This window comes from Rhinolophus hipposideros (genome assembly GCF_964194185.1).
Source record: "Rhinolophus hipposideros genome assembly, chromosome: 18".
NCBI lineage: Eukaryota > Metazoa > Chordata > Mammalia > Chiroptera > Rhinolophidae > Rhinolophus > Rhinolophus hipposideros.
This window is the reverse complement of record NC_138064.1, coordinates 15,104,958-15,175,943: the sequence shown is the minus strand read 5'-3', so window position 1 is coordinate 15,175,943 and position 70,986 is coordinate 15,104,958. Positions and strand designations below refer to the sequence as shown.

The following is a 70,986-nucleotide window of genomic DNA, read 5'->3' as shown; positions in this document are numbered from 1 at the left end:
AATCCTCTAATAGCTTCCCATCCCCCTCATGGTAAAATACAAATTCTTCACCATGGTCTGTGATATCCGGTATGACTTGGTACCTGATACAGCTCTCCCTTCCTACAGCACTGATCTCCCTAGTATTCCTTGAATATGGTTGGTCTCCTGCCTCAGGGCCTTTGAACTTGCTGTTCTCACTATCTGAAATATCTTATCTTTCACAATCTTATCTTATCACTATCTTTCCCCCAGTACCCCCACTGTGCAGTGCTCTCCCTCACCTCCTTCAGGTCAGACTTTCCCCATCCACCTCCAGTGTAACCCAGGTGTGTGCACCCATACACACACCATCAATTCTCCTTCCTCCCTTCTCCCCTTCTCCCCTTCTCCCCTTCTCCCCTTCTCTCTCTCTCTCTCTCTCTCTCTCTCTCTCTCTCTCTCTCTCTCTCTCTCTTTCTTTCTCTCTCTCTCCTTCTTTCCTTCCTTCTTTTTCTTTCTTTCTTTTCTTTCTTTCATTTTTCTCCTTCCCTCCCTTCCTTAGCCTTTATCATCTCTCAACAAATTACTTGTTTACTGTCTGTCTCCCCCAAATGGATTGCAAACTCCATTAGACCTGAGGCTTTGCTTTAGTCACAGAAAAGTGTTCTCAGATAAATTTCTGACACATAATAGGTGTTCATTAGATCCTTATTGAATAAATGAATGAATGTAGTGCATACCAAAAACCTTTTAGGTAAACGTGCCCATGTATCTTTGGAGGCTAAAATATGTGTTTCCATGGAGGTCAAAACACTCCTGGATTAGCTAGATCTCATTAAAGTGGGCCAAGATGTCTGTGGAGCAGCCACATGCCTTGCAATGAGAGAAGGGCTGCACTCCTAGTCCATTCCAATCTATGAAAGGGACAGCTGGAGGAGATGGAGAGGAGACAGCAGAGCCCCGTTGAGGCTGGGATGACTGTTCTTTTCCAGAGAAGAGCTAGGTTAGAGGATAGGGGTAGTGACATCTGTTCTGAATAAATCTGGAAGAAATGACACAGCTGGATGGAGTGCTTTGGGGTCACAATAATGATGTGAAGTAAGACGCTACAGATGATCCAAGGTTCTCAAATGAATCAGTTTTCAGGGGAGAGCTGGACAATACACAGATGGATTAGAAATTCTGACTGGCAAACATCCCACCGAGTAATACTCTATAGGAGAACTGGGCCCTGAAAGCTGCTAAATGTCTTTTAAACAATTTCACTCCTACCCAAGATGACCTCTTGGATTACTCTTCAGGTTGCTGTTCAAAGGAATCTGCGTTTTCTCCAAAGGAATTCAGGTACCTAAGACCCTCCTTTGGAACTCAGGTTAGGCAACTGACCATATGTCAGAAGGTGGGCTTTGTGTGTCACACCTCCACCCTCAAACTGCAACAGAACTGTTTCCTTATATAACGGAAGAAAGCAGTGTGCTTATTTGCTTAAGAAAGAGCATAGTTGAAATCATGGAAGTGTAGGAGAGGAATCGTGTCTCATTCTATCCGTTACTCAGTTCCTAAAAGGCTGAGTGACAAAATAACTTGTTAGTGATCTGAATATTTAAATCTACTAGGTGATCCTGCTGATTAAAAGATTCCTGTGGGAAATACTTTGGAAAAGTAAACAATCCCTAGTCTAACAATTTCAAAAACAAAACACATTTCTATGCTTCCAGTATTCACACGGCAAAGTATCTCTTTCCATCAGCCAGTTTCTGGCCTATAAGCCACCTTGCTGAATTTCAGTGTCAGTCATGCCAAATGATCATCTCTTGGCTGTGGAAAGATTTTCTGGCAGGCTCTCAATGACAAGGACAGATGGCATCCTACTGGGGGTACTCCCGGCTCTTTGTTGTAGCAAATATTGACAGTTTTGTGGGAAACAGACCCAGATTCTGTCTGTTTCTTCCTAACTCATTTTGGCAATCCTGAAGGTTTAGAGAGATAGTTCCATAGAATTGGGAAAAAGCACTTGCCACTGAATTAAAAAAGACACATCAAGGAGAATAATGTTCATGGTTAATTGATGCTTATAAAAGTCACAAAGCACTAAATAATGCACTGTGATCACAAAGCACTTTCAAACAGAAATGAGATAGGATAGAAAGGGAGAGAGGAGACAGCTGAAGAAAAGGGCTCTCCAAAGAAATTTAAATGACCGCATGAAACTTTTTTAAAGATCCTTTCTAATCTAGATGTTAGTACCAGCAGGGTTACATGAATGTTAGTCAGAAAAATCAGGGTCTATTTACTGAAATTCAAAATTAGAATATACTGGTTAAAAAAAAAACAACACTGAATGTCACTATATACAGTCCTTTCTGGAAAGCAATTGGCTGAATATATCTTACCCTCCCCCAAAGTTTATATTCTTTGACTCAGATTTGGGGGATTTTATACTATGTAAATAATCAGTATGTACCTAAAAATACGTATGCGTTTACCCCACAGTTGCTTACAGTAGTGAAAATTGGAAAACAACCTAAACATTTATCAGTAGCAAACTGTTTCACTAAATCAAGTTACATCCATATTATGGGATATTTTGCAGCCTATAAAGATGACGACGTGGAACTCTATTTGTTTATATGGAAGATGTCATCAATATAAGTGGTTTTTAAAAAGCAGCTACAAAACCAATCTGTTACCAAACCAAATTATTTTTATAAAAATTATTATATAATCTATGTGTCACATAGATTACTGTAAAATCATTTTTATACACATAGTATCTACATGTGTATTACATTTTAAAAAGCAGTAATCTTTGAATGGTGGACTTATAGGTGACTGTAAGTTCTTGTTTGCTTCCTGTATTATCTGTTGGTGTTGTTTTGCAATGAGCACATGTTATTTCTATCTTTAGGACGAAAACCAAAAGTTATTTCCAGTTTGTAAAAGGAATTCACAATAACTTTTAATCCACTTCTCTTACAAAAGCCTGAGGCAGTGTTTTGTAGGGGAAAGAGAAGGGACAAAATAAGGGTGGAAGCAGCTGGAGCCTTGAAGGGAAGACCCAGGGATGAGGTCAGGGTTCAGGTGGCCTCCAAGCCAAGCCACCCGCCCATCTGCCGCCCTTATCTGAACAGGCTTCATGAGAATCAACATTAACTCCCCTCCCACCCCCGGCACTAAGGTTGCCACAAATTCAGAGTACGCCAGTCTTTACTCAGGGAAGAAAGAATTCTTCCACAATAACAAGAACAAAACCAAAATGGAAAGAAAAATCTGTATGAGTTTCCTTGGAACGCCAGAACAAATCACCACTGCAAAAACATGGTGGTGGCTTGAACAACAGAAATGTATCTCTCACACGTGGTTTCTGAGGCGAGAACTCTGAAATCAAGGTGCTGGCAGGCCAAGCTCCCTCTGGAGGCTCTAGGGGGCACATCTTCCTGCCTTTTCCAGCTTCTGGTGGTTTCTTGTGTTCCTTGGCTCATAGTAGCGTCACTCCCATCTCTGCCTGTCTTCACATGGCTTCCCTCCTCATGTCTGTGAGTTCTTTTCTGCCTCTTACAAGGACACTCCCATTGGACGTAGGGTTTACCATAATCCAGTATGATCTCATCTCAAGCCTTACCTGAGTTACCCCTGTAAAGACCCTATTTCCCGTTAAAGTCACATTCTGAGGTTTGGGGTGGGTGTGAATTTTGGGAAGACACTATTTAAGCCACTACAATACCACAGACATTTGTTCAGCAAGCAATAACTCTGACTAGTGTTTACCTTTTTAAAAGGTAAACAGGGGTTGGCAGGGGCTCGGAAGCAGATCTGTATGGCCCTGAATGCCCTGCCTTCTGTCTTATACAAGCAGTTCGGCAATCGGACAGCTGGGGCTGAGTTATGGTCAGATAGCGATTCTGGAGTGCAGGAAAATAAAACTGGGAATTAGAGAAAACCAGCAAGGACAAAGAAACAGGCAGGAATTGGTTAATGACGTGCATTTGTAAAGAGAACATTAGAGCTGCTACGAAAAATACAAATATCCTTGAGGAAGATGATTAAACAAATGAGAGAATTCAGGTGCTAAACTAATCGTCAGTTTAGGTAATAAAAAAAAAACCATCAAATTTATTAAATAACGATCAGGGTCGTTGGCCTCGAAATGAGTTTTTTTATAGTAGAGGAACAATAAATCAGTTCTCTGCAAACTGTAGTCGTATTAATTCCCAATTATGGGTGCTTGACTCTTCTACTTTGTGGACGATCAGTGACTTTCTCCACAACCTACTCAGGTGCTATTTCCCTGTCATCAAATGCTGGGAAGATGAAGAGTGAAGATCAATGCGAGTGTGTGAGTGTCAGACTTTCAAAATATCATCAAGCAGGTTCATGGGCTAACAAAAAAAGGTGCATCACAAGTTGGGGAGAGATGCCTTTTAGATTCTTTTTCCAGCTGGAGATTTCATCGAGGGTAGAAAGTATTTTTTACTTTCTTTTCCAAAGCAAAGTGGTAGTGCTTTTAGGACTGACAGTCTCATAGTTAAGTGAGAAGACTGAAGCCTGGTAGTAATTGTACGTAATCTTCATTCGTGGCCAAGACTTGGAGACGATGAAAGCAAGATGGGAACATAGAAACCTGGCCAGTTCCAATTCTCACTGTGCAGATGAGAAGCCTAAGGTCCAGAGATGCAAGTACCCTTTCCAAATGACTTGCTTGGCCAAGCTAGGATTAGACCCAGGAATCTGGGCAGCGTCTTAAACTCCTCCACTTGTCAAGTTTGAACAAGTTGCTCTGGGTTTGCATGAGTGTGTTAATTCGCTACGAGTGGCTAACAATACATTTTTCATCGAAAGAGCTAGATATCCAGTAGGTGCTGAATAAGTGGATTCTGAATGAATGGAATGCAGAATAAGACCAAGGGACAGTGGATCACCAGATGTGCCAGAGACAGATATAACCGCTCTCATATTGGTCTTGGGAACACGGCTGGGCGCCACCTTCCAGCCTCCCTTGCAGTGAGGTGTGGCCGTGTGGCCGAGTTCTTGCCAATGGATTGTGGATGGAAGTCATGGGGGCCACTTCCAGGCTCAGCCCATAATCCTCCCATGCTTCGTTCTCACTCTTTTTCCCCCTCACTAGCTGAATGGAGAAGAAGCTGAGGACCTAGAGGGCGACAACGGACTATAAGGAAAGAGCCTATGTCCCCAAATGACCCCAAAGAGCAGACCCCCCTTATTCCAAATCTTCTTTTGAAAGTTTGAAATGAGAAAAATGTACGTTTTGCGGGGGTAAGTCCCTGAGATTTGGGGGTTGTTTATTATAGCGGTTAGCCACGCTGACTAGGTTGGCTTGGGTGGCTAGAGAGAACCAGGCTCAGAACAGGTTAGGGGTCCCTCGCTTTGGATCTGATGGACAGGACAAAGGTTGGCAATGGTAGCTCCCCTTTGCTCCCAAGTGTGTATATGTCACAAACGTGTTGTAGACTTCTCATTCCCTCCTGATGAGCCTCACTCCAATGTTCTCTACACCTCTCCACCTTGCTTCCTAAATCCCTGTTTGTCCTTCACAATCCCCTTGCACACACGTGTGTGCGTGCACACACACACACACACACACACACAGATACCCCAACTGTACACTCTGGAACCTTACCCTAAGCTGAATGTAAGAATTCCAATGCACACTACAGAGAGTAGGTGGGAGGTGGCAGAGCTACTTAGCTTGTGGGTTCCCTGGCAGAGGCCTGGCCTTAAACACACATATTTCTCACGTGAGGAATCTTAGGCTCCCAAAGCAGTGGCGTGTGTTTCATCTTGTGCACATCCTGCTTCCCTACTAAGACGGCAAGCGCTTATTGGGGAAGTCCTCCTATCCCAATGACTGCCACCAAGCGGGTGCTTCCTAAGTGTGGTTGATAGAAATGCGGCTGGCTAAAGGGGATCAAATATATGGTGATGGAAGGAGAACTGACTCTGGGTGGTGAACACAATGTGATTTATAGATGATGCAATACAGAATTGTACACCTGAAATCTAGGTAACTTTACTAACCATTGTCACCCCAATAAACTGTAATTAAACAAAAAGAAAAGAAAAGAAACAAGGCTGGCATAGATCGATAGGAATCAAAACCACGCAAGAGTCACCAAAGAGTCAAACACCAGACGATGCCCACAATACAGGGTTGGTTATTTTTGTGTAAAAGATCAAGAAGAAGGAGCAGCAGACGAAGGGGCAAAACCAACACTTCATTTCCCCCTGAAGCTCTGCAGAGAAGATAATATTTTAGCGGATTTTCACACTTTCAAAAGTCATGGGAAGAATGCATTGATTGAAAAAGGGCATTTTCCTCCCACAGGAAGAGGAGGATGAGTAATGAATACACAAGCAAAGCAGCACCGAGGAGGGGGGACGACAGTGGAAAGTGGAGAGACCGTGCATTTGAATTCTGACTGCCATTTACCAAAGGCGTCCGTGTCCTTGGGCACAGGGTGTCATGTCCCTGAGCCTCCGTGTCCTTATCTAGACAATATAAAATAGAAGTAATACCTACTTCTCAGAGCTGCTGTGAGGCGTACACAAGATTATGCATGAAAAGGGCCCAGTACAGACCAGGGTGCACCAGAGGTCTAAGTACAAATGCCATGTGTAAGGGAGATATTATCTCCTTAATATCCAAAACACAACTTTATAGTCAAACTTTCAGAAGATTACAGACGAACAGGAGAAGAAGGAGAAACTCTTCCTCTTCATCGAGTATCAGCTGATCCACCCGCCCCCAAGATAGCAAGATAGCAAATTAGGCCCTTCCTAAATCTATTTTGCAAAAGCCTTTGGCACAATGTCTCAACAATCGCAGCCATTTAATTCTAGTGACTATGCCTGTTTTGAAAGTACCTATGCTTAATTCTTCCTCCTAGATAATATGCCATATCTTAATTTATATCTTGGGCTTTGAATAGACTATTTTGCTTAATCCTGGAATTTCTACCACACATTTAAATTTCCTGTGGCTAATATTAGCAGAAACTTTCTAAAAGAGGGTTGCCAAGGTTCACACCTGTTTTCTTTCTGAGTTTGGATACGTACAAGAAACTGCCATGGAAGAAAGCCCTTGCTGCTCACCTCCCATCAGCCAACAGTGGCTGTGTTTTAGTGGTAACTATCTTTCATGCCAAATTACAGTTTTACTCTTAAAAAGGTAAGTGCGTCTAGGGACCAGAATGTACGACTGTAATGGTACTTCAGAGTTACAAAGTATGAGTTGACTATATCATTAACCAGATAGCACAACTGCGGTAGCATTTGTAGTTTTTCCTTTTGTTTGTCGGATGTCCACTTCTGACACAGAGTATGCTAGTTATCTAGTCTGCATAACAAATAACCCCAAAATTTAGTGGCTTGAAACAACGTTTATTACCTTGGCATCATTTCTGGGTGAGGAAGCCATGTATGATGTAGATACATGCCTTGGTTTCTCCAGGGATTTGGCTAGGGCGGCAGTCACCTCAAACCTCAACTGGGGAAGGATCTGCTTCTAAGCTCACTCAAATGGCTGTTGGCAGGCCTCAGATCCTCACTGGCTACTGGCTGAAGACACTCGTACCTTGCCATATGAGCTTATATAGGGATGCTCACAGCATGGCATCCTCTCCGAGAGATGCAAAGAGAAGTGCTATGCACTGACTATGTTTCCCCCCAAATTTGTGTATTAAAATTAACCCCTCCCCCATTGGGGGTCAGCCTGGTGGCTCAGACGGTTGGAGTGCCATGCTCCTAACGCGGAGGTCGCCCGTTTGATTCCCACATGGGGCAGTGAGCTGCGCCCTCTACAGCCAAGATTGTAAACAACAGCTCTCCTGCCGTGAGCAGCTGATGAGCAGCCGGTGAGCAGTCGGTGAGCAGCCCGAGGAGTGTTTGAGCTGCCCTGTGCTGCCAGGAGCAGCCTGTGGCCAGCGGTCCCAAGATGATCCTATTAGGAGGTAGGGCCTTTGGGAAGTGAGAAGGTGATGGATGGAAACACCATGGATGCAATTAGGACTCTTATGAAAGCCGCTGAGAAAGTTCCTTTGCTTTTTCTACCATATGAGGATAAAACAAGAAGTCAGCAGTCTGCAATCCAGAAGAGGCACCTCATTAGAACCTGATGGTGCTGGCTCCCTGATCTTGGACTTCCAGCCTCCAGAACTGTGAGCAATAAATTTCTGTTGTTTATAAGCCACCCAGCACTACGGTATTTTTGTTATAGCAGCCCGAACAGACTAAGACAATAAGCAAAACAGAAGCCACTCCTTTCATAACTTAATCTTGGAAATGACATCCCATCACTTTTATCCATATTCTATTTGTCAGAAGCAAGTCACTAGATTTAGCCCACACTCCAGGAAAGGGGAGAACTGGAAGTCATCTCAGACCCTGCCTACCTCACAGGAATTCCATTTAAGGGAATCCATCTCAAACTAATCCTGGTGAAGGACCAGTTGCTTCTTCTTCTTCTTTTTTTTTTTTTTTTTTCATTTCCAATCTGTTGTGGGTCACTGCTTTGGTAAAATAAAAATTAATTTCTAGAAAAATAAAATAACAAAGACACAAACACACACACACACCCCCCAAAAAACCACTGATAACGTGTTGGATGTGGCAACAATGTCAAGTTGTTATAAAAATTTCTAAACACTCTCAATTCCATTACTTACCTCATCTGGACCAGAAGCAAATGGTTTGTGGATTGACATCTTTTAAGTGGCGCTGATTTAAGGATTTTAATAAACATAGATGACTTTTCAAGGCTTTTTATGACAATGGTTTTCACTATTCACTTGGGTATTCCTGGATGGAGGGATTCTAGAAACCAAAAACAAAACAAAACAAAAACCCTAAGTAGATGTCATTCCTTCTAATCTCACTCCAATCTTTTCTGTATTCCTAAAAATGGGACCTTTTGTTACGATTAAGGTCAAGGGTATATGGGATTAATTATGAGTCTCCTGTTTAATATTTTATCTTAAAGTCCTTTGTGTGTCCCCCTTTTCACCAGTCTGGTCTGTAAGCCAGAATTAAGCCACACTTTTGAATGGAGCAGTTTGACAGATACTATGATTGTTGATTCATATTTTAAAAGGTAAGGCGTCAGCCTCCTTCCCAACTAATGTTAGAAGGAAGTTTGAATGCCCTTTCTAGGCTATTCAGATCCCTCAAAACACACCTCAAGTGTAAACTCCTCAATTCAACTGAAAAAAATGTTTTTTGAGCACCCACTCTATGCAAAGATTCTGGAAGATACCGTTTAGAAGAAGGCACCATCTCTGTTTTCACCTGGTTTACAGCACTTCCTTTATAGTCATTTACATCTCCTCAACATTTTGACAGCTGAGAACATTCTTTCCCTTGTTTCTAGGGAAATCTCTTTAATGAAACCGTAAACTTATCCAGCAAACGTATCCATTTCATATCCTTCACAGCCTCCAAAACAGCATCAGGCAATTTAGTAGGGCCTCAGTAAAAACCTGAATTCAGCTGACACTTACCGAGCCCAGAACCTGAATCCCCTATCCAGGAACTCAGTGGTGCAAACAGGGTTTCTGTCTCAAATCTCGCTGACCTGGCGAGCATCTCTCTTCATCCCTCTTTGAGCCTTTTCGCCACTCCCTAACCCATCTACCAAGGCTTAAAGAAGAAGCAGACTCTGCTGCCCTGTCCAGGTTCTCACTGGACAAATTAAAATCTCATGTGAAGTTATCACTAGCCCCAAGGGAGAAGAGAAACTCAGGCGGAAGAAGGGGCCTTTAAAAACAAGTCTTGCTCAACTTCCTACACAACTGCCAACCCTCCGTTGGGGACCCAAGGAAGGGAATGAGGGTTAGGAAAACCTACATTTGCAAGCCCAGGGCTAGGTACCATGCAGGCACAAAGGTGAGCCAAACAGGTTTTTTGTTTGTTTGTTTGTTTGTTTTTTGGCTTTCAAGAATGTACAGTGGGCAAATCGCTCCAATCCTCAACTAGAACACAAAGTGGAAAGTGCCAAGGGTTGCACTGTTGGCATATGGAAAAAGCACTGTGAAAGAATAGATGGGGCAAGTGATTATTTTTAAATGGTGAAAACTCACAGGTTGTATCTTTGGGTTAAGCCTTGGAAGATGGGTAATACAAATCATGGGTGACACTCAGAGCACATCCTACCTACCAAGTGCTGTGGTTGGGGGGTTGACAGGCATTTCATTTGGGGCTCACAACAGGTCTGCTGGGGAGGTGCTATTATTAGTTCCATTTTACAAGTGAGGAAACTGAGGCACAGTGTGAGCAATTTGTCCAAGGTCCAGGTGGAGGGGGTATGTGAACTCATGCAGGGTAACTCTAGAGCTTGTGCGCTTTGCCCCTTCATAAGGAGCAACGGAGACCATCAAGGAAGGGCTAGCATTGCGTGGGGCACAAACAGGGACAGGTGATGAGTCTGTGAGGCTGGAGCACCTGGTGGGGAGGGCGAACAGGGGTTTGGAAACGTGCTCTTGGATCCTAATGGCAGCTGTGGAATCTGTATGTCAAACTCTGGGCTTTACATATAATAGTTCATCTGACCTCACCACATCCCTGTTGGACAGGCACTGTTATCCTCCTTTTACAGATAAGAGAACTGAGGCACAGAGAAGTAACTTACTCGGGGTCATACGACTGGCAGACAGCGGGGTTGGAATCGGATTCCGGGGATCAGATTCCTGAACCCAGTGCGGCAGCCCAGTGTTCTCACGTAGGTGGAAGCCCTTCGCAAGCTGCCAGTACCTCAACTTTCTCCCCCAGTCTACACAAGCGGCCGCTTCCCACCCATCCATATCCCTAGCCCCCGGCCCCTTACTCCCACCCGCGCGTTCAGCTACGACAGCCCAGCCCACCCGCGCGAGGTCGAGGGCCACTTCGCGCCCACAACTCCTGCTCCCAGAAAGCTTTGCGTTCCCCGGAATAAAGAGCCTTTGAGCTGGGGAGCCCCGCCCCTCCCGCGGGGGCCCCTCCTACGGGCGGGGCCCCGGGCGGCAGTGGGCGTGTCCCCGGGGCTGCGCCCGCGGCCGGGGGCGGGGCCTGGCGGCCGGGGGCGGGGCCTGGCCGCCGCGCGGAGCTGCCGGACGGCCCGGCAGGCAGGGTCTGCGCGCAGGTGGCTCCTCCTCCGCCTCTCCGGAGCTTCGAGCACCGGGCAGGCTGGCTTGGGAGCGCCTTTGTGCGGGGCTCCGGAAACCCGGGACGGCTGCTGCGCTCCTGGATCCATTGTTTCGCTTTTCTGCCTCTTCCGGGCAGGTGCCGGCGGCGCGAGGGGCCCTCACGTGCCACCGCGGCTGCTGGAGCGCTGGAACCCGCGGGCGCCGGCAGGGGCGTCCCCGGGCGCGCGGCGTGAGATGAAGTACCTGAAGCCGTGGTGGTCCGACGGCGGCGGCCTCCTGCACCTCACTATCCTGCTGAGCTTGGCGGGGCTCCACCTGGACGTGGAACTGGACCTCTACCTGCTGCTCCCGACGCCAACCCTGCTCCAGGATGAGCTGCTGGTCGCGGGCGGCCGGACGAATCCCGCACACGCGCTCAGCCCCTTCCCGGACTCGGGAGGGTGGGGGCGCGCGGACCGCCTTCACCCCAAAGGCCGGGAGCCGGACCCCGACGCGGAGCCCGAGGGCCAGCTGCTCCGGGAAGTGCGCGCGCTGGGGGTCCCATTCATCCCCCGTACCCGCGTGGATGCGTGGCTGGTGCACAGCGTGGCGGCCGGGGACGCCGACGGGGCCCACGGGCTGCTCGGCGCCGCCGCTGCCTCGTCGGCAGGAGGAGTCGGCGCCAGTGCGGACGGCGGCGGCCAGGCTGCGCCGGAGAGTGGCGGGGACCCCCGAGCGGCTCCGAGTAGCCCTTTGGCAGCTGGGGAGGAGGAGAAGACACCGGCGGAACCGACGGCTCAGGTGCCGAACGCCGGCGGGGGCGCGAGCGAGGTAACGAGAGCGGGGACGCGAGCGCGGTGCTGGGCGAGCTGGCCCGGAGCCCTCTAGGGTGTGAGGGACCTGCTGGGGGGGGGCACGCCCTCTGTCCTTCCACCTTCGGTCCCTGGGTTGCTGTAGGTTCGCAGACGACTCTGCGCCTCTCCTTTCTGTGAATCGGAACGGAGGCTGTTCGTGCTGGAGCTGTGGCTTTTAGGTTTTTGAGAAAGCATCCGTTTGGTCGGAGGGGACACCTTTCTTGTGTTTGGTGGCTGTCCAGGGTGGTTCGGGGGTGGGGAGGGGAGAAGGGATGCTGGTCATTTTCTTGCCCACGGCCTTGGTTCACTACCCCGTGTACGCTGAGATGACTTTCTGGAACCCGTGCCGGACCTGCAGGATCCGAAGGAGCCCTTGGCCTCGGTGAGGTCGCACGTTTCTCTTTAAGAACCGCGCTTCGGGCCTAACGCGATGGCTCCCACCCGGATTTTAACCCAATTGCAGTTTTTGCTGTCTCCCTGGGTTAAGGGGCCGTGGTCAGTGTTCAGTGTGAGGCCAGCTGGCTGACTGTCCTGCTGTGACCTAACCGTCCCCGGCGCTACAATGTGTAACCCAATGTGTAACTGCTTGGCATAAAAGACGTATTCCGACAATCACCTAGTGACTAACAGGTTTCCTTTGACTCATAGGTTCAAACCCTTCGGTTTAACTTCCTTTTGAAACAGTTCACCAAGATCTGTTGATTGCAGTGTCTGTTGCCCCTAATGGCCCCTTCCCGTCCAAGGACGCTTGATCCCAATTTCCACAAAACCGCCTTCCCCAAAGTTCCTTCAGAGGGACTTTTAAAATTCTTTCTTGGCCCAAACCTGAGTGTTATCCATTGTCGATCAGCTAGTGTTCCTTGGACGTTGTTTTTGTGGAGTGCGATCTTATGCAAAATGGAAATTGGGGCTAGACAGGTTTGTTTGCTGCTCTTCAGAATTGCCCTTTGTGTAGGCAGTTGTGAGACGTTTGTGTAGGCAGTTTGTGTAGGCAGTTGTCAGACGAGCTTCTCCACCCTCTCCTGGAGGGGTCATTGTGCCAAAGTGCTGGGTGATTCACTGTCATGCAGATTTGATCCCTTCCTCTTCCTGGGGCCAGAACTAATGGGGTGGGGGTTTGCGAGAGTCTTGGTGGGCTCGTGTCCGCTCTCAACCAACTGGGAAGGTTCTTCCCACACATTCAATCTGCTCGCTCACCGGAATCCTCTGCCTCCTTAACGGAGGTGCGTGCTGCCCTGTACCTTTCCTGATTCTGTAACATACGGAATGAAACCCAATGCTGGATGCTGTACCAGATGGCACCCCTCCCCCCACACAGCTGAATGCCAACTGGTTTGCAAAGTATACAGGGACCGGGAGGGAGGCGAGGCTCATACTCTGCAAGGACTTCGCTCCTCTCAGCATCACCTGGTTGGTACCTATTTAGACGAGCGAGACAGGCTTGGGGGGAACTCCGGGGCCTAGGACCAGCCAGACCGGTGGCTCTGAGCCCAGCTTTCTTAGGGGAGAGGGTGAAGTTCATATGAGGCCATTCTGGCGTTGCCTTTCCCGGCTAGCATGTGTGGACCTGCTGTACTGTGGTAGCTGGTTTATGTGCATTCTGGAGATGGTCAGCTGTAGAGCACCTTAAACAGTTTGCACGGCCAGTTCACCTTTATTGGTAATGGAGTCAACCAACTAATATTGATACTCAACCTTGTGAGTGAAGTACCCAGGCCGGGCAACCTTATATCCAATTTGTACTTGAGGAAAATAGAAGCCCAGTGAGGTTAGGGGATTCGGCTAAAGGCACACAGTAGTGCCAGAAGTGGGGCTAGAACCTGAGGTTCCTGACTCCCAGACTGGCACATTAAGTAAGCACCTGCAGTATACTCAGGTTCTCTGGACAGACATGCAGCTGGAATGGGGTAATGCCCATCACTACTCATTCCTGGCCCACTGTCTTCAATGCTGGATTGACTTTAAAAAGCAGATTGTACCATCGGTAATGCTGAGGTTACGATATGAAACCATGACTCTGGGAGAAAATGGCTGGGAAAACACCGGTTTTTGCAGTCCACAAATCTGGGTTTGGAGGCATCACTTTATTAATGTGCCCTCTTATAGGTTACTTTAATCACCCCAAGCTTCAGTGTTTCATCAGTCAAGTGGGAGAATAATGCTTACCTCTGAAGTGTTGTGCCAATTAAGTGGGAAAAGCATATGAAGTACCAGCCCAGAGCTTGGAATGCAATTTGTGTTCTCTTCTTTCGCCTCCATCCTCAATCCACCCTCCTTAACTTGTTCCCACTCACTTTATTTCATTTTGTCTTGTTTGCCTATTTGTCTGGGTTGGTTGTTAGTTAAGGGTGTGGGTGTGTGTTGTTGCCTGGTTTTGAATCCCAGCTCTACCATTTACAGTTCTGTGACCTTGGGCCAGTTTCTTAACCGATCTGTGCTGCCTTCTCACCTGCACAATGAGAATAATAAAGGTGCCTATCACGTAGGGTTGTTGTGAGAAACAATTCATTCCACATAGCAGACTTAGAACTATGCCTGTTGTGTCTTAAGTGCTTAATAAATGTTAGTTATTGTTACTGTTACTTCAAAAGGGGGAGTGCTTTGCCTCACGGGAACATCATAGGTTTGTTCTGTTTTTAAATAGATCATTCTGGTGGCTTACATTTGAGTTGCAGGAGACTCCGGTTTTATAGTACAATTTTTCCATAATTTTTGTGCAAAAACATTTTGGCAGAGGGGATTTTTCCGAGTATCAAAAGAAGTGCTGCTTTGGTTTCACTTCTGAGTGGGGCCAATCACTATCTGAAAACAGAATCCGGAATTCCCCAGGGCAGACATGCTTCCCGTCATGACCACAGCCATTCACTCACAACCGAGGAAGCACGTGTTCCTCAAAATAATGCTCGGGTGAAACAAAGAAGTGAACAGTTTTTGCAGAATTGAATGTGTGAGCATAGTTGAAGATGGGGTGAAGGCGTACAGCCAGCATCAGTATTTCAGGGAGCTGTTGCCACTTTGAAACTGAGAGAGCTTGTGGTCGTCTTGATATGGTTTCATGACCAGGGACAGGCACCCTCTGCTGGCTGAGGGGTCCAACAGGACCTCTTGATTTATTGCTCGTTGGACTGGGTTTCTTCAGGTCACAGGAAGAATCTGATACAGTCAATACTTGTTTCTAATAGGAAAGGGAAGAGAAAAGTCCTGGATTATTAAAGTAAAATGTGTTTTTCCTTCAAAATCAAAGAATGTTCCTGATGCCTGGGCAATTGGAGATAGATGAAATTTCGAACACTTGCCTGTTTTTAACTCACAGCTCAGATACAGAAGTAGTCTGATAATTACATACATTGCAGCACCACAAAGTTTCCCAGTAGGCTCTTCCTTTTGCTTACTAAAGGACAACGTGAACACGCCCCTGTGGTCTTGATGGGACAGGATGGCATAGGTGACTGTATTAGTGTCCTAGGACTTCCAGAACAAAGTACTACAAACTGGGCGGTTTAAACAGGAGACATGCATTGTCTCACACTTCTGGGGACGAAAAGTTGGAGATCAAGGTGTCGGCAGGGCTGGGAGAGAGAATCTGTTGCAGGCCCTCATGTCTGGTAGTTTGCTGGAAGTCTTTGGCGACTCTTGGTTTTACTGCATTACCCCGTCTCTGCCTCCATCTTCACATGGCATTCTCCTTGGGCGCATGTCTGTATCCAAATTTCCCTTTTTAAAAGGATACCAGTCAGACTGGATTAGAAGCCCACCTATTCATCTTAACTGATTACATCTCTAATGCTCCAATTTCCAAATAAGGTCACATTCTGAGGTACCGAGGGTTAGGACTTCAACATGAATTTTGAGAGATACAATTCAATTTGTTACACAGTCACCACCTCCCTTTTCCTGGCAACTCTTGGGGTGTTCAGCTTGCTTAGCAAATAGGAAGCTGTTTGAAACTAAGCTGTTTCTGGAAGAAGCTGCTTTGTGTGTGATCGTTTGCAGCAGGACTTGGTATATACTCGTGAGCAAATCTGGGGTGTTTTGCTGGCTCGAAGTGCAGGAACCATGAGGAACCTGTTTCAAACTTTTTGCAGTCCCCTCAATTGGTAGGTTACGGAGACATCATGTTCACAGTTACCTCGCATCGATCTCTTCATTCCCCCTACTTCTCAGCTCGACTCAGAAATCAGAGTGCAGAGCCCAGGCCCCCACTCGGAGGCAGGCTTGCCTGGTGGTCAGGCGCTCTGGTGCTGGAGTCAGGCCAGCTGGGGGCTGGGCTCCACTGCTGACTGACTGTATGATCTGGGCACACTTCTTACCCTCTCTGTGCCTTGGTTCCCTTCTCCTTAAAATGCGATGGTAAGAGTATCATGCAAGTTCAGCAGGGTTGGTACATGGGAAGCCCTCGATAATGTCCACTACGGCTATTAATTCAGCTGGGGCTCTGTAATGCCCCTTCCCCCATTTATTTCTGTTTGTTCTACTGCCAGTGCTCGTTTCCAGAGCATGCGTTGGTCTTCTCCACTGTCATTTGGGGAGTCTCTACTAGATCCTTATTACCTACTAATTTAATGTTTTGTCATTCAAGGCTCCTTATTTGGCTAAATGTGACCCAACTCCCTAACTGCCTTAGCTGAGCTCATTTCCCATGATCCTCCGCTTGTAGCCTACATTCCAGCCACATTTTTCTCCCTTCTTTTCCCCAGATAGCCCCATCCTTTTCCTGCCTCGTACTTTACCTTTGGCCAGAATGCCTCCTTTCTTTCCTCCCAAGTCTTTTACTGTTAAATTCTCATTCATCTCAACTGTCACCTCATCTGCAAGCATTTCCTGTTCTTTTCCTTCAAGCCCTGTTACAGAAATATCTGTAATATTTCTCTTGCGGGGCTTTGCATGCTCTGCTTTGAACCACACTGTCTTGAGTGTGGAAGATGGCTCTTTACTTTAACCTGCAAGCAGCACCCTTGACAGGGTGAGTCGTCGGCCAGTTCCACCAGCATCTGTTGAGCTGTCATCCATGTCTTCATGTTGGCTTGATACCATGAGCCTGAATGGGTCTTGGGTCCTTCAGGGCCAGAGTCCAACTAGAAAGTAGGTCAGATCTGAAATCCTGATGGGCCATCTGACCATTTAATGCCAATTTGAGTGGATGGGGGCAGTGGAAAGCAGACTTTCAGGTTGGCATTATAATTAATCAGGTGGTGAAACAGGATTATCTAAAGTTAAATACGTAGCAAGTTAGCAACCTTGCCCGGAATAGAACAAGTCACTGTTCTTTGCAACCAGGTAAAGCATGCCTTCCACCCACTACAAGTGTACAGGTGTACAAACAAGCTGCTCCCATTCACATCGTGGCAGGCTTTCGATATGAATAGTGTATTCTCAAAATCTAGTTGTTAAGGATCTCCGTTAATATTCCGATACATTTCTGGGCAGCTGAAGCTGGCAAGGCTCGGGTACACACCTGGTGGTTTTGGGTTAAGTTGCAGGCAGTGGTTGGTGGAGTCTGGACAGTGGCATAGATGCCGGACCTGTGGTCATAGTGGCACGACCTTTTGAGACAGGATACGACTCAGTATCAGTCAGGTTTCTCCAGAGAACAGAACACACACACTCACTCAACTTCTAAGAGATTTATTTCAAGGAACTGGCTGCCAGTCGTGGAGGCTGGCAAACTCTAGCGTAGCTGGAAACAGTAGGAGCTGCTGCTGCAGGCTTGAGGCAGAATTTCTTCCTCGGGCAAACCTCAGTTTTGCTTTTAAGACTCTTCAGCTGATTGGATGATGTCTTAAAGTACCAGGTTGGTTGTAGCTGTTCGCCAGGTCTATCAAATACCTTTACAGTCAAACCTGGGTTCGCGTATAATTGAATAACTGAGTACGATAGGCTAGCCACATTGAGCCCTAAAAGTAGTCGTCCCACCGGCCCAGATCGTCTCTTCCCAGGCAGTCTTTGCGAGAGGAGAACATAAACCTCTTTCTGGGAGCGTTCTGGTGAGGATTAAGTAACAAACACTGCATGTGAATAGCTGTTTGGCAGATGATTTATTCTTATTGCACCAGAGCTGGGGGTCGAATCTCCAGGAAACTCCTGTCCCACTGGGTCATGCTGGGACCTGCTTTGGTGAGAAAGGAACTTTTCTCTCCCGCAAGGGAGAAATCATGCAGAAGTGGTTGAACAGCCTGGGGGGGTTCCACGCTGAGAAGCTCAGACCAAGAAAGGAACAAGATCGAGAAAGGAACAAACAAGATGGTCAACTCAAATATTGGAAGAACTGTTATGTGAAGGAGGCAGAAATATTTCAGTGTTTATCCTTGAAATACAAGGCCTCCTGTGAACATAACCATCATGCCATTACATTAGTACACCTAAAAAATCAATAATTATTTGACATCATCAAATATCCAATCGGTATTCCAATTCCCAAATTATCTCACCAGCAGTTTTCCATTTTTGGTTTTTGGTGGGACCCTCGAGCCAAACAAGATTCAGACCTTGCATTGAGCCAGCTGTTTTGCATGATAAAGGGATATTCAGACAGGAGCTTCATTTTTGCGGGTGGAGTCAGCTCTTCCCACCACTGCTGTTCTCATCTATGTGACACAGTGTGAAGCAAGTGGGAGCCGTGTGGGTAGTGGTGGTACAGTCGGGCTTCCGGCGGGAAGTAGCATTCACCGCATATGGCTCATATGAAGGGACTTGATGAATGACTTCTTACAGGAGCGGACAGGGCTGGGGGCACCCAGAGACCAGGGTGAAGAGTGTTCACAGGGCCAGAGAGGGTGAGCAGGAGCTGTTGTCACATGCAGATCAAGAGGGAGAAATGCCTTGGCCTCTCCTATGCCCACCCTCCTGTCTCCTGCTCCTGCCTCCCACTGATGGACCCAGCCGGAAGCCAGCCAGCACAGGAACCCGAGTTTGCAGGGGACAGGTTCTAGAGGACACATGTGCCTTTGCAGAGACAATTACCAGGATAGTGTCTAAGAGCTGGCTGGTTCTGATGTTAAAAATGCCTGCAGCCAAGTCCTGGTTCTGTCACTTACTTGCTGTGTGACTTTAAGGCAAGTTTCTTAATCTCTCTGTACCTCAGTTTCCTCCTGTAAGAGGGATGCTGAGCAACTGAAATGAGATCATGTATGTGGTGCCTGGCCCATAGCGAGTGCTCAACAAATGGGAGCTCTAATTATAAGAAACTGCTGTTACAAACCATGCAGGCCAAACAGGACACAGTCTCTCTTTATCTGGCTCCTTGTTTCTCTCTAGACCTGATGACTCCAGCTGGCCTCCAGCCTAGAGATGGACTTCAGAATCCACTGGCCTTCCCCCCTCTCCCTCTGATGTTGTCCTTCTCATAGGCACCCCACTGTTCTTTGTCTCTGAAGATTCATCCAGCCCTAAAGGTCAACGCAGGTCTGTCCTTCTTCCCACCGATGAATGAAGGAAAGGCCCCGCTAAGCCTGCTGGGACTGTTCACAAAGGGGTTTTTCAGGGTCACACTCTCCATCACATTTTCCGGGTCCCAATACAGGATGATGAGCAGGCTTAGAAGTCACGTTTCCAGTTATCAGAACTTCAGAGACTGGGCAAGAAGAGACAAGCCCAGGTTTGCTCATGTCTTCCCCTTCCCATTACATTGACTCAGAAAACCTTCAGTGGTGGCAAGGGTGAATTGACAGCTGAAGAACAGATATCATAAGTTTCCAGGCCAGTAGGAAAGATCCAAATAGTTGTAATTCTAGAGAGAATTGGATCAGTGTCTTAAGAGAAAACCTGGACGCCATGGGATTTTAGAGCCAGGAGAACCCATGTTAGCTAAGGGGCCCACACTGAGAGGGTTCTGGATCCCGGCATCGTCTGAGAGGTGTTGCTTCCCTGAGGTCTGTGGTGGGGGGGGCCTTTCTCGCAGGGGCCAGTTCAGTGTAAGTCACTGGATTTGGGGTTGTGATTAGACCCCCCAGCTCCCAGGTTTACGATGGCTTCCTATGTGGAGCGTGGAAACTTTCTTTTTTTTATTGCGGCCCAGCCCCACAAGAGTAAAATACCACCTACACACAAATAAAAAGTCACTTAATGATGGGTTTAGCTTACCCATTCTTTGACTTACGAGCATGGACCATAAATCTCCAGTATGTACAGTAGTACTTGTAAAGCACATGTGCTCTGCACCTCAATTCCATGTCAGAGTTGAGAAAAACAGGAAAAGAGCAGAGATAGTAATTACCGGCCTCCAGGGGCTGGCACTGCTTTCTCTTCACATCCTGATTGAGTTGCCAGCGGTTAGTCATTAATGGCAGCTCCTCAGAATCAAGCAGCAGTAGAAAGCAGTAGTAATTGATGTCTATATAGCGTCTTAAAAATGTATAAAATGCTTTTTCTCAACTAATTTCTTAAAATGTAAATACGAAAATGTCTTTTCACAGACGAGGAAATGGAGGGGGGGTCAGAGTGGCCCACGGTCACACAGCTGATAGGAGGATGGGCCTTGTTCCTCAGCAGTTTGGGGACCTGAGCCCTCTTGGCCCCAAAGCTTTTGTGGGACCTCATGGACTGTGCAAGCTACATTACAAGTGCGAGAGGCCTTTTTCCCTTTGTAAATGGAAATATTGTAATAATATTGAATCCTCCACCCCTCCCTGCTTTGCGACTGGTCTCTCCTCTCTCCCCGCCACGATAGAATTGTTAACTGTCACGAATTGGGTTCTCTGGGAAGGGGCCTCTGAGACTTGAGTTGGGTGTGCAGAATGTTAATGAGGGAGGACCCTGACAGCTACCGCTGTGGAAGGGAGGACACGAAACCAGTATGACTGGGCAGAAGCAGGAGCCACGCTGCGATGCCGGCTACGGGAGCTCTAGGGCTTACCTGGCGGGAGCTCTAGGGCTTACCTGGCGTAGGTGCATCACAGTGGTCCCACACTGGGCCCAGGTGGTCAGGCCTTCGTCCCCTCCCTGCTCAGTTGTGGGAGGCGGGTGCCCTGAGAAGGCTGTGACCTTGGCCGAAGTCTCTCTTAGCAGCTGAGGCGGTCTGTAAATGCACAGCTGGATGCCGTCTGCCCACTGGTCCCCAGCAGCTGCCACAGCCCTTCCTGGAGGGGGATTTGGGTTACACAGCTCCATGGGCAGTTGCACTAACCTGGGGACAATTCTTCTCATTCATCCCTTCTTTTTTTCCCATTTTGTACCACTTTATTCCAGCCTGAGCAGCAGCTCAATATAAAACTAAACACTGGTGAACTGTTTTCCTTACTAATTCTGAATTACTGTAAATGTACAAGTTATACTAGCAGTTCAACGCTAAATTAAATCATCTTTGACACATTGTAGGTTTCATATAATGAAAATGCCTAAAACAGTTATTGCAATATACTGAACTGATAGAAATAAAGTGAATTTTGGAAAACAGGGCTACAAGATTGTTACTAACGTACCACTGTACTTGTGTTAACAAATTATTGGTACCTTTTTTATTATGGTTCCAGCCATGTAGGAACAACGGAAGCCCCTTCCCTTCAAAGAGGGCAAAAAGGAAATAATCGGCTTTTTAAAACAACAACTACATTTTGTATACTTTTAAGCAACTCTTAAATATTACAGAAAAGTAATAAACATGGAGACTACAATGCAGTACCCTATTTACAGCTGAAGATCGAATTTAAAATAATCAAGTTTGAATGTACATAATTGTTAGTGCATCGACTGTATTACGTCCAAAAGGAACAAAAGCTCCCTCCTGCCCCCAAACAACAAAACCTACGTAATGGCCACAGCAGTGTCATTCATCACTTCTTATAACACACATTTCTGTTAGCTTTACTCGTGTAAGTGATAGTTGAATGACTAAGTGAAGGACCAGCTACGACGGTATTTATTGAATAGCGAAGGCTGTACAAGTTTAAGTATCTCTTTTCCCCAGGTCTGCAGAATTCAGTCAACACTTTGCAGTCTGCCCTCAAGATTCTTGATTGTTATGCAGTCCTTTTCCCCTGTGGCCTTATAGATAGAGTGACCATTTGGGACAGTCTTGGGAGTATACCTATTGTCCACCTTAATTGTTAATAGCACCCTCTTGCCCTCTCAAAAAATGGACTGTTTGTATAAAAATGGATAAAAATGGATAAATGATACAGTTATTGTTCATAGACCGCTGGAGTGTCAAAAATGGAACGTGCCATCTCAGGAAACCAGATGTTCAACACTGAAATGACTTGCCCCAGGTCTCACCTCCTTCTCCTGCCTCTCTCTGTGGCCAAAGAGGAAGAGGAAATATTAGAGGCAGCAAAGCTCAGACTCCTGCTCTGACTCCTCCTTTCCTCCCGGGCTCCTCTGGCTCCTCATGCCCCCCGTCTTTAAGATACTTAGGCATACTCTTCCCTTCAGCTCTGTCCCCCACTTCGGTCTAGAGCCCCGCCTCGCTGTCTTCATAGTAACCACTTGTTTCACATGTACGTTGATACTGCCAAGATTATAGCCGCTAACGAGCTGCATTTGTAGCCTTCTAATTATCGAAATATTGAGAAACAAATCCAGAGTGGGTGGGGTGTGAGGAAATAGATGGGCTTAGATACCACCGATGACAGTGTAAATGAGAACTGCCTTTTTTGAGGGCTGTTTGGCAAACCCCAACAAAGAAATTGAAAACACCGTCAGTATAGTTTCCTTACAAACAAACAAACAAACAAACAAAAACTGGTGCCGGCAGAATTCAAGAATTCTTTCAAACTTTCCAACAAGGAATTCTGTTACATAAAACTTCCCAAGTCTTTTTCAAAACTGGCATGCCAAAAAAAAACAAAAAACTGGCATGCCAGTGATACCAAGATCTTAAAAACAAAACAAAACAAAAGCACACATACATCAAAGACATTCAGGAATCACTCTTAGGCATATTCATGTGAAACAGTAAAATATTAGCAAGGCATACAAAACAATACAGATGCGAAAAGCACTTTTTTCATGTTTATGTTCTCCATTGCTGCATAAAAAAATGTCCCAAAACATAATGGCTTAATACAACCAACATTTATTATCCCACAGTATCTGTGGGCCAGAAATTCTGTAGCAGCTTAGCTGGGTGGTTCTCGCTCCGAGTCTCATGAGGTTGCAATCAAGATGTTGGTTGGGTTACATTTATCTGAAGGCTTGACTGGGGCTGGAGGATCCACTTCCACGATGGATCACACGTGGCTGTTGGCCAGGAGGCCTCCGTTCTTTGCCAAGTGGGCCTCTCCATGGAGAGCTTGGATGTCCTTACAATGTGAGCACTGGCTGTCACAGAGAGCGTGCAAGGAGGGAGCCACCGTGCTATACACCGTCACTCCCGCCTTATTCTGTTTGTGAGAAGCAATTCACAAAGTCCAGCCCCCACTCAAGGGGGCCATAATAATTTGTGGACATAGTTTCAATATCCATTTCTCCTGTTCAAAAATACCCTTAAAAGTAAGAATAGATAGATCTTCCTACTACCAAATCCTCAAACATATTCTTGCATCCACTTCCTACTGCTTATCTTGTAATAAAGGCTGTATTTATTTTTCCTTTCAAAATCCATCCTGCCACTTGTGCTTCGGAGTCCATCCTCTGTTGCCTTCTGGCAGACCTTGCTGTGCCATTATTCTTTCTCCTAAGTCGTGCCCTTACAAACATGCTCTAGTGTCTCTCATCTTCCAAACAAAACAAAACACTGCTCTGACCCATTTCTCCATTCCATAGCCAGAATTCTTGAGTGAATCATCTGTACACTGTTTCCAATTTGTCACCTCCCATTTACTCATCCGCATAGTGTCATTTGGCTTCCACACTAAATTGATTTTTCAAAGGCCACTAACAGCTTTCTTATTGTCAAATCCAGTGGATACTTTTCTGTCCTTGTGCAACCTCCAAACAGCGTGCAAAAACGTAATCAACCACTCCATTCTTCTTGAAACCCTTGGATTCCTAGATGTTGCTGTCCCCTGCTTTCCCCCCAACCCCACTCCACTTCCCTTCTTCAGTCTCTGTGCTGGCTTCCCTGCCTGACCTCTGAATGGACGTTGCGGAACCAGTGTTCAGCCCCTTCTCTGCTTTGTACTCTCTCATTAGCCAGAATCTCATTAGTTCCTGTGTTTTGTTTGTTTTTCTATGTTGATGTGTTCCCAATTTGTACCTCCAGTTCAAATCTTTGCTCAAAATTCCAGATTCTTATCTCACCAGCGTAATAAATGTTTCAACTTGACTTTTCACATCTCAAATTTAACATCCAAAATGGAAGAACTGTTTCCCTTTTACACTGTTCTTTTCATAACCATCTACCAAATTATTCAAGCCAGAAATCTAGGAGTCATTGTTAATTCTTCCCTTTCTTTTATCTCCCATTTCTAGTGCATCCACAAGCCCTTTTCTTTTCCCACAATATATCAGGGATCCTTCCAGTTCTCTATCGGTTACCAGCACCTTTTCCCAGACAGCCATCTACTCTCACTTAGATGATTGCAATGGACTTGTAACTGGTCTCTCCACTTCCGCTCTTGCATTGCTGCAGAGACTGACTGGATGGGAGGGGGTGGGTAAAAATGACCTGACGCTATTACTGCCCAATGAAAAAGGACTAACACCCCAGCAGAAAAAGGTGCAAAGTCCTCAGACAATTCACAGAAAAGGAAAAAAATGCTTTTGAAGTTGTGAAAGATGTTCAGCCTCACTCTAATAAGAGAAATATAAATTAAAACTACAATTAGAAACCAGTTTTCATCTACAAATTGTTGACTGAAAAATAGTATCATCTAGGTGTTTCGTCACCAAAAAGGATTTATTTGGGACAAAGAAAGGATTGCAACCCAGTGCGTGCAGACACGTGCACACTCCGGCCTGCTTGCCAAGGTGGAGGGAAAAGGAAGTTAAGGGAAGGGTAAGTTAGAACTGTAGCGCTTCATTATAAACAGTTATTCCTGTGGGATTCTCACGTGTGGAGTTCTAGCCATTAGTAGAGCTTGAGAACTTCCGTGAGCCCTAACTTCTCCCATAGACCCTCCTGGCTGCTTATGGTTGCTTAACGTTCCAGTTAATTTTTACCGAAATTGACCCTTTTATCCATTGCTGTAGGAATTTAAATCATAAACATCTTTGAAGGGCTACTGGGTAGAATCCATTAAACAAAAAATGCACACATCTGTTGACCCAGCATAAATCCTAGGAATTTGTCCTTCCACATGTGTGCAAAGATGTATATATGAGAACATTTTAAATGTTATGTTTTAAGAAAAGATTGGAAATAATTAAACATACATCAGTAAGAAGCTAATTACATTCTGGAAACAGGCAGATGAGTAGTTTGGACATTATGCTTTTTTTACACAGCTCTTTCTATTTCTTTAGATCTCAGCAGAAATGTCACCTCCCCTGAGAGGCCTTCCCTAAACACTGTTTTTAAAATAGGTCCCCTCTTTCTCCATTCACTTGCTGTAAAACTTGCAGTTACAGTGGTACCTCGGTTTTCGAACGTAATCCACAAGTTCTGAAACATTCGAAAACAGCCAACAGCTAGGCCTCAGGATCTTGTACTCAGCGGAAGATGTGTGACACGTTCCACTTCTGAGTCGTGTTCGAAAACCCGAAGCATTTATTTCCGGGTTTAAGGCGTCTGTAAACGGAAATGTTCGTCAATGGAGACGTTCGGAAACTGAGGTACTACTGTATTTTGTTAGTTCACTGTATTTTTGGTTCCTTTTAGTTTTAGAATGTGAGCTCTGAAGGGGCAGTCTAAAGGTATTTTTTTCACTATTGTGTCCCCAGAATCTAGTGTGGTATTTGGCACTCAACGGGTAGGTGCATTTTTTATTTGATGGATTATACCCAGTAGTCCTTCAGAGATGTTTGTGGTGATTTAAATGCCTACCAACTCAAAGCATTCCCATTAAATTTCATGAGCAAGATAAGACTGTTAGGTGGGATGATGTGATTTAAATATATATTTGGTCTTCATCCTCCTTTCATGCCCGGAGCTCTTCGAGCCCTTGGAATCTCCTCCAAGTTAAGAGCAATGAGAGCGTCTTTTGTTATAGTATTTGGTCTGTGGTCCTCAGTTTCTTTTACCTAAAGGTAAAAGGAGTGTCTTGTTATTCCTAACCAGCCCCTTTCAGCCACACCTGATTTACGTTATTGAGATGACTTTTGGAAAGCCCCTGAGGATGGGTGCGGGTTGCCATGGGAACCAACTATGATTAGGAGGTTGGAACTTCCAGCCCCCCACCTCTGGGGAAGTGAGAGCAACTGGAGATGGAGTTCAATCACCAAGGCCAATGGTTTAATCTACCGTGCTCTTGTAATGACAGGCGTGGCAAACTGTGGAAAAGGCCAGGGGTGGAGAGCTTCCCGGTTAGGGAATGTGTCTGTGGAGGTGCTGGAAGAGTGACGCCCTGGAGAGGGCAGAGCTGTCTGTCCTTTCCCACATACCTTGCACCTGGCTGTTCCTGCGTTGTGAGGAACAAATTTCTTCACTTCTAGGTTCTTTGGTCTGGTAATTAAATTCCTATAAGACAGATTAACAGGAGAAAAAGTTTAGTAACATGTACCTCCTGTATACATGGGAGAGTCTCAGGAAAACTGAGGATACAACTCCCTCGGAAATGGCCGAAGTCATCAACTTAAATACCATCCTCAATTGAAGACAGATGACGGGAGGTTACCAGGAAAAGCACAGTGAATGAAGGTGAGGTGGTTGTTAATATTTAAGTCATTGCCCCCTCTTCCTGGAATGCCCGTACAGATGGAGATTTCCCTTATACATGTAAACGCCTCTGAACAAAAAAGGGTCACTTCTACTTTGTTTTCCGAGCGCCTCTCAAGTCCGTTGTTTCTTAAAAGTAACCTGCCGAAAATCATCCTTACACCAAAAAGACATTTTGAGGCGGCCAATTCTGCTCTCCTGGTGTCGCAGAATCGCGTTGTCGTGCAGGGTCTCAGCTCCCGCTCCCCGCCCAAAAACGCAGGACACGGTAAGGCTAAACAGGAACACCCACGGAGCCATAGATAGGGGAGTCAAACCAATATATTCTCGCTGGTGGCTGGGCTGGAGACACAGGAAGCAGGATCTACATAATCTGCCTAACAGCAGTCCGCGCTTGCCAGCCACCATCTTCTTGCTAGCCCCCATTCCTTCTCTGCTAGCGTAGCCACAGCCGTTATATTAGTGGCCAATGGCCTACGGGTTACAGCTGACGGCCAACTAGCCACAGCTGCTGGCATCTGATCACAGTTGATGGCCATTTACTACCCGAGCCAGCACCTTTCTATGTGAGGCCGAGAGCCTGGAAACTGTTTTTTTGGGGTTTTGTCCCCACACTCCACCCCTACAGGGTCTCGCCTCACAATCTACGCGACAAGCGTCTTCTGCGAGGGGCCCTGTGCAAGGAGCCTGGAGGTGAATGCAATATCCTGGACACAGCCAGGCTCTCTGGGCACAGCCAGGGTTTCTCAGGGCACCACCAGTACTTCTGGGCACAGCCAGACTTCCTGGGCTTCTTAAGGTACCACCTGTCTCCCCGGGCACAGCCAGGTTTTCTCAGGGGACCACCACAGTACTTCTGGTCACAGCCAGACTTCCTGGGCTTCTTAGGGTACCACCTGTTTCCCCGGGCACAGCCAGCTTTTCTCAGGGCACCACCACAGTACTTCTGGTCACAGCCAGACTTCCTGGGCTTCTTAGGGTACCACCTGTCTCCCCGGGCACAGCCAGAGTTTCTCAGGGCACTGCCACTCTCTCTGGACACAGCCAGACTTCCTGGACACAGCCAGGGCCTCTCAGGGCACTGCCACTCTCTCTGGACACAGCCAGACTTCCTGGACACAGCCAGGGCTCACAGGGCACTGCCACTCTCTCTGGACACAGCCAGACTTCCTGGACACAGCCAGGGCTCTCAGGGCACTGCCACTCTCTCTGGACACAGCCAGACTTCCTGGACTCAGCCAGGGCCTCTCAGGGCACTGCCACTCTCTCTGGACACAGCCAGACTTCCTGGACACAGCCAGGGCTCACAGGGCACTGCCACTCTCTCTGGACACAGCCAGACTTCCTGGACACAGCCAGGGCTCTCAGGGCACTGCCACTCTCTCTGGACACAGCCAGACTTCCTGGACTCAGCCAGGGCCTCTCAGGGCACTGCCACTCTCTCTGGACACAGCCAGACTTCCTGGACACAGCCAGGGCTCTCAGGGCACTGCCACTCTCTCTGGACACAGCCAGACTTCCTGGACTCAGCCAGGGCCTCTCAGGGCACTGCCACTCTCTCTGGACACAGCCAGACTTCCTGGACACAGCCAGGGCTCTCAGGGCACTGCCACTCTCTCTGGACACAGCCAGACTTCCTGGACTCAGCCAGGGCCTCTCAGGGCACTGCCACTCTCTCTGGACACAGCCAGACTTCCTGGACACAGCCAGGGCTCACAGGGCACTGCCACTCTCTCTGGACACAGCCAGACTTCCTGGACACAGCCAGGGCTCACAGGGCACTGCCACTCTCTCTGGACACAGCCAGACTTCCTGGACACAGCCAGGGCTCTCAGGGCACTGCCACTCTCTCTGGACACAGCCAGACTTCCTGGACACAGCCAGGGCTCACAGGGCACTGCCACTCTCTCTGGACACAGCCAGACTTCCTGGACACAGCCAGGGCTCTCAGGGCACTGCCACTCTCTCTGGACACAGCCAGACTTCCTGGACTCAGCCAGGGCCTCTCAGGGCACTGCCACTCTCTCTGGACACAGCCAGACTTCCTGGACACAGCCAGGGCTCTCAGGGCACTGCCACTCTCTCTGGACACAGCCAGACTTCCTGGACTCAGCCAGGGCCTCTCAGGGCACTGCCACTCTCTCTGGACACAGCCAGACTTCCTGGACACAGCCAGGGCTCTCAGGGCACTGCCACTCTCTCTGGACACAGCCAGACTTCCTGGACTCAGCCAGGGCCTCTCAGGGCACTGCCACTCTCTCTGGACACAGCCAGACTTCCTGGACACAGCCAGGGCTCACAGGGCACTGCCACTCTCTCTGGACACAGCCAGACTTCCTGGACTCAGCCAGGGCTCTCAGGGCACTGCCACTCTCTCTCTGTGCCTCTCGGGGTACCGTGCTGGAACAACAGCGGCTCACATCAAGGTGCTTACATATTATCAATGGCGGCCAGTCAAGACAAAAGCAAACATCAACCAGTCCCACTACATGGTGGTATGTTCCCAAACAGTCAAGCGTCCATTAAGTTAGGGATGGAAGGCAATTCCCCATAGTCCATAGTCATTCGCCAGGGCTGTCCTGGGGGTGAGGGATGACCTTGACTTCACCCTCATCTCCCACGGAGGACTCAGCAAGCGGTTCCTCCTGGGACAAGTCCCGCATCCGGGCTGCCTCAGCAAGCAGTTCCCAGCCCACAGGGCGGCAACAACCTTCGCTTTCTCCGCTTTCTCCACTTTCTCCGGCCTCTGCTGGTTGGGGAACCATCCACATCTTTCCACCCCTCCACGGGAATCGAGCTCTCCGGCAGCTGCTCCTCCTGGTCTTCCTCAGACTGAGCTTTCATACGCACAAACTGCTCCACTGCCCTTCGGAAAGCTTTGGCCAGCACCGTATACTGCCGACTACGCCATGTGTCACGCAGGGGACCCTGCTCGCTGTGCCATTTGTCGTGCAGGGTCTCAGCTCCCGCTCCCCGCCCAAAAACGCAGGACACAGTAAGGCTAAACAGGAACACCCACGGAGCCATAGATAGGGGAGTCAAACCAATATATTCTCGCTGGTGGCTGGGCTGGAGACACAGGAAGCAGGATCTACATAATCTGCCTAACAGCAGTCCGCGCTTGCCAGCCACCATCTTCTTGCTAGCCCCCATTCCTTCTCTGCTAGCGTAGCCACAGCCGTTATATTAGTGGCCAATGGCCTACGGGTTACAGCTGACGGCCAACTAGCCACAGCTGCTGGCATCTGATCACAGTTGATGGCCATTTACTACCCGAGCCAGCACCTTTCTATGTGAGGCCGAGAGCCTGGAAACTGTTTTTTTGGGGTTTTGTCCCCACACGCGTGGTGTGTAGAAAACCGATACAGCTGGTGTCAAAAGTGAGGTCGTGCAGTACAGTATTGAGAGTCGAGGCAGTGCTTTCCTTTACATCAAGTATCAGCACCATTCTTGTTGAACATTATGCCAGCTGCATAATCAAAACAATTACACAAGAAAATGAAATGTAAATGTTGGAAAGAAAGGTGAAAATAATTATTAAAGCAATTGATAAGACTATGCACTTTGGCAGGGGGTGTAGATTAACTGAAATTTTCATGGAAGAATAGTTCTGAGGCAACCCTTTGCAATTGCCTTGGCTAAAGTGATTTTGCTATGGAGGGATTTTTAGGATAACTTTTTAATTAAAGGAAAAAAACTTGCAAGAATGGTATCTAGGTCCTTTACTCAGATTTACCGATTGTCAACATTTTGCCCCATTTGACTTACTATTTTTCTAATTATATCTTTCTCTGTATATACATACAGCATATAATTCTTTCTGTTTTGAAACATTTAAGAGTGAATCGAAGCCATTGGGTCCCTGACTACCCAGATACTTACATGTATATTTCCTAAGAACAATTTTCTCTATAACCAATGATCAAAATTAGGAAATTTAGCATGAATCTAAGACTATTATCTAATCTGTTGATATTCCAATTTTATCTGTTGCTCCAGTAGTGTCATATATAACTATTAATAAACCTTTTTCTCCTACGTCAGTCAGCATCTAACTCAGGGTCACCCATTGCATTTAGCTGTCAAGTATCTTAGTCACCTTTAACCTGGAAATTTTTCTTCTGTCTTGATATATCTCGACCTTTAAATTTTGGGAGATTATCAGAGTCAGTTACTTTGTAAAATGTCCCCAATTTTTACATGTCTGATGTTTCATCATGATTACATTAAGATGGTGAATTTTTGGCAGGAATACACCATAAGTGGTAAGGTGTTCTCCGTATCATATCAGGAGGCACATGATGTTTGTTGGTTTATCTCCATATTGTGGTGATAGATTTGACCATGTGGTTTATTTAGATGGTGTTTGTCAGGTTTCTCCTTTATCTGTGGAGTGATGCTTTGAGACTAAATATCTTGTTTCTCATCAAATTTGTACTCCCTAGTTTTAGAATCCATTGATGATTTTCTAACTCCATCATCCTTCCATATTTATTAGTTGCATTCCACTGTAAGGAAGGGATTTCCCTTTTTCCTAATTTACTTGTTTGTTTATATTCCAATGGATTAATTGATTCTTTTTAACTCATTTAATGAGTTATATATGATCCATTATTATATGATAAGCCTTTTAACCTAATTTTTTATTCTTGCAATGTGAGTTGTGGTCATACAGAATTTCTCTACCTTCAGTTCTTCTCTCCCCAAGTTTTTAGGCAGGCCATCCTACACACTTATGTTAACAAATTCTCACACACTCTAAAATCAAGTTTTCTCCACAAAAACGTCTTCCCAGACTTACGTTGACTTGATCAGTTTCCTTAGGGCTTCATCTAGTCCTGTATTAGTTCCCTCTGTTATTGTTCCCTAATGTTTCCAATTCATGTGTGTGACCACAATTGTATGAACTCACATGTTGCAGATTGACTAAGGGTACTTGCTTCATGGTTCCCAAATACATTGTGTGATGTAGAGATTAGACATTCCTATGCCCACCAATAGCAAAATTGTAAACAAAGCCAACTGCCTCAGGAATGCAGAATTTTGCATTTTACTATGTTCAGGCTTAACAAAAGAAACCTTGCCTTGGCAAAAGATAGAGGATAAAAGAGTGATGACCGATTCCTCCCTTCCCCAAATGTAAATTCGAGTCAGCATTGTAATTGCAGGAAAGAGCAAGACTAGCATCTCACCCATCAGAAGTTGGATCCCTACCAGGCTCTTACTACGTTCTGTCTAGGAGTTTGTTCATCAAATAACTATTAAGGGTCTAGTGTGTGTCATAGAGCAAGGAGGCCGGTGGTGTCCCTGCCCTCAAGGCTGGCATTCTAGTGGGACAGATAGACACCAAACAAATATGGTAACATATCAGCTGGTGCTAAATTAATGCTGTGCGAAAAGTGAAGCAAGATAAGAGTTACATATTGATGGGAGCAGTGCTTTTTTATAGAGTATGCTTAGAAGGAAAAGTGAGCTGGTAATATTTGAATAGGGACCTAAAGGGGAAGCCACGGGGTGGAGCGGGAAGCAAGCAGAGCTAGAGCCCTACAGGCCATCGCCATGTGCAGAGATAGGAAATAAAGATGAAATATCAACAAAGTAGTTGGTGAGGTAGGAGAATAAAGAGAGAAGGTACTTGGACGTGGTGAAGAGCCTGTTTCCAGGAGGGAGTAACTAAGTGAAGGTTGCCGATGGGCCAGGTAAGCTGAGGATGGAGAACTGAGTGGGAGCTCAGTGGGAGGCTCTGATGAACTGATTCAGTGGAGTGGTGGGGGCGCCGTCCTCCTTGGAATGGATTCCAGAGAGAATGCACGGAGTCCGGTCTTGCTTCTAGGATTTTGCTCTAAAAGGGAGCAGAAAAACGGGATGGGATCTAAAGAGTAATGTAAGACCAAGGGGTAGGGGGCTTTAATGATGGGAGGTGGTGTTGTATGTCAATAGACTGATTGGACTTATCCAATAGACAGGAAACAATTGTGGGGGCAGAAAAGAGGGCAGAGGAGCGGGAGGATGTTCCTGATCCCAGGAGCTCCTTGCAAACAGGTGCGCAAACGCACGCGCCAAGGGACAGGTTGAGGTAGAGGTGGGAACAGGGCAGACGTCCAGTGTCCAGAGCGGGCTGAGTGTGTCATGGAGGTAGGGACAGTGAACAGAGAAGCAAGTAAAAAGCAAGTAGGCCACCAGCACACTCGCTCTCCTTTCTGCTCTTGCTTTGATTTCTCTCCTTGCTCCTGGCATCTGGATTTCCATTTCTTTGACTTTCACCCATTCATTTTTTAAGATAATTATTTCTGTGGTTGGGGCGGGCAGTGGTGGTGTCCTTTGTGGTAGTTCAGTGTGCTACGTTGTTGGAAAAGAGAAATTAAAAATAGATCCTTTGAATGATTTTGGGAAGCCTTGGTGGTGTGTTAGAGGAGAAGAACTATACAGAGCTTTTAATATCATAATTGGAAGTATCAGTATATACAATGTATGCTCAATGGTGACTATTTGACTATTTAGATAGAAGAACTCTCTAGCCTTTTTGTATTTACGTCTCCCCTGTTAAAGTAAATTAAAAGGTGGAATGACTCATCTGGGTAAATAAGCATAGTTGATAATATCTGTGGAGATGTTAGTTTAACCTTTGTTACCTTTATTTTCTCAAAAGAAAAATACATTTCCCTTTTTCCTGATTGTAAAAGAAATACCTGTTTGTTGCAAAATATTCAAATACTACAGCAATGTATAAAGCGAACTCTTTCTAACCACCGTGCCCCAATCCATCCCACTTTGCAGACAGACCCACAATACCTTCTAGTAAAACTTTGCAGATTTTTCTATGTATATTTGATCAGTGTTTGCTTCTAACATGGCTGTTTGATCTATTTTCAACAGAAAACTGAATAAAAACTGCCTGCTGGCAACAATGCTTTCCAAGTCTAATAAAATTTGCAAATATGTTAAAGTCAGGGGCTTGCTAGTCACACATAATTTACATTACGCAGATTAGAAGAGTCTGTCTCACCGTGAGATCTTAAGGACAGACTTCAAATATGAGCTTTGTTTCAGAATTACATGTTTCTTTGATACTGAAATAATGAAATGCCAGTCTTAGCTTTTGACTTGTGGTTTATCATGATCACTGAGCAGTAAGTATAATGCAATTATAAAGATTGTTTGACCTATTTAATGAAATATGGATTTCTACTTAGCTCATTTTGGGGTACTTTTATAGGAGAATGAGGTACTAAGAGCTATTGGTCACAGTTCCCAGCATGAGGAAAATGAGCAAAGAGTGTCAGCCTCGAAGGAAAAATCACTACAGAAGAACGAAGATGAAAATAAAATAGCAGATAAACCTGAGTGGGAGGCAGAAAAGACCACTGAATCTAGAAATGAGGTAAGCACGTGAGAATATCCCAGCCTTACCATTTGGGTTTTAAAGTAGATTTTATAAGGCTTTGATAATTTGTGTTGAGAATGAACTTTGTATGTAGGTGTGTTACTGTGAGCAAATCTGATGTCTGAAAATACGTATTTTTTAATTATGGGAGTGGTTATTTGATTTACAAAGGAATCAGCCCATAGAATTATCTCTGGCTAAACTCAAGATACTGTGTGACTGTGTGTGTGTGTGTGTTGTAACCTACCCCCCCTCCAGGAACTTGCTAGCAGCAGGTTTTATTAGTTGTTTGCCATGGCAAGGGATAAAAAGATGGCTGGCATCCAGAATCCAGGAATCCTCACCAGCCACCGGCTGAGGCAAGGCAGCCAGGCTGGCCAGGTGGGGGACAGCAAACCAGAGGGGCACCCTTGTAGGACTTGTCCTGATGGGCCTCTGAACCCTGACTCACGCCAGGTGGAGTTTTGGGGTTGTGCCCTGAGCACCCTTGGAGGATGGAGAGGGTACGTGACTCAGCCCTTCTCAGCCAGCCGCCTTGACCGTGGAAGATCCCATCGAACACTACATGGTAACGGAGTAAAATCAGAAAACAGCTGTGCTCTTTTTGCTCACCTACCATTACCGCCCCTCCAGCCTCTTCTGTCCTGTCCTAGGCGACTTAGTTCTTCCCTACACCTCGGGTGAAATCCAGGGCAGTCACCATGACTTCTAGATGATTAGATCAACATCTCTGGTCATTTCAGTGCACCTGATCAATATAACCCAGTGAGTCTCAGAAACTCTGAACTGAAATTCAGCTTCTCCGCTGCCCGTCTCATCAGCTGCAGCCCCACAGCCTCGCCTGTGTGTGGCCTGCTTGTGTTTCCCCAGTTCCCCTCTCTTGCTCACTAGGCTGTCTTCTCTGGGGTGTGGTGGGGTAGTACGGGCTCAGGAAAGGTGTTGCTTGACTGGCATCATCCTGACACTGGCTTTTCTTCACCATAGGCTAGATTTAACAGTTTCTGTTGTTTGGGCACTTTCATTCCATAGGTTCCTTTGAGACCCCTCTCCCCACATCTGCCCTTCTGTTGCCAAGGACAAGTGCATCGTGTCCACCTCCAGAGGACCTTTCAGAGTCCTTCCTGCATTTTCGGTGGCATTCACCTCCTCTCCAGGTGGCCCTCTCAACCACCTGCTGCTCTCTGGCAGCTGGTCCAGTCACCTCCCTTGCCTGTTTCTCAGGCATGCTCTGAGCACTCGCGTACTGTGTTCCCCACTCCGCAGGGAACACAGGACGGTTCTCAGTGGTCTCCTGGAGTCCCTTTTTGCTTTTCTGCAGGTGAGAGGGCAGAGGAGCTCACCCCAGGGAACCTTCCCATTTTCCCTCCCTAACCTCTTAGGCTGCATACAGCCCTTTTTAGAATCTTCAATTGAGGGAGGGTCCCACTGCAGCCTTCCTTGCACTTCTCTATCTCCTCCCAGGTCAGATACCCTTGGTGGTGTGGTTTTACACACACCCCCCACACAGCATTATTGATTGTCACATCAATGCCAGTGAACTTTAAAAAAATACTGAACAGTTCCTTATAAGGAGACATTTCAGCCCCCTTTCCTAAGTGCCTCGCGGTCTTTTCTGAGGGATCTTTCTGTCACAGGCTGTCACTTCATTGTATATACATGCTGTTGGGTCATTTTTCTCCTGGGTAGGCCATTGCCTTTACTTACTACTTTGCTGGGCTTACCAGAAAAGCCAGAATTGTGCTTTCTACTTCTTTGAATTATCTGAAGTAACTCACTGCTAGGTAGGTCCATAGTCGGCATTCACTAAGTCCTAATGAACAGACACACGAAGTGGGGAGCTTCCTTAGAGAATTTAAAATACAATTTGAAGTGCAGCAAATACCAATTTGGATAAAACTGTCCGGTAACACATTAACCACGCAAAGCAAGGCATCTGTGCCTTACTCCTGAGTAAGTAGCAGGCTCGCCTCCTCAGTTTGTACCTCCGTGCTCCTGGCCTGTACGTCTTGGGGCGTTAGCTTTTACACCACACCTTTTGTACTGTGACTCACACATTTCTCGTAGGAGCTCCTGACAATACCTGCGTCTCCTCTTTTACTGAGAGGTTACTTACTAGGTGCTCTTAGTTTGTTGAAATAAAACGGTAATGAGTTGTCTGATCACTGGCATTTATTTCCATTCTTTCAGGTGACAACCCTGGGTGGTAACTAGGACTGACTGACGTAATTTGCTACTTCACAGTGACTTCTTTCTAGCCCCATTGCAGGTCCAGACTTAGCTGGCTATTAAATGAGAAGTAGGTTAACTGGTCTGAAGAGATTAAGACAAGTTGTTTATATTAATGTTTCATCTTTTAAAAAGTATGTCATATAAAGTTAAATGTGTGTCCTCCATATTCTCTGAATACTCCTGGTGATCTCAGTCAAAACGCTATGGATTCTTCACCCAAACTAGAACTGTGTGTTGGTATTTCATGTTAAGATTTTGGAAGAATTGTAAGAGTCCGACTTAAGGAAAAAACATTGACCATTTCCTCACCATCTAAATTGAACTTACTGTAAGAATGTATTGGTTCATTTTTGTACAAGATCTGTACCCAGCTGAACAGAAAAAAAAATTAAGCAATTAGATTTAGAAATAGATTAACCAAGATCTATGAAACCAAATGTCTCAAAGATTGTTCTGTGTAATTTCTTAACTGTGAGAGACATTAGAACTCAGTTGCATAGTGATTTCAAATAGAACGCTGTTCAGTTAAGGCCCTCAAACAGAAGGCACGTGGCCGTGTCAATGAGGTTCTGACGTAAACGAGGGTAAACAGCGGAAAGGGCAGTAAGGCAAACACCAGGGAACACTGGGGCTCTCAGGGACTAGCAATACCATCAGGACAAGAAGGTGCGGCACCTGGGGAGAAGTAAGGCTCAATGAGAGCTGGAACTGAGAGCTGGAAGGCACTTGCTCTGCCCCTCCCACCCCTTGCCTCTGTGTCACGTGCTCTCAGCCAGAAGGCTGGGTGGTAGGGCTTAGACCTCAGCCCATCGTCTCCAGGGGCACTGGAGAGGGAACAGGCAAAAAGGTTCGTGGAAACAGTTCTGACTAGCCTGAAGGGATCACGGTCCATAATTCATTTTAAGCAGAATGATCCTCATACTCTACTTCTAAACATTAAGGCTTTATTTTCTACAAATAATGTTCTTTACCTATCATTAAGGATTGTTTTTGCAGGAATCCAGGTTTGTGCTGATGTTATCCACGGTCACATACTTGTGACCATGAGCAATTTTTGGTCAGTGGTTGGCCAGGACTAACTAGTCAAGTTTTGGGTCATTAACAGAATACTTCTGAAATTTCTTCAGAAATTACGAATCATCTTAAGTAACAATCCAACTGGTGAAGAAGTCTGCTATCCACTAAGAATGCGTAATTTGCCAATTAAAAGAGCATGGAATCCTATCCACCGATTTAGCTTACATAGTCGTATAGCATCCATAGAAATAGACTCAGAAAGCCTCATATTCATTGTATTACAATAAAATATCTTGAAAAAATGGCTTCACAGAACCCAAGGTAGTTTGGTGGAAAAGCAAACCAAGTATTTGTATATGACACCTCAGTCCGGCTGGTAAGCAATCTTCAAGAAAGAAAACCCTTAATAAAGTTAGGGGTGGGACTGACGCATGATATGACACCAAAAACAGTACTCCTGGATGAAATATAATGGATAGTATGTTTCAGTGCATAGCAGAACAAAAAAGAAAGGGAAACTACAGCAGATAAACAAGAACTCAAATCCACAATTTAAGGTAATCAGGCACCAAAGCTGAAGAGCCCCAAGGAGCAATTGGATCCAGATGTCATGATGGAGATGGGTTGAATGGATAGGAAACGAGGTCTCAAGCCCAAACCTGGGCACCTGAGCTCCCTGTTTAACGGCTCTTCGGTTCAGGAAATGGGAACTAGGACAGGTCTAGCCACCAGACTGGAGACAAAGCAAGGAAGCTAGCTGTCTATTTTTTAGGAAACAGAACCCCAAACGGGCCCCCAAGCCAGACATAAACTGAATCCACACTACCATTACCATAAGGAGTCCTGAGCCAAGAAGGCAGTTTAGAAAATGATATAAAAACTCGTCCTTGCAGAGAAAAACAAAATTATCTTAGTTGGTAACTTTTGATATGTGCGATTCCTACACTGATAGCCCTCAACAGATGATTTCACTTTTATAAGTGAAACACTGATTGACTGAGAAAATTCAAATTATTTCTGACAGTCCCAGGAGATACTAGAAAGTATGATGCGGTATTCAAAAGGTTTGTGTCAAAATTATTCCAAAATTAGAATGATCTTGTGACTCAGATGAAAGGAACAGATTCCCAACTTGACTAAATACAAAGTCCCAAATATATCAAAGTGAAATGGTAAGACAAGAGAGTAAGAAAAAGTCTTTCAAAATTACTTGAGGAAAAAAAGTTTGGCTATAAAAACAAGTCTGGAAACACATCAACAGTAATAAATGCCATAGGACAAAGTACTGAGGGGAAAGGAAACATTAAACCTGATCACCTTACCAGATAAACTATCATTTAAATGTGAAGGCAAAATAATTCTAGGCTATTAAAAACTAAGAGTTTACTACTTGAATTATCAAAGGAGTTACTTCAAGAAAGGGACTAATCCCTAAGGCAGATAAAGCGCAATGAGTAAAAAAGTTGGTAACACATTTCGGTAAATCTAAATACGATTTAACTGTAAAATTACATAATTTTGTATGAAGTTTGGGGGGTTGGCTATGGAGGGACAAAATAAGGTGGAACAATACTAGCCAAAAGTCATATGAAGAGCAGGACAGAAGATCTAGGCAACCACTTCAGTGTTAAATTATTGTTTTTTCTTTAAGAGACATCTAAATGTGACCGACACATCTTTCTCTCTGGAAGACGTTTTTCAGCTGCTTTCATCACAGCCTGAAAATTCACTAGAGGTAATTGGAACCTTGGCTTCTATTCTTGCAGGAAAATATCTGCACTGACCTCTGTAAATAATCAACCTGGATGACATACTGTGTTTTCCCCAAAATAAAACCAATAATTGGAGAATAAGCCATAGCATGACTTTTCAGGATGCTCATAATACAAGCCTTAATGTGTCTTTTGCAGCAAAAAATTAATATAAGACCCATTCTTATTTTCGGGGAAATATGGTAGGGCTTATTTTACATTAGGAGCATCCTGAAAAAATCATGCTATGGTTTATTCTCCAGTTAGGTCTTATTTTCGGGGAAACACGGTATATTTAAATAATTAATATCTACATTATTTAAATACACTTAGGATTACTCTCTACAGATACACTTCAACTTTGGAGAATTAAGCAAATGTGTACAGTTCTTCCCAGTAATAACCACAAAGGTATAATCTATGTAATTCATAAGACTCTAAACGGCAGTAAACATTTGATAAACTAGGGCATAACTTTCTGGTATAATTTGTTTTCATCCTATTTGGTCTGATTTACTTTAGAAGACACCCCCCCCCCCCACAACACTACTTCACTATACTGTTTCCCCGAAAGTTAAGACCTTGAGGGAAAACAAGCCCTATTATTTTTCAGGATTACATCTTCTGAACATAAGTCCTAATGTGTCTTTTGGAGCAAAAATTAATATAAGACCCAGTCTTATTTTCTGGGAAACAAGGTAGTAAAAATACAGTAAAACATTAGAATGATGTTATAACAAGACCAGCTTTTTACTAAATCTTTTCTAAATCGCCTATTAGAACAAATTTTCAAGTATAGTATACTCTGACTTGGACTTACCACATATTGTGTTGCCTGTATTATTTAACTGAGGAAAGCTATTCATAGCTAACTTATATCACTGTTTAAAAGAATTCACAAAAGAAAATGCTATATTAGGTATTAGAATTGCTGTTGAGACTGGGTTGTGTATTAGTGTTTTTTCCCTTTCTTTTTTCAGGGCCTCTCTCTGGGAGATCTTCCTTTTCCAGGAAGTATCAATGATGGCATGAATTCCTCAGCACATTATAATGTAAATTTTAGCCAGGCTATCAGTCACGATGTGAATCTCCATGAGGCCATGTTACTGTGTCCTGACAATACATTTAGAAGAGATCCAGGAGCAAGGACGACTTCGCAGCCCCAGGAACCATTTCTGCAGTTCAGTTCTCATACCACCAATCCTGAACAGACCCTTCCTGGAACTAATCTGACAGGATTTCTTCCACTTCCTGACCATCAGATGAGGAATCTAACAAGCCAAGACCTGTATGACCTTGATATAAACATATTTGATGAGATAAACTTATCTTTGGCTACAGAAGGTTTTGATCCAATGGAGGTTTCTCGCCTTTTTGAAGAACCAGATTCTGATTCTGGACTTTCCTCGAATTCAAGCAATGATAGCAGCTCTATCACCAAGTCTAATTCTGTGTGTGCAGATGCTATAGGTTCCAGCAGTCATCTTGAATCGCTTCCCCACCATGTCTTAGAAGGCGCTGTAGGAGGCTATTGCCCAGAGACCAATGTACTTTGTCACGTGGACCACAGGAGTGCTTCTGGTTTCCATGGCGACCTTGCATTTCAACACATATTCCATAACCACACTTACCACTTACAACCAACTACACCAGAATCCACTCCTGAATCTTTTTCATGGCCTGGGAAATCACAAAAAGTAAAAAGTAGGTACCTGAATGACACAGACAGAAACTTAAGCCGTGATGAACGCCGTGCTAAAGCTCTGCACATCCCTTTTTCTGTAGATGAAATTGTCTGCATGCCTGTGGATTCTTTCAACAGTATGCTAAGCAGGTACTACCTAACTGATTTACAGGTGTCACTCATCCGTGACATCCGACGAAGAGGGAAAAATAAAGTTGCTGCTCAGAACTGTCGTAAGCGCAAACTGGACATCATTTTGAATCTAGAAGATGATGTATGTAACTTGCAAGCAAAGAAGGAAACCCTCAAGAGAGAGCGAGCCCAGTGTAACAAAGCTATTAACATAATGAAACAGAAATTGCATGACCTTTATCATGATATTTTTACTAGATTAAGAGATGAGGACGGTAGGCCAGTCAATCCAAACCAATATGCTCTTCAGTGCAGCCATGATGGAAGTGTTTGGGTTGTACCTAAGGAACTGGTCACCTCAGGTCACAAAAAGGAAAACCAAAAGGGAAAGAGAAAAGGTGAAAGAAACTGAAGACGGGACCTGTTAGTATGTATAGTCATGTTCAGAAAATATGATCACAAACCAATGCAATTTCATAGTTCAAGTGTTACCAAGTAACTGCAAGATCAGACTTGTGGGAAATCTGGGGAAAGCCACTTTTCATGAAGCCCTACATTATATACACAATTCATAAATTATGTACAAATAGAGTGACATGAAAACTTGGTGTGGTAATTTCAAAGAGCAAACAATGTAATTTTAAATGTATTTCACTTGACTTTAAATGCAGAATAGCTCTAACACTCATTTAGCACTGAAGTATATATTGAGCTTTTCAAAAGCTATTTTAATTATGAATGTTTTATACTTTTCTGTGAAAATAAATTTTGTATTCAATTTAGAAAAATTCTAAGCTAATTTACCTTGGATGTTTTTCCTCCAAAATACCTATTCAGGAATACAGGTTATCTAGCAAATAGGGCGGCATGTTAGACCCAAAACAAATAGAAATTAATGTTTAAGTGATACAGGGGCTAAGAGAAAATACTGGGGCTAAAATATTACATAAACTATAAACGGCCAAGCTCTAAACCAATGGCCAAAAAAAAAGAAAAAAAATGTATTCAGCTTTAATGGCTGAGGACAGCATCAGGTTTTAGAGACAGGACAGAGCTAGCCAAACTCCCTGGCAGGTAAAGCCACCCTGTGTCTCACAAAATGTCACATGGCTTAATGTTGTAACATTACAAGCCATACAAAAACAAACCAACAGCAAGGGAAGTGCCAGTAGATAAGTATAGACTCTTCAACCAAAGAACTGGTAATACTCAAACTCTTAAGTTCTATAAGTATTGAAATGAAATGTGTTAACATGAACGTCAGACATTTCTACACTAGAATCATTTGCCTGACAATGTAGAAATCACAGAAATGCAGTGTATTGAGTGGATTTTTATAATAAACTTGCCATTTTAAATTGAGCGTATGCATTTCTTTCAAGCCCTGGATTTTGCCACCAAATGCTTCTAGATACAATCACTCTTCTGACCAGTTTTGTACAATGATCACTTAAGATAGGCTTTTTACAAGAACATACCCCATGCCTTCACCTTTGGTAGATTACAGCTTCATGGCACATTACCACAAGTTATTTCAAGTCTACCATATGGAAACTTATACAGCACAACTTACTTGGTTTCAAAACTGCTAGAAGCCTTACTCAGCTATTCAGTGCCTACTTGTCAATTTTCCCGAGACCACAAAGAAATAGGTGAACATTAAATTGTCAAGAAAACAAAGGGCACGCGTGTATGGAAGTTTAACGTTTGAGTTTGAAAGGTGTTTGGTGTGTTGTAACCAAGTCTATCACCTAATCAAAACTCTAGTTTCCTGACACCAGCACACCATCACAATGGATTCAGGATGGGTAAACTCAAGGTGCTTACTCTCCCATCCTTGATATTCCAGTTTGGCAGTGGAAACCTTAAAGTACTTTAGACCGACTCCCTATTTAAAAAACTGGTACACAAAGGTTGACTACACTGTTTTCCTAGTTCAGTTACCTTAAAAACGTGCAATTATCCTGGAATTCAGGAACAGACGGGCGTGTTATGAGAAAAAAAAGAGTAATCTATTCAGTTTGGTTCCTATCCAAACTAACTGAAGCTGTTGAACTGAAAAACAGTTCCGTCAAAACAAAGTTCTGGGCAAGTGACCACAATGCCCCAAAACGTGTTCCCAAATATTTCCTATGAGGTTAAAACAAAACAAACCTCAAGGTAACTATCAAGAACTATAAAAATTAGTTTACTTGTATACATCTCGTAGTTAGTCCTTGGCCTCCTTGAAGTATTTTCTGGGACGTCTTTTTTCTCTTCTGAACTTAGTGGACTGGCTCCATACCTGAATCCCATTTTTGATTTGTTCCCTACGTAACTATTACCTACCCTACAGAAAATTTGTTCCTGAAATCATTCCTCCAATATCAAATGTGTTGAAAAATTAAGTGAAATCTGAATAGCCAGATGCCCTCCTTGGTCCTTTTTTCCACTGATCTTCAGCATACAGAAATATCAACCTATGGTGCCTATATTTATAAATGGCTGGATCAGCCTCGCACAGCCCCTCCACCCCCATATTCCAACGGAGTTTGCTTCTTGGTTAATCCAATGAACCGCATTCAACTATTTTTCACCAAAAAAACCCGTTATAGGTAAGCTTTAGTTGTAGTACTAGTGGTATGGCATTCAGTTTTTAAGGAGTTTGTCAACCATCTGGGCACATGGTAAATCAATGCTCTTTAAGGCATGCAACAAAATTAAGTGAACATATTTTAGGGTATTACAAGATCAAGTTTTTTTCCACCTCCTGTGAAGAGATACCCACTTTTGGACTATTAGGATTCAAGAATCCCTCAATTACTGGATTTGCTCAGTAATTTAAGTATTTAGTACAAGTAGCAATTGTAAATCACTTTTACAGGACAACTACACCAAACAAGGTTTGAAATATTTTCGTAAGCCAACATTCCCAAGTGGTAGCCAGCCAAATGTTTGCCTCTTGGTAATTATGAGATTAAAACCCTCTGTGACCATCAAAATATGCGAGTTCCAAACACTGGTCATATTTTGAAGATTCTCTCTTGGATAGATCACTATGGGGGAAACAGCCAAAAACTTGCCACCCATCTTGAGCTTCAGACACAATCACACAGCTAAAATTGCTTCCTAATTGTTGACCCACATACTTTGAGGACACAATTTTATTGTTGGTTGAAACTGCTCTTAAGTACAGAGGTGATGTGTTATGCAGCAATTAAGGGTTAAGCCTGAGGTGAAATGTTAAACAGCATTTTGTTATTTCCTTTTACAATAGTGTAGAGTTATACAAACCCTTAAGTCCAAACGAAAATTAACAGCTCAATACAAAGGTAAAATGCCTCAACGTTACCTACTGCAAACTTGCAGTTCATTTCGGTTTATTACGTATCGTCAAAAGTTTCCACATTTGTGCTGGTTAAGGGTTGGGGATTTTAAGATAATACCAACTTGATTTTACCTTCTTCAAAGTTCAACTTCTTTGTAGAGCTGAATACTTAAAATCTTCAATTACTTTCCTAATTTGAAGCCAAGTATTTTCATGAGTTGATGAATACAGCTAGGACATTAACCGCCCATCTTGTTAGTCTTCATTTGTGTGACTTACCTCATTATGAAAACCTAAAGAAACTGTAGTTAAGTCAACCTTATTGTTTTTGTTATTTTTTTTTTCCATTTCAGGTAAATGTCCAAGTAAGAAAGTCATTGTTAAATTTTATCCACCGTGCTTATTAACCCTTAAAAGAGAGCCAGCTACTGATACTGGGTGTAAAATGCAACATAACTGACATTTGAGCAACTAGAATGGTAGATTGTACATCTTATGTTTTCACATATAGCCACTTAATTTGGAACCCCCTTAGCTGGTTAAAATCTGTAATATATTTAAAAATGCTACCAGCAATGTTCAACATAGAAAAGCCAGAAAACTACAGCAGTATAGCAGCATTCAAACGCTGAATATAGTGTATCAAGGATGGCATTTTTATTAGGGACAGCCAATCATGTCCACAATGCTTTCCTCATGTCTGAATATTGAAATGGTAATATGCACAGCTTTGAACTGCTTTAAAAATCTAGGGGATGGCAACCCTTTAGACAACTGAATGTTTATAGAACAAGATTCACACATTTTATGTGTAAACATTACACCAAGTATTTCAATACAAAAGTATTTATTTTATAAACTTTATATTTAAAATAGAATTTTCATCTGTCTACTCACAAAACCTAATTTAAAACATGATACATTTCTCTCTAACCATAGCCGATTTGATGTTACTTTTACAAACAATACTCAACTTGTAATTGTTTATATTAAGAACCTGTACTAAATGAAGTTTGTATTTTATCAGAAAACATTTCCCTTTAATCTTAAAGAGTGCTTTTTAAATGAAGGCACCAACAAGAACTACTTTCAGATGGTACAGAATTTCTTATTTCTTGAAGACTCTGTGGTTGACCACTTCTTCATTAGTTACCTGCAGCAAGACACCTTCCTGCCAAAGGAAAAAAAAAGTATCTGAAGAAGTTTATCATGTTTGTCCAAAGAACCTAAATAACTTCAGTGGTGGTCTTAGGATCAAAGAGGACTCAGTGGTGCATACAGTAGAATATGCCCTGATTATCATATTCTTGAAAAGGCAATAAAGCCAGGCAATCAAACTGATGACATTTAAGAAATGAATTTCAGCAGCCAACCTAAATCTCACCTATAAGATAGGGAAATTGGGAAAGAATTACATTTATACCCAAGTATTTAGTACTGGATACATACAGGATTTATAATGTAGACAGACACTTTATTCCTAAGTATAAACTATTATCTGGAAATATTCAACCGTTTTGCCCTACCTTAGCCTGATCCTCATAAGCCACGTAAACCTACAGCAACCATATCAAATAAAACAAAATGTCTTTATTTTTAATAAAAACCCCCAGTTCACTCAAAATGCTTGATCCAAGAAATGTGAATACACAAGGATGTAACGATGGGAAATTTCATGATTGAACTTGCAGCCTAACTTTTACCTACCATTTTACTACCAACACCACTGAAGGAACCAAGAAAAGCTTTATTAATGATCACTTGGCTTGCCTCAGCTGTTGAAATGAAGCACTTTAGTCTTTGTGGCAGCAGAATATACTTGTCCATGGTTCATATCAATGCTAAAATTCCAGCAGGGAAAAAAATGATATGTTAAGCACCTGAATCTTCGTGGGGAGGGGGGGAGGGAATGGGAAAGGAGGAAAAAAGGGGAAAAACAACCAAAATAATTTAAATAAATGACAGATTGGAAAATAGGGTTGATAAAATTATTCTCTTGAGTTTATGAATTGTTAAACTCAATTTATAGCTATGTTAAACTACGTAAGAACCACTATACTGAAAGACCATTGAAGAGTATTAGTTTATCTTTTGGGGAGGGAAATTAAGAAAGGAAAAGTAAATAAGATCTTACCTAAGAAGTTTAACTGAAGCTTAGAACTATTTTGCTCTACACCCTCAGCTTTCGTTGGCATCCTTATAAACTACTGTAGTAAAAGCTTTGTAGAAACAGCAGTTTTTTAAGACTGGCTGAACTTAGTAGCCGTCAAGAGTTTTCTTGTACTAGACCTGCATCCCTGAAGAGTACCTCGCTGGGGTTATTTCCTTTCCTTGCATTGAAGAAGCAGCATCTAAAAGATCTAAAAAGGTGTTTCTCCTTGCAGAGATATCCCTTAAGTTATCTAGATAATTTAATCCTGAGGAATTGCAGACAACACACTTATATCTGACCAGCATTTATCTTACACAAATATTAACAACAGCTTTGCAATGGACCTTAATTATACTACCCACTCCTTAACTTATTTAAAATAAAAAGTCTATAATTACACAATTTCCTTTAGAATTATTTTATTAAATCATAAATGTACAACAGCTTCTTAACTCTACACACGCACTTAAATTTTTTAAAGGAAAAACGTTATGTCTTATTACACCATGATCCTGGCTAATAGCTTTTCAAAACTTTGAGAAAAATCTTAAAAAAGGTTTCACATGTCACCTGAAACTTACAAATTTAACATTATCAAAGAAGGAATGCTTCTACACTCTTACAAAGACCACTAGAAAGAAACAACAATTAAAAAGCTAAGAAACTGTCTCAAAGGCATTTTTTTTACAATCCTTCCTCCACAGTAAGGTAATGTTATTAAATAATCCAATCCATTCACAAAATGGCTCTCTGCATCTGCTCTGGTGTCTTCTGCCATATCACTGCATACTTATGCATGACTGAGATAAGAGTTTCCTTAACATTGTTATTTCGATAACCTGAAGCTGTTCTGTTACCTCTGGGCTCTCATCCTCTCCTATTTATACAGTGAAGCCTGTTTCAACAGAAGTAAAGAGTAAAAAAAAAATAGGTTATGAAATTATCCATCTACCCAGACTTTTAGGAAAGATAACATGATCCTAAAAAGCTTTTACTCCTGGCAGCTAGGTCTCCCCAAGAAATAATAATGTAAACTCAAAAGCTACTTACCCATGGCAAATAGGAAGAAGCTCAATATCGGCTTCTCCCTCCATAACCCCCACTTCCTCCACTTCCTCCAGGACCATAGTTTCCTAGAATTGATGGAACAAAAAGAGAGCAAACTTATTTCAACCTTCATTGATTAGCCCAATACATACTTAGCCCAATATCATACTTTATAACTCCTCGCTAAAACAAGCAGATCATAACCCAATGTCTCAAATTATCCTAAGTACTTGGAAAGTAAATTATCCAGATTCATAGATAATTTTTCCCTTTTTATTTGGAAACATCTTACTGATGCTATTCTTTGGTTGTCAACCATGATCATTAAGTCACAGTTAAGGGATTTAAAAAAAGTATACCTAGAGGCGTAAGGAATCTATTTTGGTCCTACTATCAACTTTCTCAAGAACAAATAATGGTTTGAGTCAAGATTTGTTATTTTTTACTAAATTAACTTTCAGAGAAATGACTCATGCTAATTTATACCACTTTGCAAATGTACTTAGCACTTTATTTGGCAAAAAAAATAATCAAGGGGGGAAAAAATTCCCCACACGAAATATCTAACCTGTTTTCCTGACTCATATTTTCTACCACTGAACATCCCACATCCATCACACTAAACCTTCAAGATACTGTTACAATTGCTTTAAGTTATTTGTGCAAAGGTTATTTCAGTAACCCTATATATAAAGGAAGTGTCACCCAAATTAGCATGCAATTTGAAGAATTTAAAAATTACCTCCACCATATGGTCCCCCCATGTTCCTGCTACCACCAAAATTTCCACTCTTCATTGGACCATAGTTAGAAGGTTGCTGGTTATAATTTCCAAAATCATTGTAATTTCCACTTCCATAATTTCCTGTAAAAAATTGAAATACAAGTTTTACATGATGAACCTCAGAATACATTAAACCAGTGATACATTCTAAATATTTAGAACAAATCTCCCACAAAAACAAATCACCAGAATAAATGCAAACACCTATCTAAAATTCTACAATATTTAAGGCAACTATTGACATTAAAATGAAAGACTTGTGTTAAGTCATGAATTCCAGTCCAAATTCCCCCAGAAAGGTTGCAGGTAAATGTTACCTCCTCCATAGTTGTCATAACCACCTCCGTAGCCCCCACCCTGGTTGCCATAACCAGGTCCTCCACCACCATAGCCTCCTCTTCCTCCTCCATAACCAGGGCTACCTCCAAAATTGCCACCTATTATAAAATAAGCCTTTAAGTAATTACTTAGTATTTTCAATGCCATTTGAACTGTCTTATCACACCCACTTGCAGCTTTCCAAAACACATTTTTACGAACTTCTATGAAATTTCTTCTAGAATAGTAGCCTCAAGGGCAGAACAGAAATCGCCCTAGTAAACATTTAGGGGTGGGGAACACCTAACCACAAGCAACTGGATAAAAACCTTTATAGACACGAATACCCACGTCCTAGATCTTCCCTAAAACTAAAGACATTAAGGGATCTCCTGAAAATTATCTTGAAATATCCTTTACATTTTGTGTTAAGGGTTGTGAGGGTTGATGAGGTGGAACCACCACATCCCCCTAATTGGTCAAAAAGATTAAATTCCCAACTGAATTATCATGCCTCTTAAATATGGGGAGGAGAAAGGGAGAACAAGAATTAACTTACAGGTAATTAATAAACAAATTGGTATTAATAAATCTCACATTACTTGAAGTATAAGAACTCATCTTTCTCAAACAAAATAAATATTTGGATTTCAAAGCAAAGCTGGAAAGTGAGATGTAGGAATTAACTTAGTTGTGCCTAATGAACAGCAAAAATCAAGTCTATTACTAGCTCAGTTTTACTGTTTTACTACATTTGTCAGCAGGTATCAATCTTTCTGTATTCTAACAAAACATCTAATGTATCACTTGATTCATAACAGTGGCTCCAACCTTAGCTGAACCTAGGAGCACCTGTGTGTATTTTGAAAAAGTTCCTTTGGTGACTTGGAAGGTTTTCGTGGGGCACTCATCTTAAGGGGTAAGACAACACAATTGTTATACATGTCCCTTATATGTTGGTCATATCCAGTTCTCTACTTTTCCCAAAAAACCCCATAGCATATGAAGTATCATATCTTATTCTTTCGCTTGATAAACAGGATAGCATGATGGCATCTTTATTTTCATTTAAAATCCACCCGAAGATTTTACAACCTGTATTAAATACATACAAATGTACTCTCTTTTCCTTAAACTACACAAAAGCTAAAATGTTAATTATAAAGAATCCAAATAACTGAACCTCTATTACCTAAATCCTTTATGAAAAGTGAAATGTACAATATTACGAAAAATTTCACTGAATTAAACTGAATAGTGTGATTAAACCTAAAATCATATAAACCAAAATGAAGAAGAAACTGACCTCCAGGTCCTCCTCCATACCCATTATAGCCATCCCCAAATCCACGACCACTTCCATAGCCATCTGTTAGGGGCAGAAAAAAATGATTCGTTATTTATTCACTGTTCACCCTATTTAAATTTCTTATCTTCCTTTCTTCCATGTTCTCTGTTAGTTATCTATCGGTGATTCTTAGGAACCATCGCCTTTTACGCTGAACACCGTGGTATTACTTTTTTCTTAAAAATAAACACAATAACGTGTAAATCTCACTATCAAGGTAACTGCCTAATTTGAGGGGTTGGTTTGGAAAGCCTCCATTTACACACAGAAATGACATTAAATGGAGACAAAGTTTTTGGTTTGGCACCTCAGTATTTTATTAATTCAGATAAATTATCTGAAGCTTAAAACAAAATATTTAACAGATAGAGACTTTGCGAAGCCTACAGGCAGTGTCTATGGTATTTTCAGTCACTATTCAGGAATACCTTGTAACTTTTAAGGAGATTGTGATTTTTTAAAAAAATTAAAGACCATAAAATAATCCCTGTAATTGACTGTTCTTAATTACAGTTGTAAGATTATGCTGTTAACTATTACCTTTTGCCTGGCAAATCATTATATCACACCCGAACACAAAGTCTTAAGAATAAAGCGAATCAGTTTTTAAACATTCACCCTTCTAACATTTACAACGTGAACTTACCTGATCCTCCTCTAAAGTTACTTCCTGGTCCTGGCCCAAAATTTCCACCACCACCACGAGAATCTCCAAATCCAAAGTTGCCTACAATAAATGCCTTAGTTAGTAACAAGCCTTTATACAAATAAATTTTAAAAAGAAAAATGGAATTCAAGTTACCTCCTCTTCCACTTCTAGAACTTTGAACCTCCTGCATTTCTTGTCTAGACAAAGCCTTTCTTACTTCTGCATTATGACCATTGATGGTATGGTATTTCTGCACTGCAAAGAAAAGTTCAGACTCCGTTCAACCAGCCTTCTATAAGCCATAACTTATAAAAATTAAAGTTCACCTTTGAAAATAGTGTAGGTGTTGATAAATCCAAAATTCAATCTGTGAAATAGCCACACACCCAGTATTTAGACACTTACACACAATCTTATCCACAGGATCATGGTCATCAAAAGTAACAAATCCAAAGCCTCTTTTCTTTCCAGACTGCCTATCAGTAATTATCTCAATGGTATCAATTTTCCCATATTCCTCAAAATAATCTCTAAGATGATGTTCCTCAGTATCTTCTTTAATCCCACCAACAAACAGTTTCTTCACAGTTACATGAGCCCCTGGCTTCCCAGATTCCTGTAGTAGTGGGAAGGGGAAAAAAGAAAAAGTCAGCCTGATAGAAGAAAACCACAAACATGACTAATAAACACACCATCTCTGGGTACCACAAACGGCTTCTAGACTTTGATAACATACTAGGTAAAGCAGTAGCTTATGAAAAATAACATGGTCTAGGAAACCAAAGTACAGAAACCCACCATAGCTTTAATAAGGAAAAAAACTTTGAGCTAGATACAAAAAAACAATTCTTTAAAAAATTACACTCTAAACTCAGTGGGACAGAATTTTCTTCACATTGATTGCACCAAGTTAAACTGTGCTCACCTCTCTTGCAACCGCACGTTTGGGCTCAACCACTCTCCCATCAATCGAATGAGGTCTCGCAGCCATGGCAGCATCCACCTCAGCCATGGATGAAAAAGTTACAAACCCAAATCCTCTGGATCTTTTGCTTGCAGGGTCTCTCATTACCTTTAAAACCAAAGGGGAAACCTTAGCACCTGATCTATTAATAGCTACTAGTGCTATGAACTATCAGCACAAATAGCATCTTTAACGATAAACACAGATTTAAATGAGATTTTCTCCAGGATTCCACTTAATATTTCAAACACAGAAGCCCAACAGTTCAAAAACCACTATCTGTAAGCACTTTTGTATTTAACATACCACACAGTCTGTAAGCTTTCCCCATTGCTCGTAATAATTCCTCAAACTTTCTTCTGTGGTTTCGAAGCTCAAGCCACCAATAAAGAGTTTACGGAACTGTTCCTTTTCTCTCTGCAAAGGAAAACACCATTTCAATTTTTATTTAAATTTTCTCTTCGTATGCAGGAAATTAAATTCTTAAATGTAAGGTGACCTGCTGGCAGAGTACCTTTTTCCTCTCCAAAGGAACAGTTTCTAAAGTTTTCTGGAGGGAAGAAAAAAACTTACATCAAATTTAAACCATATGTTAAACTGCATATTAGTGTTACACCAAAAAAAAAAAAAACTGCCTCAGCTGAACTACACACGTTTCAGTCATTAATGCTTGATCTAAATTTACTTAACATTTCAAATCAATTTAATATCACTTAATTTAAAAAGCTTTCTGAAGAGAAAGGAGAAAATCTCTCCTCTGGTCATTGAAGGGTTAGATTGTCATCAGAAGTTGCATTCAATCCTATATCCTAGAACAGAAAAGTTAACTTTTAAATGCCCAGTTTGAAATATTTCTTAATATAAAAATTGCTGGTTCCTTTCTTACAACCAATAATTTACCATTTCAGAATTTACTTTCTGGAAAGTGACAGATTTACGTTCCCTTCATTGCTCCCTCTGGTGGAGATTCTAATGCATCGCAATCAAAAACCTAGTAAGGATCATTCTTTTCCCATATACCAACTATTCACCACCACTGGGGGCAAAAACTTAAAACTATTCAATACATATAGCAAAATATCCGTAATTTTTACCATTCTTCTGACCAAGACCAGTTTTTATGACCAACTAAAGCTTATCTATACCATGCCACCATTTACATTTCACTCATTTAAAAAGAAAAGGAAAAAACCCAAAGCCCAAGTGTATTGAACTTAGTGGCCACCCTGCAAACTACACAGACTGTCTCTAATTTTACAAGGAAAAAGGAAATAAGCCTGAGCTGAAATCTTTTAATCCCCATAAACCAGCAAATAGGCTGCATTATCAGTCCTATATTTCCGGGCTATCAGTTAAGGTCGTTTTCAGGTGTCTAGGTTAAAAAAAATTAAAATATTCAGAAACCAGAATAGATGCAATGTTGAGCACCAACTGCTACAGATTCGTAAACTGAAATATAAAGTGTAATTCCCACTACAACAGGTATTTTATTACTAGCAAATCACATCACAGCTCTCTACCCAGTTCTATGAACGTTTCTCCCTCCAAGCATATTGTCCCAACAACAAAAAAATACAGTGATAAGCAATTCAGTTTTTTCTGCATGTTTACTGTGTTTGGGAACTTGAAAAATTTTAAAAGATTAATTATCAAACTAGCTCCTGATACAGTTAAACAATCTATTAAAATCGTTACTTGGCATATTGGTATTTTGGATTCTTAACCTTATTCTAAATACTGCATTGTCAATAAATAGGTCTTCAAACCCCAACTAGTTTAAAAAAGCACATCTGCGACAGTTTCTACCAATCACTAAAAGGCAAAAAACTCACTTACCTCATTTTTCCCCAAACTTACCCGATGTCCACTATCGATTACAAAGTTATTTTATAAGCGTGCTTAGGGTCAAAGACAATACCCCGGTAGACCCCCTTCGCTTGGGCCCTTCTGTTTGCCAAGGTAATGAGCAACCGTAATTGCAAACAGGAGAACAGCAAGTGACAAAGTTCGAATACACAGCGGCCCCAGCCCAAAATCCTGTGCAGCAAGCAACACACGCCCCGAGGGACTGAGTCGGGCTTTAAACACGATCTAAGAATAAAATCATTTTTATTTCACTTTCCTCACAATTTCTCGCTAACCATTTGTAAGGACCCCTGGTCTAAACCAATAAAACTATTTTCTGCTGAAAGTATTATTTTAATACGAAAAAAGTCCCGTAGACGAGAGGGAATCCTTCAGGAAAATAAAGGATCCTGAAGCGAATCATACCCTTCCCCACCGCCACCCACGTACTCAGTGCTGGTCTGAGAGGTGCGAATTTTCATTTATTTCTCGTTTTCTGCGCGACAACCGCCTTTTGGCCACGGCCGACCCAGACAAAAACCGTTACCCAAAAGAAATAAGGGCTGTGACACAAAATGTCTTGTGTGCCCGGGGGCTCGCCCTAAAAGCGGGCCCCGGACCGGAGGGGCCTCAGCGTCCCCTCCCGAGCGCCGCGCACCGACCCCGGAGTCGCCGCCCCACCTCCCACCCCGCGCGCGCGCTCCGCGCTGGGGCTTCTGAACGCAATGGCGCCATTTCATCGAGGGGAAAGCAGCGCCTCCAAGGAGGTGCGCAGAGCTTTAAAGATCCAAGCTCACCAAGCACTCGGAATCCACCTCAAAACGGCATGAAATCAGGCCGGGAAGAAATAAAAATGGTTAACCACTTGTATTCCGTGATGAAAGACTCAAACTAGGAGACTTCCAACAGTTTGAAGACAAACGCGGCGAGGAAGGAGAGGAATGAAAATGGCGGCCGCCAAATCCGGTTCCCAGGAGAGGGGGAGGGGAAGCTCCGCAGCCTCGCTCCCGAGGACCCAGAGCCCGCCGACACGCTCGCACTCGAGGATGTGGGGACCCCCAAATAAGCCCGCTTGAAAAAGTAAATAAGAACCCCCGCCTCCGCGCCACACGTTCACTAAAACGAGGCTGCATCCGCCATGTGGAAGGTCCCCATCCCCCACCCCCAGCAAAGGGAAATGGCGCCGGGCGGCTGAGGGTGGGGAAAGTGCGGAACAGGCCTGCGCCAAAATTACCTCTTCAAAAATATCCCCAGAACAAGCGCTTCTGAAGCGGCCCGATTTCACTGCCGCGCTCCCACGAGGCGGGTGGCCGACTTCCACTGAGGCGCCAACGGCCTCGCCATGCCCTTTCCAATTAACTCATTGATTTCAAACCCGTTACCTCCATCGCGGACTCAGTCGCTTCAGCCCGATTTCCCGCAGCCGAGCGAGATGAGAGAGATCTCCGCGGTCGAACACGAACCGGACTCGTCCTGGCGCTGTAGTGAAAACTGCCGCGGCTGGAGAAACAACACCGCTAGGAGCACCTCCGCACAGCAAGCCGGCGCTGCTGCTACTGGCGCTAGAGCCGCTGCCGCCGCTTTTCTAGAACCTTCCCCCCAACCAACGCGCCTTTACGTCAGGCCGTTGCGTAAACGTCCTAACCGCCGCCAATAGCGGGAAAGCTCTAGGCCCCTTTTACGCCAATTACGTACGCCTCCCTCCCTTACGGCAAACGGTAGTGCTTGACGTCACTTGCGTAAATGTGATCAGTGAATTGCGGAAGGCTCGAGTCCTGCGTATTTTCCTCTCTCGGAATTGGGTCCCGCCCCTGCCTTAGCGCAGGGCAGGTGAGAAACGGTCACGCAATTTGAAATTAACGATGTCGGGTGGAGCGTAATCCACACGCAGCCCAGAGGTCCAGCCTCCTCAACCCGGGAAGTGGTCCCTGCAATACTGATTTTGATAATCTCCCCCACCTCGCAATCTCCCTCCATAAAAATCTTTATAGCCTCCCCCTGCGTTTTTCCTCCCCTCCCCCTCCCCCTGCGCTGAGGCCTGACTCGGCCCCTTCCGGGAACACTCGAAGCGACTTCTAGTCCACAAATTACACTTGACGCTCCATCAACATAACCCTGGCTAACATTTTTGGGGTCCAGCACTCGGGTTTAGGAGGTTTTCAGAGAGGGTTAGGCCGAAATGGGCACTCAGTAGTTCCCGATGGCCCCCCAGCCACGTTTTCCTTCACCCCTCCCCAGCGTTTGGAGGCGCCCACCCCCAGAAGCGAGGAAGTGGGCGGAGCCTGGTTTTGGCGCCAGCGCTGCTGCGGCGAAGGTGAAACGCCGAGAAAACTCTGGTCACCGCCCTCGCCCCTCCTTCCCGCTCCCTCCCCTCCGGGGACCACCAAGCGCCACCCCGCGAAAGGTAAATGCCACTGTCGCCGCCGCCCCCCGCCCCCACAGGTCTGTGCTCGGGCTCCCGACGGGCACAGCGCGACCTCCAGCCCCTCCCCCCCGCCTGGCGCGCTCCCGCCCGCCCCGCCCCTCGTGCCCGCCCGGCGTGGGCGGTGCCAAAGCCCCCCTCCCCCCACTCCCGCGGCCGCGGCCCCGCGCGCAGCTTCCCGGCCCCCCTCCCCCTCGGATGTGGCTCGAGCTGAAGGCGCGCAGGGCCGGAGACGCTGCAGACGCGAGACCCGGAGCACCTCCGAGGCGGTGAAGTCGGTGTTTTTCTTTCTCTCTAGCGATCACTCGGAGGTGGTGCTTAAAATGCGCCACAGAGACCCCCCCCCCACCCCGTTTCCCGCTCTCACCCTTCCCCACCCGACCCCGAGGCGTGAGCTGGGGGGAAAGAAACAGGCGAGCGAAGCCCCCGCCGCGGGCCTGGCGTTGGCCCGGCGCCTGGAGTTTGCTGGGGGGGATGAGACTGTCTTTGACAGGGTAGAGCTGTGGCGACAGCCGCCGTATTTCCAGACAAAGCGTACTTCCTCCCCTCCCCCACCCCCGATCGAGACGGGAGGCCCTTCTCCCCCTCCCGGCCTGGTTGGCGACTGGGGCCTCCCGGGAGGGCCGTGCATTTCCCCGCACGGCGGCCCGGCCGCCTGCGCGCGGCCCGCAGTCCCGAGGCTGCGGCGGGCGCTCCGTTACGTGGCCGCCGCGGGGCGGGAGCAGGCGCGGGCCCCGTGGCGCAGTGCCCTTGAACCCCCGCGCCGCGGCCTTTGTTTCTCCCCGCGGATGCGCTGACCACGAGGCCTCAGCTCCCGAGTGGGGGGCGGGGTCTGGGGCGCGCGGGAGCCGAGGCGCGGACTGAAGGGGCGACTTGTTTTGTCAAGTGGCGCAAAATGGGACTGAGGCATCTTGCTGGGTTTTTTTCCTTTAGTTTTTTAAGTAGTGACTGGAAAGAGGGAGGGTTTCCGAGAAGAGACCAAGTTGGGATTACCTAGTCGATTCTTAAGACGGTTAAGGGGTCGAGAGGAAAAATGCACGGTAGTTGACCATTTTCATGGAGTAATTGTGTCTGATTTTGAACCAAGACATTTGGCCATTTTTAAAGAAATGCTGAATATGGTAGAAATGGGACGTGGGCTGGAAAAATGCCTGTCTACTCATTTTTGTCCTGTAAGGGTGTCTCCGAGTCCAGGGCTCCTAGTGAGGTTTCCAAGGCCCGCCTGGTCAGAACACTGGTACACTCCCAGGCATATGTCACTAAGAACTTAGGTAGGAACTCAAATCTTATATGGATTTGTGCGGTGTGAGTTTGATAATATGGGCTACATGGGTGGGGGTTGGCATCCAAACAAAACTTGTTGTTTAGCTACCTTTTTGTAGCATGCAAACTTTCTTTTAATTGTCATGCATTTTTTTAGCAGTAGCTCTTCAAGTCTGCAATAAAAAATGGCCTCCAATAAAACTACATTGGTAAGTTAACAAAAAAAACCTCAAATGTGTAAGGATCTAACTCAAATTTTTCCCCCCAAAATTATAACTTTGCATGTCAGTGATTGAGAAATTTACATCCATTTATATATTCTGCAGTCCATTCTCTCAATGTTGTGGGGAAAACTAGGGACAAAAATGAAATCATTACATTAAGATACTTATTGGCGTGGCTTAATAGTGTCTTGATTCAATTAAAGGAACCTAGTGTTGGAAGAACAGCACAGTATGAGCGTCACCAAGTTTATTTTGAAGTGAAAATGCACAAATTTATATAACATAAAAAAATACGTTACAAGCATAGAAAAAGCAGCAAAGCCCTTGTTGACTGGCATAATTATCTGCATCACCGTACTGAATTCTAAGGAAATAAAATGTTTTCAGTATTGGCCAATTTGATTGAGCATGTACCTTGTACACTTAAATGGGGCAAAGTCACTGAATCAAATTACTTTGGTCACTTTATCATATTTCAAACTTGCTCATTCTAAAAATACAAAAGGGCCTTACATTAAATCATTGCAGTGTATTTTGTGATACACAAAATGAACAAAATTGCACGTATGTCCAGGAAGGACAGTAGATCTATTGAAACTTCTGAGCAGTTACGTTTTTTTCTCTCTAGTTTCTTAAACCCAGAGTTTGCATTCTTAGACTTCATTGAAAGTTCTGTAAATGTGTAAAGACATAACATATATTCAGCCACGTCAAGTTAGAAGTTTTTTAAAAAACTGGAGTGTTCATATAAAAATCACGAAACTCAAAGGCATGGTTTCCACAGTATTCTAACACATTGTGTTGTTAATAATTGCAATTATATGAAGGTGAGTGTTAACATCTAAATCAAGCAAAACATTTGATTTTGGTTTGCGTATATTCTCCCCTTGGATTTCACACCAAAAAGGACAAGTTGGTGATTTTTCATTTGTGCTGTCATTAGATTGCACATCTAAATGAAATATCCTGGGAAACATCAAAATGAAATATAAAGCCTTGCTGGTGAGTCTCTAGGGCACAAATGATTCCCATCAAAGCCATCCATGGAAAAAGCACAAAGCATCTTCTATGCCCCTTCAGGTTTGAACTGTCCTTCGAATTTCCATAGTCAGTAAACCAAAGTGTACATAATTGAATTGGCTTTCTGTGCCCAAATATTGGACGGGAAAGGAATATGCTCTTTCTAATGTTTTGAGAATGAATGTAGATACAGAAAGTAAATAGGTGCTTCTGTTAAAATTAAATTCTTCTTGCACACAAGTATTTTAATCTTCATTTTAAAATTATTAATGTTTGAGATAAAGTGTGCTATAACTTAAAGGGGAAAGTGGTGAATTTTCCTTTAAAAAGAAAAAGAGTGCTTGAAACTAGCTTGTGAGTACCAACCATCGTAGTACTTCATTTTTTATGCCAATTTTTTATCAGGGTTTATCTTTTTCATTTTCTGTGTTTTTATCATCCTCTTTATTCTGTTAATCTCTTACCTTCATGAACATAGCTATTTTGTTTATTATTTAGGATCAGTATCCAGTAAGCACTTGTCTACACCAGTATTTCTTCATTCACTCTTCCCTCTATTCTTACCTTCCTGTACTATAGAGAATCAGAAAGCTATCAGACTGGATGCAGTACCCAAGTATCTTGACTAATGAGAATTGTAAGGCCTGACTTAAAGATAGTTCCCAACAAAGTAAAATGTTTGTGTTTTTTTAAATTCCAGAGGATTTTCATTTCTTATATGTGTGTGTACCTCTAAATGACTACATAGTTTTAATGTCCTTTTGCAATATTGTGTAAGTGCCGTTACATTTTTCTGCTTGCATACTATATTGAGGGATGACTTTAGTGACTAGATAATTAAGATTTAATAGCACCTGTTTTAAGATTAAATGATTATAAAATGAGTGTAACATTTGGGATTCCCTCCCACCTTTGTCTTTTCTAATTGACCAGTTTGTTTGTTGTTTTAATTTATCCATTTTCAGTCTTCTGGTAACAAATCTGCTTGTGTTATTGGAAAATAGCAGGTTGAGCTTGGTCTCCTGCTTCCCTCAAATGGTGTTACACTTAAAAAAAAATTGGAAAGCTAAAACTTTTTTAAAGTGAATTTTGTTGGCTACCAGTTTAGACTCTTGAGAAACCAAGAAAGATTGTTTTTTCCTACAGAGTTAAACTGATGTAGCATTTTTGGCCTCTTGAAATGACAGCATTATAGCTTTGTACTAAGTGGTCAGTAATGTTATCAACAGAAATTATGGAAAAATAACCTATTCGTGTTCTCTTTGGTTGGCCCTGCTATCAATATCAGGATTCTGAACTACATTTTTCAATTATTGGCGGTTACCTATTTTTCTGTATTGTGGCTTTTAACAATGGTGTTTGAATTGCCAAAGCGGGTCTTAGTGTTTGGGAGCTATAGTTTTAACACGTCTAAGATTCACTTAGTAAGACCTGTCACTGCTACTTAATCTTTCCTCTACCGTGTTTCCCCGAAAAAAAGACCTAGCCGGACAGTGAGCTCTAATGTGTCTTTTGGAGCAAAAATTAATATAAGACCCGGTATTATATTATACACGGTCTTATAGTAAAATAAGACTGAGTCTTATATTAATTTTTGCTCCAAAAGATGCATTAGAGCTGATTGTCCGGCTTGGTCTTATTTTCGGGGAAACGGTATATCCTCTAATACTTCCTAGTCTGTGGCTATGTTGTTAAAACAAGTGAAAACACTGGTAAACTGGTCTTATACATTAAGTAGAAATAAGACATCAGTATTTCCATATAGTGTTTTTGATTGTACTATTTCAGTGAAGGGTGGTGAGTGATGGATTTAAGCTAAATCAACAGATTTAAGCATTGCTTTCTTTTATTGATTATCTGTTGACTTATCTTTTTAGAAGGTATCTATCCTGAAATAAAGAAGTGAAAATTTAGGTGTCAAATGCAACAATAATACAAGCAATTTAGCCTTTTAAATGTACTCAAAAATAAAAAAAAAAGATGTTTCTTAATTCTCTTGTTTTAGCAAAAGATGGGAAAGAAACAGAATGGGAAAAGTAAAAAAGTTGAAGAGGCAGAGCCTGAAGAATTTGTGGTGGAAAAAGTACTGGACCGACGCGTGGTGAACGGGAAGGTGGAGTATTTCCTGAAGTGGAAGGGATTCACAGAGTAAGAATCCTCAGTGCTTTTATTATATGTTTAACTGCACTTAAGTGGTATTTAAGATTTGTTTTTAGCCGGAGATCTTCTATCAGTTTTCCCATAGGTTTCTTTAAATTTAGAGACACCTTTAACCCACGGTAGCTTGTTTGAGATCTTTTCAAAAAGAACCAAGTCTTTAGCCTACAGAGTTGCAACCAAGCAGGGTTGAGACTAATTGATTACCTTGGAGAGTCAAATTTATAGAATTAGAGGCTCTAGTTTACTGTATGATACATTGGAATGTAGTTAGATGTTGTACTAATTCGAATAACATCTACATTGTTTTCCTACATACAGAGGGCACTAAAAACCATGGAAGCTATATAACATAGACAAGTTGGGTCTTAAAGTACTCATTATGACCTGGGTCTGTCACCAAGTTTACTATATCCTAAAGTCTCAGAAGTAGAGTCTGGGCACTTTTTAAGCTCCTTGTTTCCTCCTGTTCCTTGTCACTAATTGCTCTCATAACCACTCTGTAATGTTAGCTGTCTTGTGAATAACTTACATGCAGAAATTATACTCTTATACTTACATATATCGTGTGCTAATCTGCTTGGATTCTTCTGCCCTACGCTCCAAAAAACAGCAAGGCTCCTCAGGTGGCAACTACTGAAAAGGGATAGGTAGAGATCAACAAAAATTTTCTGAGCATGGTGGAGATGGGAGATATGATAGTTAAATAATTAAGCTTCGTATGTCTGTTATCTACTGCTTCCCCCCACCAGTCATATTTTAAAGCCACCTGCATTACAATTTGGGAATTCTGACTTGAGAGGAAGATTGAGGTTTCCCTCTTTTATCTTTCCAGTACCCTTAGTTGAGCTTAAGGGTATAAGTTCACAATTTACCTCTAGAAATATTTCCTACAGATAGCTAAACCAAGCAAAAATGAGTTCAAACTGTTTTTTAGATTTAACCAGTTGGCCAAAGAAGTGATAACCTTCATATGGTAGACATATGGTTCGTTTTTTATCTCATGAGATGCTAAAAGCTGTTTGTTCTACCCATCAAAATGTCAGGAAACTGACTTCTTTTCTCCCTCTTTCTCCCCAAACTTAATGATTGAGAACCTACTGTGTGCGGTATAATGTATTAGGTAATGTGGAAGGCTCTAATGGAAACAACACTGCAGAAATGGGGCTCCACTTCAGCTCTTTTCTTCTCCTTCACCCTCTAATTTAGGAATCTCAGAATATTAACAGAGCAAGTTGTAACCAGAACTGTTGTAACCGTTTGCAGCATCTCTAGAATGATTGATTTCATTCTATCTTGTGTAAAGGTTTTTTGGGTCAGAGCACACAAAGTTAGCAAGCCTATCACTAATGAAGGATGATCTTTCACATTTGGTAATTGATACTTATTTTCTTTCCTGCCCTTCTGAAAAATACATGGAAATTATCATCTCAGCCTTATTATTATCAGGGATTGGCAAATTTTTTCCCTAAAGAATCATATAGTAAATAAATACTTTAGGCTTTACGGTTCATAGGTCTCTGTCACAACTACTCGACTCTGCAAATGTAGTACAAAGCAGCAATTGACAATACGTTAAATGAGCATGACTATATTCTAATAACACTTTATTTATGGGCCCTGAAATTCGAATTTTATAATTTTCATTTAGAAATTTTTCTCCCAACCATTTAAAAATGTAAAAAACATTCTTAGTTTGCCAGCCATACAAAAGACTAGATTCAACTAGTTGGTTGCCAGCCTCTGCTTTATGTCATTTCCCAATTTGAGCACTCAGCAGAAATTGAAAATACTGTCGCACATTTGAAAAAGCCTCAGAATTACATTTTAAAACAGTATTGGAGGCCTCATCCCTATGCATATTCTACTTAATCTGGTAAAGTAATTGGGATGGGAATCGGGAATCCACATTTTTAAAAAGTCCTTCCAAAGAAATTCTGAAGTGGTTTGTCCAAAATTTGGAAAAATACTGTGTTCCCCCGAAAATAAATCTAGCCAGGCCATCAGCTCTAATGCGTGTTCTGGAGCAAAAAAATATAAGACCAAGTCTTATATTAAAATAAGACCTGGTATGTTATGTTATATTCTATTTATAATACCCAGTTTTATATTAATTTTTGCTCCAAAAGATGCGTTAGACCTGATGGTCCGGCTAGGTCTTATTTTCGGGGAAACACGGTACTAGCTCTAATTACTCTGCTAGAGTCAGGTTCAGTTAACTTAGAGGTAATGTAGCACATTGCCCTATTAGGTAGGGCTGTGAAAGAAGACAAAAGGGAAGTATGATCAGCTAGATTGTCTCAAAAGAATGTGAGGGATAGGGAGAAAATGGTTAGCATCTGGAGAACAGAGGACTTTTTTAAGATTTATTAAATGGATCTGGGTGATGGTGATAAACCATGTTTAATTGAACTTTTTTTTTTAACTGAACCACAGTGCTGATAATACTTGGGAACCTGAAGAAAATTTAGATTGTCCAGAGTTAATTGAAGCATTTCTTAATTCTCAAAAAGCTGGTAAAGAAAAAGATGGTACAAAAAGAAAGTCTTTATCTGACAGTGAGTCTGAAGACAGCAAATCAAAGAAGAAAAGAGATGCTGTAAGTGTAAACTATTGCCCACCAAGCTGGCTTTTTGTGAAAGGTTGATGGCTTGACTTTTAAAATACTTTTAGTATACTTTTAAAAAACTCAAATACTTTTAAAATGTCATTTAAAAACCTTTTTTTTTTCAATGCTTGATATATAAGACAAAAAGGATAGGTGTGGTTTTAGCCTGCATTGTATAAATGTGCAATAAATGCTTACACCATTTAAATTGTTGTGGTAGTGTTATTTTAGGTAGATTGGTGAATATGGTCCCTTGATCACACAATTTCCAGTGATCCAAGTCTAACAGTCCTAAATACAAAGAACACTAACCTTAAATCATTGAAATCCCTTACAGTACTAGGAAAACAATCCACATAGCACATCCTGATTGCAGACCATAAATGGCACTGACCCCACCAGGAAGTACTTTGACATATGATCTTCGTGTTATCAAAGTATTGCCAAACAATACTTTGATTTTGAAGTGTATAATCTTTGATAATAAATTTTTTTATGTTTTATTGGCATGAATTGAGCCAGTTGGTTTGTTCATTGCATGTATATTTTCATCCATTCGTGGCTTCACTAGTGTCTGTGGCTTTGGGCAAAACACAACTCCTTGCTTCTACCCTTAACTTCAAAACAAATTATACTTGCCCTGCTTACTGGACTAGCATGGCAATTTGGAAAAAGGGTCTTGGTTCTGAATTAGTATCTAGGTTTGGGGACCAAACATAGAATACAGATTTATTGATAATGTCTTTGGATTTAAAATTTGATCATCTGAACTAGATGGCAAGTATTTTACAGATAGTTCATTAAATCTTCATGACATTTCTTAAGATTATAGGTGTTATCCCCATTTTACAGATGAGAAACAGGTTGGCTTCAAATTTGGTTCTGAATGCTTTAGCAGCCAAAACAAAGAAAGTAACTGTTAAGTAATATACAGTAGTCCCCTCATATCCGCGGTTTCAGTTACCTGTGCCGAAGTGGGGTCTGAAAATAGTAAATTTCCCCAACCACCAACATGGTCCTGGCTCAGTGATCCAGGCTCCCCCGCAGCAGGTGATCCTCCTGACATACCAGCAGGTCACTAGTAGCCTAATACCACAACACAGGGCCTCCATCATTCCTCCCATCAGGTGGACTTCCTACCAACTCAGCATCACAAGAAGGGTGTGAGGACAGTACAATGCAGTATTTTGAGAAGAGACAGAGACCACATTCATCTAAGTACAGTGTATTGTATCTTACTCTTACTGTGCTTAATTTATAAATTAAACTTCATTAGGTATGTATGTATAGGGAAAAAACAGTGTATTTAAAGTTTAGTACTATATGCGGTTTCAGGCATCCAGTGGGGGTCTTGGAATATATTCCCTGCACATAACGGGACTACTGTACACAATTTAAAAGTCAACCACGTGGCCAACAATAGTTAACCTGTATTAAGTAAGCCTTTACATTGTGCTAAAGCGTTCCAAATAATAATTTGTATTTCATATACTATGAAATGTCTATGAGACATAGTATAATTATTCCTATTTCATAGGTAACCTGAACCACAAAGAGGTCAACTTGCCCAAAGCCACACAGCTAGTAAAGGTTAGAACCATCATTCTAACTAACCCAGGTAACCTGACTAGAACCTGGGATGTCGGTGTAAAAGTCTGGTAGGGAGAAAGGGATTGTTCATCTAATCAATTCTTAAATTTTTTTGGTGTCTAGGATATTATTGAGGATTCCAAAGAATATTTGTGTATATAAGTTATACCTATCAAAAACTAGTAGAAATTAAAACAAATTTCTAAAATATTTGTGTATTCAGTTAAGAATGACAAAAACCTAACTTTTAAGTATGAAGAGTGGCATTTTACAGTTTTGCAAATCTTTTCAATGTCTGGTTTAACAGAAGACACTTCTACTTCTGTATTTCATTTGCTGTGTTATGTTTGGTGGAGGTATATGAAGGCAATCTAGAGTCACATACATGAATAAAGAGAGGGGACCTTACAGATAGATCCTTCCAAAAGGTATCAGGGATTCCCAGGAGTCCTCAGACCACACTTTGAAAATCACTGGATTATACTAAGTGTTTTGTAAGATTTCCTGTAATTCAAATTGATTATAATACTGATTAGTCTAAGTTTTAAAGTTTTTACTATTTTACTATTTGTATTTTTTCATGTGCTTTAAATATGTGAGTAATTTAGATTAATTCCTGGAAGTGATTTGAAATGTTAATGTTCAAAGATTTATAATTATTGATTAGAGTTACTAGAAATAAAGGGATTAGTTTGTCTCTTAATTCAGAATACTTTCAGACATTCAGATTTTTTTTTCTTCCTTGTAAGGTTAATGGAAATTACGATGTGTTTTAGTACTAAATACAGGCTCTGCTCTAATTATTTCTGTTTCACTATTGGAAGGTTTTTATTTAAAAGCTGTATATCATGAAGACAAATTGGAAGTTAATATTATTCATTTGATGCTTGGAAAAATGATTAGAAACATTCATGTAAATAATCATTTAACCTCTCTTGAACAGGCTGATAAACCAAGAGGCTTTGCCAGAGGTCTTGATCCTGAACGAATAATTGGTGCTACAGATAGCAGTGGAGAATTAATGTTTCTCATGAAATGGTAAGTGTGTGGGTGATTGCTGTTAAATTATAAAGTACAAATAGATCGGCATGCTTTTTAAAAATCTGCTGAAAGGATGATTCTAGTTTCTTTTGCTAATGATGTTTCAAAGCAAAGATTGGCAAACTGGCCTGTTTTATAAAATGAACTTTTATTGGAACACCAGCACAAGTCCTATATAACCCTCCTGAAGCACTTAAACTTCGATTAAGTTACGATTTCTTGAATGAATGATTCTCAGTTGAAAAAAAGTGTTTAGACTTTTAACTGAGTTTTTTTTTTTTTTTTCCTCATAACAGGAAAGATTCAGATGAGGCAGATTTGGTGCTGGCAAAAGAGGCAAATATGAAGTGTCCTCAAATTGTAATTGCTTTTTATGAAGAGAGACTAACTTGGCATTCTTGTCCAGAAGACGAAGCCCAATAATTATTTGCATTGCTTTTTATATATATTTATATATATATATAAAATCTCTGTCTTGGTTTTTTTGATTTATTAGCGTGAAGAAATAACATTCTAATGAAAATCAAGTTTGATATGTTTGTTTTGAAGTAGTTTTGGGAGACTCGTGGGGGGGTCGTTTTGCATCTATATAGCACTGGTTACTTTGAACAGAAGCTTTCTGTAGTTGCTTCCTTTATCAGAAAGGAACATTTGATGCCATGGTATATTTTTTCTTCTGCGTTAAATAACAGCTTTTCTAAGTGTTGGGGGAAATCTCCACTGTCATTACTCAGTCAGAATTTGTGTTTAACTCATATATGCCTAAAGATCATTCTGGGTTTTTTTGTTTATTTAGGGGTTGGGGATGTGTATACATAGAAATGGTTTTCTTCCTTTTTTTAACATTTACAATAAAAAGCATTTCACGACCATGGATGAGCCCATGTTTCTGGGACGCCATCGTTTTCAGCAACCTTAGAAACACTTCAAGTGAAATTGAAGTTTTTCCTGAAGCTTTAACCTTTGAAATTACATAGATAATTTGTAACTAATTGGGCAATTCAAATAAACTGTAAGCAGTTAAAATTAGACGATTTAAAAGCAGGCATATCAGACTTCATATCTACAGCCGTATAAACGCAAGTTTATTTGCAAAACCCCTTAAAGGAAAATTTTATCACTACCAACAACCATCCCACCCAAATGAGAAAACTAGGCAAATCCTGGTGTGTTTTATTGAGGTGAGCAAGACTTCCTCCTTTACAAGAAGTTGAAATCCTTTTGCTGTGTTGACTGAAGGGTCAGTATTCATGGAATGTGTAAGATTTCGTTCATGGAACGAAGGTTAGAGACTTGGCAGTTTAGGACCTGCTGGAATAAATGGGTGAACAAACTTTTATGATCTAAACTCTTTTTGACCTGCATGTTTTTTCTTTATCCCAGCTCATTCCTTACTTGTAGGCTTAATCTAAGTGTTTGGATTACTGGTGCAGCAGAAGCCAGGAGAAACAATAACTGTAGTAATCAGAATGGTATCCAGCTGTATATTGTTTACTTTATTGTAAATACTGGTAAACAGTGGTCAATAAATAGTTTTATATTCCTTTATGTGATTAGACTTTTTCTTTATTACAGTAGGAGTATAAACATCCACACACAGGTATTTCCACAAAAATGTTTTCTTGGGGGAGATAAAAATTAGCTTTGTGTGATGCCTAAGAGGCATTTGCTCCTTTAAAGTGGTATTTTGTTTTTTAGAATCTAGTTTGTGAAAACAGCCAACTGAAAAACAAGTATTCTGATAGGACTGATCCTTTTGTGCTGGACACATTTATGCTAATTTTCAAAATCCACACAGAAAAGGAAGGCATTTCACAATATATACAAACACTGAATTACTATGTTGTATACCTGAAACTAACATAACGTCTATATGTCAATTATACCTCAATTTAAAAATGAAAAGAAATTATGCTACGCTGGTTATTATAGACTAAGCACTGCTGTCAACAGGATTCATAGGTGATAAGACCTGTTCATATCAGATATTAATGCCCCTACATTGAACTTGAGTAAGGGCATTTCCAGAAACAATTTTATTATGCCTTATTTTGTTGTATTTCTTGGTACTGTAAAACTTGCCAAAAACTGAATTGCTTAAAACAACACAAATTTATTAACAGATCTGGAGGATAGAAGCCTAAGGTCGGTCTCACTGGGCTAAAGTCAAGGTAACAGGTGGTTCCTTCCCAAGGCTCTAATGGCAAAATCTGTTTCATTGTCTTTTTCTATTTCTAGACACCGTCTACATTCCTTGGATCTGGCCCTTTCCAAGTTCTATCAGTGTAGCATAGTCTCAACAAGTTCACCTCTATGCCTCAGTTTCTCATCTGTAAAATAGATAAGTCATGGGTTTCTATAAAGAAATGTATACATGTGAGTCACTTAGAACAGTGCCTTGTATTAAGTAATAAAAATGTGTTTTAGGCATAGTAGGCTGTTGCATGGAGTTTCCCCAACTTAACCAATTGCTGGGTATGAATACTTGGGTTATTTATAAGATTAATGTAGTGAACATTCTTGTACAGAATGTATAGTGACACTTAAGTAGATGTAGGTGGAGTCAGTGAAGTCAAACTTGTACTGATTTATTCTTCCATCAGTAGCCATTGCCTCACGTCCTCACTTGTACTTCAGATTGATAATACTGGTCTTATTTTTAGCCATTTCAATGGCATCTTGTTTTAATTTGCATGTCTGCGATGTTTTTGTTGAGCATTCTTTTCATGCTTAATGACTGCATTTCCTCATCTATAAATTGCCAGTTTCATAAATGTTTTTAATTGGTAGATGTAATACTGGTGATTTATGTTAGGGCTAAACATTTCTGTCTTAGCTCCTAAAACCTTTGGAAGTTACTGAATGTTGAGTGATGCAGAAGGTCTTTTATGTTGATGAGGTGCCTTTTGGAAAGCACCTAAGGATGGGGCCTGGTTGCCAATAGGAGCCAACCAATGTCATTATGGAGAATTGGAACTTCAATCCCATCCCCTGATTTCTAGGGAGGGAAGAGGGGCTTATTGAATCAATTGCCAATGTATTAGTCAGTCATGACTACCTAATGAAACCTCCACAAAAACCCCAAAGAACTTCCAAGTTGGGGGACCAGAACCCTTTCCTGTGTCCCCGAGATCCACAAAGACAAAAGCTCCTTGCTTCCGTACCTCTCCCTGGGGATCTCTTCATCTGGCTGTTGATACGTATCCTTTAATACCCTCTGTAGTAAATTGGTAATCTAGAGAGTAAAATGGCTTTTGAGTTCTGTGAACTGGTGTAGCAAATTAATTGAGCCCAAAGAGGAGGGAGTCACGGGGCCTCTGATTTGTGCCAACACAGGGAACAACCTGAACTTGATTGGCATCCTGAGTTGGAGGGGGTCGCTGGAATATCCGGTTTGTAGCAGATCAGAAGCACAGGTAATAACCTGGGCTTGTGACTGGCATCTGAGGTGGGGGGGGGGGGGGGCAGTAGTGTGGTCTTGTGGAACCTAAGCTCTTCACCTATGGAATCTGATTCTAATCCTGGGAAGAGAATGCCAGAACTGATTTGAATTCTCAGACACCCTGCTGGCATCCAGGAATTGCTTGTTGGTGTGGGGAGTCTCCAAAGACATTGGAATTGGGTCTGGGGACCAACCTCTCAGTAAGGAGTTCCTTTTATAGTAAGAATATTAACACTTAAGTTTTTTTGTTTTATAAATATTTTCTCTTACTGTTTGTATTTTGACATGATTTATGGTATCTTGGTTGTACCAAACTTTTTTATTTTTATGTGGTCAACTTTTATCAGTCTTTGTCTTCAAGATTTCCTGTCCTGTTACGAAGGTTTCTGATTTTTGTTTTCCAATATGGACATAAATATCTGTGAAGAAGTCCGATGTGTAAGTAGCAGTTTCCCTAATCCTGTGGATCAAAGAAAATAATCATACACCACTATAAAAACGTTGGCCAGCAGATAAAACTGAAGCTTTTCTTTTTTTTCTAAAGGGTCTGGAATCTGTTCAAATACCTGGATAAATACTGGTTTGGCAAGATCCCTGAGTTTAATCCATTGAGGACACTGACTTGGAGTTTATCATCAATAAGCTACTTTTAAAACCTGAGTTTAATCCATTGAGGACACTGACTTGGAGTTTATCATCAATAAGCTACTTTTAAAACCTGAAGTTTTAATGTGATCCCTCACTGCTTTTTATCCCCCCTCCCTGTGCTTTCCTTTTGTAATTGAAAACATTTGACTGTCCCTTGTTTATAAACCAGAAATCCAGTTATTGGTGACTCTGACAGGACCTGCTAATACTGCACAGGGTGTTTGTGTAGTAAATATGGGGACAGAGGTGGAAAGGTATGATAATCAGGGGAAGTAGTCCTTTAGGGCAACTGTTAAGACATTTAAAAGTATTGTCTCCCTGTCCTTTGAAGTTCTTGAACCTTATGTAGGCAATGAAGATATATGTTGGAAAGAAAAATATGAGGAAATGAGTTTGAGCTTGATCATTATTATATTTTCCTTTTGTATTTGTTACTCAAAGAACAACTCAGGTTTGCTTTGTCCCATCAGGCTCTTAGTAGCTGGGCTCATGTATTCGTTACCTTCCCCTAGAAGACTAACAAATAGTGCTTAATTTTACTTCAAAATTTCTGTGTGTGTTTGAATGGGTAAAGCTGAATGGCTGTCTTACATTATATTTTATTTTTACAATACACGTTTTTGTTTTATTAAAGCAATATGAAAATTGGGTTTCAAGCAAAATGTAAGAATCTAATGTTAAGTGGGATATGAATAGTATGTGTTCACATGTAACCTGTATGATACTTAGACTCTCTTATCTTTTGTTGAATAAAGGAGTTTGTACCTTTGAATATTCACTGAACAACTTAAAGCGCCAGGAGTTGATTTGGTATAATCAAGGAAGTTGTAGTAGCTGCTGATCTATCTTGTTAATGCTTTATAGATTGATCCCTCTTCTGAATGCTGTACTGTTCAGATCCATGACAACCATTAACATATCAATTAATAGAAAAATTAATGAGGGGGGACTGAGGATTGTTGGGGTTTTTGGTGGGATTTTGTATGTATGTTGTAAGAATTTATATTACATCAAAAGATTTCTGCAGGCAATCAGCTCACCTGGAGAAACACAAAAGTATGAAATCCTATTCATTTGGAGTCTTTATTTCTCCATTACAGCTTGTTTTTGCTAGGAAAGCACTGTAATGAAAACCTGCATGAGCACACATAAGAATTGTTTAGTTCCTAGAAGAAATACCTAACAGTTGTTGACTACTGTGCTAAGTGTTTTTCATACTTATTTAATCCTCAAAATAGTTCTCTGGGATAGGTATGATTGACCTGATTTTACAAGTGAGGAAACTAGGGCACAGAAAGGTTAAAGAAGGTCAAGCCCATTTGCATGAATTAGGTCATTAGCTGTG

At 42.5% G+C, this 70,986-nt stretch overlaps 3 protein-coding genes across 28 annotated transcripts; 2 read left to right on the top strand and 1 right to left on the bottom strand.

Annotated features, from left to right (window-relative positions):
• The first annotated feature begins 11,031 nt into the window (after positions 1-11,031).
• Positions 11,032-43,581, top strand: NFE2L3 (NFE2 like bZIP transcription factor 3). Of its 2 annotated transcripts, XM_081079846.1 has the most exons (4): positions 11,032-11,903; positions 33,832-33,996; positions 38,897-38,980; positions 39,977-43,581. In XM_081079846.1, the coding sequence occupies exons 1-4, from the start codon at positions 11,328-11,330 to the stop codon at positions 41,222-41,224; spliced, it is 2,073 nt and encodes a 690-aa protein (XP_080935972.1). In that variant the 5' UTR covers positions 11,032-11,327; the 3' UTR covers positions 41,225-43,581. The 2 variants fall into 2 exon arrangements, with proteins under 2 accessions (XP_080935972.1, XP_080935973.1); XM_081079847.1 differs by lacking the exon at positions 33,832-33,996 and having other exon boundaries at positions 11,126-11,903.
• Positions 43,582-44,754: 1,173 nt separating this feature from the next.
• On the bottom strand, positions 44,755-54,836 carry HNRNPA2B1 (heterogeneous nuclear ribonucleoprotein A2/B1). 19 transcript variants are annotated; one of them, XR_013995349.1, is made up of 13 exons: positions 54,609-54,836; positions 51,896-51,931; positions 51,688-51,798; positions 51,343-51,489; positions 50,823-51,033; positions 50,571-50,672; positions 50,415-50,495; positions 49,727-49,789; positions 48,420-48,539; positions 48,061-48,183; positions 47,322-47,404; positions 45,827-45,960; positions 44,755-45,290 (listed from the first exon to the last, which is right to left on the bottom strand). XR_013995349.1 is itself a non-coding variant. In XM_081079856.1 (12 exons), exons 1-11 carry the CDS (start codon positions 54,612-54,614, stop codon positions 47,343-47,345), a joined length of 1,062 nt encoding a protein of 353 aa, XP_080935982.1. In that variant the 5' UTR covers positions 54,615-54,784; the 3' UTR covers positions 44,755-45,960; positions 47,322-47,342. The 19 variants fall into 19 exon arrangements, 6 of the variants coding, with proteins under 6 accessions (XP_080935982.1, XP_080935978.1, XP_080935979.1 ...); XR_013995356.1 differs by having other exon boundaries at positions 45,827-47,166; positions 54,609-54,813; XR_013995359.1 differs by having other exon boundaries at positions 45,890-45,960; positions 54,609-54,805.
• A 657-nt stretch (positions 54,837-55,493) lies between these two features.
• CBX3 (chromobox 3) lies at positions 55,494-67,099 on the top strand. 7 transcript variants are annotated; one of them, XM_081080200.1, is made up of 7 exons: positions 55,802-55,922; positions 56,826-56,919; positions 57,069-57,120; positions 60,161-60,303; positions 62,749-62,911; positions 65,454-65,548; positions 65,848-67,099. In XM_081080200.1, the coding sequence occupies exons 3-7, from the start codon at positions 57,097-57,099 to the stop codon at positions 65,972-65,974; spliced, it is 552 nt and encodes a 183-aa protein (XP_080936326.1). In that variant the 5' UTR covers positions 55,802-55,922; positions 56,826-56,919; positions 57,069-57,096; the 3' UTR covers positions 65,975-67,099. The 7 variants fall into 7 exon arrangements, with proteins under 7 accessions (XP_080936324.1, XP_080936322.1, XP_080936321.1 ...); XM_081080198.1 differs by lacking the exons at positions 55,802-55,922; positions 56,826-56,919 and adding an exon at positions 55,494-55,630; XM_081080196.1 differs by lacking the exon at positions 56,826-56,919 and having other exon boundaries at positions 55,789-55,922; positions 57,072-57,120.
• Positions 67,100-70,986: the final 3,887 nt, after the last annotated feature.

Bases quoted from the DNA above. Each gene is read 5' to 3' on its own strand.
- NFE2L3 (XM_081079846.1), top strand. From the start codon at position 11,328: ATGAAGTACCTGAAGCCGTGGTGGTCCGACGGCGGCGGCCTCCTGCAC. The intron at 33,997-38,896 runs GTAAGCACGTGA...TTTTTCTTTAAG, and splicing joins CCACTGAATCTAGAAATGAG to AGACATCTAAATGTGACCGA. The intron at 38,981-39,976 runs GTAATTGGAACC...TTCTTTTTTCAG, and splicing joins AGCCTGAAAATTCACTAGAG to GGCCTCTCTCTGGGAGATCT.
- CBX3 (XM_081080198.1), top strand. From the start codon at position 57,097: ATGGCCTCCAATAAAACTACATTG. The intron at 57,121-60,160 runs GTAAGTTAACAA...CTCTTGTTTTAG, and splicing joins CCTCCAATAAAACTACATTG to CAAAAGATGGGAAAGAAACA. The intron at 62,912-65,453 runs GTAAGTGTAAAC...TCTCTTGAACAG, and splicing joins CAAAGAAGAAAAGAGATGCT to GCTGATAAACCAAGAGGCTT.
- HNRNPA2B1 (XM_081079855.1), bottom strand. The intron at 51,799-51,895 runs GTACTCTGCCAG...TTTCCTTTGCAG, and splicing joins TTCCTTTGGAGAGGAAAAAG to AGAGAAAAGGAACAGTTCCG. The intron at 50,673-50,822 runs GTAAGTGTCTAA...TTTTCTTTGCAG, and splicing joins TCCTGTGGATAAGATTGTGT to TGCAGAAATACCATACCATC.